This window comes from Ceratotherium simum, chromosome 15, assembly GCF_057802395.1.
Source record: "Ceratotherium simum simum isolate JZ-2026a chromosome 15, ASM5780239v1, whole genome shotgun sequence".
In the NCBI taxonomy this organism is placed as follows: domain Eukaryota; kingdom Metazoa; phylum Chordata; class Mammalia; order Perissodactyla; family Rhinocerotidae; genus Ceratotherium; species Ceratotherium simum.
The window spans coordinates 8,753,636-8,825,724 of NC_141914.1; the positions used below are offsets into that span (position 1 = coordinate 8,753,636).

Consider the following 72,089-nt stretch of genomic DNA (forward strand, 5'->3'; position numbering starts at 1 on the left):
GAAAGAAAACTGTGGAGGAGGTCGCTCCTGAAGGCCACCCAGGCTGGAGTGTTGAAAGTATTTCCCTTACCTACCAAACAAGCCCAGCAGGAAAGAAACAGGATCCAGAACTCAGTGTGTAGCCCGAGACCTTTCTGACAAGTAGAAAGCAATTTAAATACCAGTAGAGTGTGTTTCCACAAACTGGCTACATACAAATATTTCCGCTCAAGAACAAAGCTACACCCCTCCTGAAGTCTGCTTGTGCCAGCTACTTTGTTCAACTGCAATGTGTTCTTGAGAAAATATTATCCCTGTAATTCTATCTAGTCAATGGATCCTTAAACGTTCTGTCTTCTAGGTGCTGGTAGTTAAAGTTAAACCATCTGCCTTTCTAGAATATTTTTTGTAATCATTTTGTGGGTCAGAAAAAAATAACTTTATCTTATTTGTACCATTTTCTGTCGTTCACTGCCTCTCAGAAGTAGATACGTTGCCCATTGGCTCCGTTAGGCATCAATTTAATCTTCACCCTCGGTTATTGCTTCTTACTTGTAGAGTGTAAACATCTATTTCACACATAAGTTACAATAATACCCATAGGGGAGCAACATAGTTTCAATTATTAATAATAATGACCTGAGTGAGAAGGAATTTATTTTTTGAAGTTAGATTATTTATGTTCTCAGTTGCTACCCACACATTTTGGGGGGTTCGGTTTGGGGGCATGTTTTATTTATTTTTTTCTCGAGGAAAAAAAAAAAAAACTTTTTTGTTGAGCTTAAATTGTCCAGAATGTAGAGCTCAGCAGTTTCAGAAGTCATATTTAATACTCATAATTCAAAGATGAAAAACATTTATCTCCCACAAAACAAAGCAGTCTTCTTACTGAAGCACATTTCATCAGATATAAATGTTTATAATACAGTAATCCTTATCAAAACCACACTGGCTTCATCATCAGTTATTATTCTGTTCAGCTCCCCCTTCCCATCTTTTATGATTAGTGCTTTTTTTAAAAGTGCGTAACTTATACCTGATGCTCTTTCTTTGCTATGTGCTTTTAACAACAAAGCAAATGAAGTTTCTGGAACAGCTCCTCTTGCCACTATTCACCTCAGGCCAAGCCCAGGGAATGTTCTCCTCAGCCAGGAGGCAGTCGCTCCTTCCCCTGGGAACGACCAAGCTGAGGATATGAATAAACTGAGGGAACTTCAGTCCAGTGAGACAACAAATACCAGTGAATCATATAGTTGGTGACTGGTTCTCTTTTGCCTCTCACCCTGTCTTTCCCATAAAATAAGAAAGTCACTGTGGTTTCACAGATGCACATCTACAGAAACAAAGCCAGGCATTATGACCAAGTATAACCAGTCCAGACTCTTCTCTACCTGAGAAGAGTGAAATGAGTGGTCAGGTCATGCAAGAATGTGGCGGTCCCATGAGTGAGATCCATGGATTAATACAGCTTTTGGACTCTAGACACAAAGTACTTCCTTTACCAAGATGTTGGTACCAGAAAGAGGGACACATGTGACCTCTGTCCAACAAGAAAGGGTGTTTCTTTGTGTAAAAAGAATGTTCTTTCCATATAAAATTTAATTTGGACATAGCTTGAACAGAGACAAAGAAAGGTAAGAGATTCTGTAAGATGAGAGACAGTGAGACAAAACAACATAAAACATAGAAAATGAATGTACAAACAAAAATAATAAAGAGAACAGTGAAAACACATCATTTCCAATAAGAACATATTCCACTATGTCAAATGAACTAATTACAGTATATCACAGAATTCCAATTAATTTGTGAAGCAGTCCATATTTTAAAAACAAATATCATTTACTTTTTCACTATAGCATGTAAAATGAAGTAAAAATATATCCCTTGGTAAAATATAAAGGCCCTTTGTTATCTCCCTCATTCTATTTTTTCTAATCTCACCACACTATGTTATAGTCATATCAAATGATTATTTAATCTCCAAATAAATCATTCATTTCAAAATATTGTTCCTTCTGCCCCCCCACACCTCCTCTATATTTCCCTGCCTAACATATTTCTACATAATAAGAGCACTATTTAAATGTTCCTTCCAGTGTGAGCTCCTTCTTGTATCCTCTTGTAACATATCCTACATGACTTTATTACAGTCTTTGCTACATTGTCAGTTGCTGTTAGTGATCAAAGTAAATATACTTCCTTAAGCAACATTGCTGCATATATAACATAACAGTTTTTAAATTAGGTACTATGAAGACACTGGAGTGCTTTGGAAGTCATTAATAAACCACTCATGAAATGATAATACTTTAGAAATATTGATATTTCAATTGATTCAACAGTGCATATTAATCTCACCTAACAGTCAGATATAACAGTTTTCTTTTCATTAGATGAAAATACACAGATTTGAAAACTTATATCCACACAAAAACCTGCACACAAATGCTTATAACAACTTTATTCATAAATTTCCAAAAACTGGAAGCAATGAAGATGTCCTTCAATAAGTGAGTGGATAAACAAACTGTGATAAATTTATACAATGGGATAATATTCAATGATAAAAAGCAATAGGCCATCAAGTCACACCTTGATGGATAAATTTTAAAAGCATATTGTTAACATAAAGAAGCCAATCTGAAAAGGCTACACACTATATGATTCCATTTTGTAGAGTATTCTGGAAAAGGCAGAACTATAGAGACAGTAAACAAAGCAGGGGTTTTCAGGGAACTGACTGCGGGATGGGGAGGAACATTGAGCAGGGGATTTTTTAGTGTCATGTAACTATTCCAAAGGTTATTACAGTGGTAGATATATGACACTATGCTTTTGTCAAAACCCATAGGACTTCAAAGCACAAAGAGCAAATCTTAATGTATGCCAATTTTTTTAAAACCATTTGGGAGGTTGGGAGACTCTGCAAGATGGCATGCAGAATGTGACAAAAGCAAACTGTACTATACATGCATGAAGCAACTTCACTGAAGGGGATGGAGCAAAGGTGTTGACCTAAGTAACTTTGGAAATGAGTGGAATCTGTAAGACTAGAGGCAAAAGGAACTGCATATAAGCACTGTACTCTAGTAGAGAAAGTTGTTGCCCATGGGACTACAAATTAACAATTTTGAAGCAAGTGTACGTGTATACTGAAACGGAGTAATTAAGTAAATGAATAGCCAATAACGGGAGCTAGTTTCTCACTGTTGGAGTAGGAGGTTACAGATGAGCAGGGGGAGAAGGCCGGCAATGGTCCATGTGGCAATGGAAGAGAGTTGAAACATCAGTAAAAACTCATATTTAGCTTAAGAAAGATACAGGTGGTTACCTCCAGAAATAGTTATAGATATGTGTATAAATATGTGGGTCAGTATATACACATATATGCCCTTGCTCTGTCAGCTGAAAAGGCCTAGAATTAACGACAGCCCAGCAACAATGAATACACCTAGTGCCCATATCTTGGTTTCTAATACCATTCTCCAATAAAAGAAACCAGCGCTCCCTAGAGAAATGACTGGAAATTAGGATTGGGGCAGGAAATACACAAGATGAGCCTGGAACATCTTGTAGTGCCAGAAAACAATGAACTGCTCAAAAAAAGAGAAAAAGGAAAAGAAAAGAAAAACTACAACGTCTGTCAAAGGGAGCCAAATAAAAGAGCTCCCAGGGCCGGCCCCGTGGCTTAGCGGTTAAGTGCGCACGCTCCGCTGCTGGCGGCCCGGATTCGGATCCCGGGCGAGCACCGACACACCGCTTCTCCGGCCATGCTGAGGCCGCGTCCCACATACAGCAACTAGAATGGATGTGCAACTACGACATACAACTATCTACCGGGGCTTTGGGGGAAAAATAAATAAATAAAATCTTTAAAAAAAAAAAAAAAAAGAGCTCCCAAAGACTAAAGCTAGAGAAATTTAAGCAACAAAATGAGGTAGTATTCAATTATAACCTAAACTATAAAATAAATTTCCATGAGTCCATGCTGATATACATAAATGATTAAATAAATAAATAAAAGGGGGGAAATAGGCAAATTTCCCGAGCAGAAAAATTCCAAAAAATTTATAAACACACTTCACCCCTAAGGAGGTAGAGCAGAACTTCTCATCCCTGAATATGCATTGCACATAGTGACTTCCTTCCAAAGAGTAGAGTATGGAAAAAGAGGAGACAATAACTCTATCAGGGGGCCAAAGAGAAAATCAGTAGAGACAAGTCATATCGACAGTATGTACCGTTGATATGATGCGATGAGAATGACATTTTACCTCTGTATTTTTTCTCCCCAAACACATAACCCCAGTATAATCATGAGGAATAAAAATAAGACAAATCCCAATTGAGGGACATTTTGCAAAATAACTGAGCAGTACTCCTCAAAAACAAGATCACCAAAAACAAGGGAAGTCTGAGAAAATGTCACAGCCAAAAGAATCCTAAGGAGACAAGATGACTAAATGTAAAATGGTATCCGGGATGGGATCCTGGAACAGAAAAAGGACCACAGGTAAAAACAAGAAAAATCCAAATGAAGTGGGGTCTTTAGTTTATAATACTGTATCAATATTGCGAAAAAAATTAATCAGGAGAATCTTTTCTTGTTAACCTGTGCTTTCTCATTCTCTCTCACACATACACAAACACACAGAGCATACACACACTAGTGACTCACAAAATACACAGAAACTGACCCCCTGTGGCATTGTTACTGTTACTTATTTCACTTCAAAGAGGACATAATCAAGAAGAATTTTGTGTCTTTATCTAACATCTATTCTATTATAAACATCATCTCTAAACCACTGTACTTACAAACGTTTGAATCCTAAATAAATGACTCAAAGAATTAAAATTGTTTTTATTTTTTCCATACATTTTCTTTTTGATGAGTCTTTTCAAGTGATTGGGATTTTGTATGATTTTAACAAAATATGTATAGCAATCAGAAGTAAATTTTCCAGTATTCCCATCCTTCACAGAAATACATTTAAATATTAGCTATACTATTCTTTCTAAATCTGTCCCCTTAGTAAACGACTATTTACACATAACTATATTGTCTTAATGTGTGGAAGAAAGGTTTCTAGAAAAAACATTGTCATAAAATTATTTCTGGTGTTTTCAATCAAAAAATTTAGCCCAACAAGTCAACTAGTGGATACTGAGCACAGCCTAGGCCTCCAGTTTCTGGAAAAGCTTAATTTTTTGAGACTTGGCTGCTGTTATTGAATGCGTTCATTTCAGGGGAACTCTGCAGTGCACAGAGGCAGCAGGTAGAGGCCAGGTGTTATATTGAAGCTCAGAGAACGTGAAAGTTTCAAAACTACTGACTGCGGCTTTGAAAGCCTAATAAAATCAGTACGTCACCGCTAGTGAGGAAACACAGTTGTGGTTGTATAAAATTAAGCTTTGGCTCAATTTTCCTAAAACCTGGACTAAAATATTATCGAATTAGAGCACCATTTAATTTGATGCTGAGCCTCTCTTATAGCAGAGCAGATGAAACTCATGATAGTTTAATGTATCAAACCTGTACTCAAGTGACCTAGAAGAAATAGATAATCTAAATAATTGTGCAATAATATTTGAGCCATTCTTCAAATCTGTAATTAGCTAAACATTTTTAAGACCAAATACTTACACACATATATGTGTGTGCATGTGGGAGAGAGACAAAGAGACAGAAAGACAGAGACAGACAGGCAGAGAGAGAGAGAATGAGAAAGAGAGAAACAGAGAAAGCTGGAATGTTAAGACACTATCTCAAGAGACCTCTCTACTTCTCAAATATAAACCAGCAGAATTCAGAAATTATTTTTCAAATAACATCTCTCTTGCATTTATTACCCCATTTATTTTTACTATTAACCAAATGAATTCGGAAGTCTTTGGTATAATTGGCAAATGCAAAGACGTGCCAAAGCAGTAGATTATCTTTGCTATTTGGATCCTTTTAAGCTGACAAGCTCTGAAAGTATTTTTGTAATCAGATATATGCAAGGATAATGTCATTGTCTTAAAAATTATGTGACGTAGTGTTTAGTCTCACATTTCTGTCATGAAAAACACTCTTGGAAGGTATTTAAAAATTTTGCTTCATTTTCTTGATATGCTGAGAGCCAATATGACAGCTCTGGTTTTGATAGCCGGTTAGACGAAGGGATTACAGTTCATCATTTTTCCTCATTTAATCTATCAAAATTTCAAAAGTAAAGTTGCTGATTTATTTATTTGTATACTAACACAGATAAATAAAGTAGAAGAAGACTACTTTGAAAGAGCCATGATGCAAATGAAATTTTAAATGACTTATCAAATCATTGGCAACGCAATTATAAGTGTATACTGTTAAAAATGAAATTGAGTCATCTATATTATGGTAAAATTGTTATAAATCTCTATGAATGCCAACTTTCTCTGTACTTTATTGATTTTATTTCGGAAAAGTCCAAAATTTTTAAAGGTTTTATTAATTAAACATTTATGTAGCGATTCTGATGAGTTAGATATGGCTCCCGGCTCTCAGCACTCTATATACATCCCTGTGAAGTAGGGATTATTACACGTTTTTTACAGATAGCAAACTGGGTTTCAGAGATCAGGTAACTCTTCCCAGTGCGCACAGAAAGAAGTGATGGGGCAGGATTGACAGCCAAGTGGTCTGGTCCAGATTCATGTTCGTAACTATTTTTTCCAGCTTTCTTTATTTGTCAATTATATTTCAATAAAACATGTTCTTAATTATTATGTCACACTGCTTCAATTCACCTAGAGCCTTCCTGATGATGTAAATAAAATACAATCATTGTATCAAAGCAGAAGATTATTTCTCCATGTTAAAATAATTAACAACTATAAAGAAAGTACTAATACTTAAAAAATATTACTAAGCATAAATACTTAATTTTGAAAATATAAAATGCAGAGGTTAAAAAGAAAATCATAACAAAGACCATTCTTATTACAGAACATGTTGTGTTTGTACTGAAAACATATCAAATTGCTTATTATATTGTCATTCTTTTTCTTGTGATTTCAAGTTTAAAAAATGTCATTTAACAATAACTTTTTATTATTAATATTAAGTAACCGCATATGGCTAAATGAATCCTTGCTGTCATTTGTGGAATTATGGTGTCATTCTAAATTTTGCTTTGGGATCCACCGTCATTAGTTATATCATAGGCTAGTGGACAATTGCTATTATAAGAAAACCAGTGACCAACTAATTATGTCTAAATATCTGGAATAATTATTTGAGAAAGTAAATAAATATGTAAAGCAAAAATGACAAAGCCTCACTCCTATATCCTATTTAGTATAGAGAGATGAAGATAATATTTCTTTCATAAATTATTTTGGTTTTGTCCCAACAAAGTCAATGGAATGGGGAAATTTTCCAATATTTTATTTTCCCATTTCCTCTCATTTTGACCTATTCAAAAATTCATTATGGTGAATTTATTAATCAGCACTATTACATAAATATTCTGAACAGATATGCTGCATTTGCACACACCAAACTAATAAAATCATAACATCATTGAAACGTGATATTAAAAAGTATGCATTTCAACTTCGCATAAATTACCATTTTAAAAATGTATTTTCATGATCAAAATTTCTGAAAATGTGACATCTGTTCCCCTGAGTGCAGTAATATCATTATAGAATTCCAAAAATTATTTAATATTGTAGATCAGCACTGCCTTTTTCTAATAACCTAATAGACTCTTCACAAAACATTCGGTCATAACACCAGATGAAAAAGTTAACTGACAGTCTATTCCTATCTTCTTTGTAGAATGTGGTTGTAAAGAGAGGTTATTTTGGAAGGTTGAGAGAAGAAGGAAATAGGTTTAGGCATATGACACTTGACGTTCAGATGAAAAAATCCAGAAGAACTGGGAAATAGGTACTTAGAAGTCACAAGCATAGTGGAAACCGAATGAACAAAAAGTCTTTCTATTTCAGAGCGTGTAGAAAGACTACAATCTGGGTCAAATTATATTGGGGTTATTTTATACTTTTGGGGATCCACACTGCTGTTCGTCATATACAGTCAGTGTTCCAACAGAGATTCTTTTTTTTTAATCTCTTCCAACAGAAATAAAACTCTCAAAAAAGAACCAGTTGGAGTTGCAGGTGGGGAAGAGATGAATAGGTGGAGCACAGATGATTTTTAGGGCCGTGGAAATACTATGCATAATACCACTGCGATGGCTACAAATCATCATACATTTGCCCAAACCCATGGAATGTACAACACCCAGAGTGACCTGTAATGTAAACTCTGGGCTTTGAGTGATTATGACGTGTTCATGTAGGTTTATCAATTGTAACAAACGTACTACTCTGGCTGGGGATGTTGACAAGGCTATGCATGTGTGGGGGCAGGAGGTATATGGGAAATCTCTGTACCTTCCCCTCCATTTTGCTGTGAACCTTAAACTGCTTTAAAAAAAATAGTCTCAATATTATTAAAGGTAAAAAAAAAAGAACCAATCTACTCAGAAATCTTTCAAATGGAAATAAGTCAATGTAAGACAGTTTCCCTCGTCCAACTTGTGAGCAGTCTGTCTGGGTCCACTCCAAACTATACTGCAATGTGTAAGATTCAATTAATCCTGGAAAGATCATCAGAAGTAAGTAGATTCTATTGAAGATACATCAATAAATTAAGCATTTCTACCTGACTTTACCTTTTTCCTATCATGACAACTTTGAAACCCACAATCGTTACTCTTGTGCCAGCTGAAGGAGAATAACTTCTTACAAACGTTTTCATATATTCCAGTTTTAGTCCATACTATTCCATATTCCATACTTCACAGCATTGCTTTCCTCATGTACCTAATTTCCTATAATTCTTGAAATTGAAGAATATTTTTGGGGGGCCAGTACAAATCGGGGAGGTCCATGCTAAACATTCCAAACAAATACAGAGTGAAAGTGTTTTACTCCTTGATATAATGTACTGACGATATAGGAAAGTGAACATAGGATCTTTCTTTCAAAAGTTCCTTTCTTTACTTCAATTTTTCAAACTCCTCCACAAATTCTTTATTTCCTCATTGTAAAGACCGAAAATAGCAGCCAAGTTGTTCATAAACAAATGCTCAGTTTAAGGACTTTGTACAATTATTTTCTTTTAAACTTCTGACCTGGTAAAGGAAGTAGGGCCTCTTTCCAATAGGAGAGTTTATTTTTTTGTCATTCTTAGATGGGGGAGCATTGGGAACAGGAATAAAAGCAGGCTTTGCCTCATTTGTCTCTTTCCGTGGGCACAAGGCCAGAGAGTCAGCATGCCTCCAAGTTAAAAAGAGCTGAGAGTGTTATAAAACATGTTTCCACCTTTCTGCCCTTTTTTGGGTTGAAAACAGGGTGGATTGTGTGCCTTGGCAGCTCCCAAAGTTAGTCAGAAAAGATACAGGAAGGCTCAGACCAGCCTTACTATCTAGAACGACATTCTTAGCTACAGGATTGATAGCCACACCATAGAAAGAAGAAAGATTTAACAGCATAAAACCCCAAAACTTCATGGAAATATTCCTTGGGAGAGAAGGGGATAAAACAGGTCTTCACAGATTTTCTGCCCACTCGGAGCGTACCATAAGGGCGCCTCCACAATGCTAGTTTCTAAAATGAACTTGTGTTCTAATGGCAGATTCAATGGGCTGTATCACTCAATTAAACAGAATTCCGTTTGCTTGGTTTTGTTTCACCAAGAGGCAAATTGACCTTTGCACATGTAAATAAACTACAAGGACATCCAGTTTATGGGAATTCATCCAAGCCTACAGGAGATTCAGGTTGCTTATAGAGCAATTTAATACAAAATAAGACCCATTTTTAGCTATACTCTGTGCCTTACCAATTTCATAGTCATTTCAGTCTCTGTGGAATTAATTTCTTTACACTGCAATACAATAAAAAAGAGACATTAAATTATGACTGTTCAAATTAGAAAAGCGCGAAATAGAGTTAACATTTCAAATCAGAATGACTTTCTTAGTGGCCATACTGGTGTATGCCAAAATGTAGAGGGATCCTAAGACAGAGACATGAGTATGATAAAAATGAATTTTAAGGTATCTAGAAATGAAGAATAAAATCTCTTCAAATAAGTCAGTGATTCAAAATGTAATGCATTAACACTAAATTTTCTCATCTCATTTCATATAAAAATGTTATATATTAAAAGTTCTAATGCCACAATCATTCCCTGTCGTATATTCTCGTCCTTGTTTTTTGTCCATAAATCACATAATATTCTTCCAATAACATTCTATCATGCTTTCTCAGATGTCTTGTTCTTCTCTCTTATTTCATGGTTATATATCTTTCAGATTTCAGTCACTTCTTAACCTTGCTTCAGGCTTGCCTCTGGCTAAAATTAGCTCAGCCTTGTCTCTCCTCAGATCAGGTAAATTAAACCTGGTGGGTAAGGTTCACCAATACCACTGAGCATGAGCAGAAACTTCATTTGGGCAAAATAGCAGAAAATATTCAAGTTTAACTTAACAAATAACATAATTTAAGGTCAAAATATTTCTTGGTTTTAGCACAATTCTAGATTCTGAAATTATAATTTTCTTTATGATTGTTAATTTCAAAACATAAAACAGTGATGTAAGAAAGAGTTTTTAAAACTTTGCTCCTGAAGTACCTCTGATGAACCTTCCCACTTTGTCGGGGATTGGAGGACTTTTCAAGAAGTTCCAGGCAAGCCAGGAGAGAGTTGGTCTTTCTAGTTTGTGTGTGCATGTGTGTGTGTATTTGTGTCTGTATGTTCTGTGGGGGAGGATGGCTGGGATATTTTGAGTGGGTTTTGGAGGAATATAGCTTGAAGTGACACATGGAAAATAAGAAATTTCTGAAAAGTGAAAAATATTTAAGACCAAAGGTAGCTTTAAAAGCTATGCAACCTCGCATTCTATATTGTGTTGTGATCGTTTTGATATAAAACCATGGTTTATCTTCAGTGATGAAAATCCTCCCTTTGCATCTACAGACTTCATGTAAAAGTGGTATTTCACATTTATCATGTGGCTTCAAATAGCCTCTTGGCACACTGCCATATACCTTGACAGATTTAAAGAATTACCATTTATATTTCCCAGTTCTAATAAAATATAGACTTCTAAACTGTTGAAATATATATAACATAACAGATTAGTTTATTTTATTGTGAAATATAACACATGAAAAGTGCGCAAAATATAAATACAGCTCAAAGGATTATCTTAATTGTGCCACTGTCACTCTGGCCAAGAAACAGAATCATCACTACCTCATAAACCTACCTTGGGCCTCCTCCCAAACACAACCCACTTCTTCCAAAGTAAACCACTATTCTGATTTTAATGATAATCACTTGTGTGTTTTATTCTTGTCTTTAACCACTAAATGTACATCCTATAAATCTCTAAACACTACTGTTCCATTTTACCTGTCTTTTGAGTTTTTGTAAATGGCATCCAACATCATGTATTTTTTGTGTACCTGACATCTTTTGCTTAATTTTATATTTGTGACATTTATCATGATGCTATGTGTACTGGTTCATTCGCTACCACATAGAATTCCATTACGTAAATATAACAAAATTTATGTAGCCATTTCAATGATAATGAACATTTAGATTGTTTCCAGTCTGCAGCTAACAGAAAAAAATTCTGCAATGGAAATGCTTGTATGTACATGTCTCTTGCTGCCCAAGGGCACGTATTTCTGTTGCACTATGCTGAGTAATAAAATTGCTTGATTATAGTATGAATAATCTTCACCTTTGGTAGACGTTTTCCAAACTGGTTCTAAAAACTTACACTCCCACCAGCGACGTATAAGAATCGTCATAGTTTTACATTGTTACCCACTTTGACTTGTCAGTCTTAACATTGGCTGTTGTAGAGGGCGCCTGGCAGTACTTTATTGTAATTTTAATTCCAATTTTCCTGATTAGTTATTGTGTGGAATACTTTTTCATATATTCCATTTCGAAATTACCTTGTATGAAGTGCCTGTTCAAGCCTCTTGCACATTTCTTTATTAAGTTGTCTGTATATTTTTTCTTATAAATTGTAGGAGTTTTTTATTTATTCTTTACATGAACTTTTTGTTAGTTATACATGTTTCAAATATGATCTCCCACCCTGCAGCATTTTACAAAAAGAAGTATGAATAGAATTAACTTAGTCAATCATTTCTTTATGGTTAGGTTTTTTTTTTTTTGTCACCTATTGAGGAAGTATTACCTTACCCTGAGCTCGTGAACATGTTCTCCAGTACTACCTTATAGAAGTTACTTACATCTCCAATTGACCTGAAATTGATTTTTTGTGTGGGAGATGTTGTCGAGTTTACATTTCACTTTTTTAAAACATGAGTTTTATAATTTTTCCACAGATCATTTGTTGAAAAGACTACTCTTTCCCTTCTTTATCATATATCAAGTGTCTAAATATTTATGGGTCTGTATACAAAATCAGTGTGTTCCTCCATTAGTCTAGTCTGGAACCAGTGCCACCCTGTCTACATTATTGTAGCTTTAAAACAAATCTGGTAGAGTAAGTTCTCCCTCCTGCTTATTTTCCTTTAAGAATGCCTAGTTTATTTTTGGAATTTTTATATGAATTTTAGCATGAGCTTATACATTTCTACAGACATGCACACAAACTCATATGAACATTTGCACACACAAAGCAAGTAGGATTGCTCTGAAACTACAGATCAACTTTGGAATAATTGATTTCTTTATAGGATTAATTACTCAAATCTATAAATATGGTATATCTCTCCATTTGCTTAGGTTTTTATTTAATTATTCTCCATAAAGTCACAGTAACACTAAAATAAATGATTTTTCTATATAAAGATCTTGAATATCTTTGGTTAGGATAATTTATAAGTACGTCATATTTTACGCTAAGTGAAAACTTTGCATTTCATTTTCTATTTGCTGCTGCTCATAGAAATATGGTTGATTTTTGTATGTTGACTTAGTATCCAGCAGCCTTGTAAACTGTTATTAATTATAATAATTTATCCATATATTCCTTTGGATTTTCTATATACACAATTATATTGTCTAAATATTCATAGAATTTTTACCCTTCTAATATTTATAATTTTAATCTCACTGATATACCCTGATATATAATTACTGATATAGTTGGGTTTAAATCTACCATGTGATAACTTCCTTTCAATTTATCCTACCTCTTATGTATTTCTCCTTCCTCTCTTGCGTTCATGGGTGCTTTTTGTTTCCTGTTAAAGAAATCTTTGCCTAACTCAATACTATAAATATTCTTCCTGTGTTTTCTTCTAAAAGTTTATTGTAACTCTTACCTTTAGTACTATGGTCTATTTTGAGAGGCCACTCTCTAACTAGAGTGGTTAAGTTTGGCACGCTCCACTTCGGTGGCCTGGGTTTCGTTCCCAGGCATGGACCTACATCATTTGTCTGTCAGTGGCCATGCTGTGGTGGTGGCTCGCATACAACAAGAGGAAGATTGGCAATGGATGTTAGCTCAGGGCAAATCTTCCTCAACAAAAAAAAACACCAAAAAAAACTTTTTAAGATTTTGATTGGGGTTGCATGAATATATAAATCAATCTAGGGAAGATTGCCATTTTAACAATATTGAGTCTTTCAATCCATGATCATGCACATCTCTCTACTTATTAAGGTCTACTTAATTTCTACTTAAATTTCCATTTCCAGTGTTTCATAGCACAGGTCTTGATTCCTAAGTTATATTTTGATGCTATCATGAGTGAAAATTTTTATTTTATTTTCTCAGTTCTCATTGCTAGAACATAGAAATACAATTGATTTTTATATATTGACCTTGTACCTTGGAAGCTTGCTCAAGTCACTGAAATAGTTCTGTTAGCTTTATTCTGATTTCCTTTGGAGTCATCCACATATTAGATTATGTCTTATGTGAATTTTGTCTAATCTATATGACGTCTATTTCTTCTCCTTGCCCAATAACACTAAATATGACCTTCAGAACAATGCTACCCTTACCACTGTAAGGGCAGACATTTTTGGCTTGTACCTGACCTTAGTTAGAAAGCATTGATTCTTTCACAACTGAATATGATGTTAACTGTAGATTTTTCATAGATGCTTCTAATTAGGTGAAGAATTCTGCTTTTACTCCTTGTGTGCTCAGAGTTTGTATTACAAAAAGTTTCTAATTTTGTCAAATTTTTTCATCTATCAAAATAAACATATGGTTTTCTCTTTTATTCTTTTAATGTGGTGAATTATGTTACTTGTTTTTACATGTTAAGCTAAACTTGGTATTTTTAGAATAAATTCCACTTAGTGATGATGAATTTTTCTTTTAAAATATTGTTGCATTCAATTTGTACATATTTTCAAGGGTATTTACATTTATGCTTCAAGGAATTGGTTTGTAGTTCTCTTTTATTGTGTTATCTCTGTTTAATTTTGGAATTAGAGTAATACTGACCTCATAAAATGAGTTTGGAAGTGTTCTTTCCTACTTTATTTTATTAAAGATTTTGACTGAAATTGTATTATTTCTCCTTTACATTTTTGATAGAATTCACCAGTGAATCCATCTTGGTCTGAAGTTGTCTTTGGGGAAAGATTTTTAGTTACAAATTCAATTTATTTCATTTACTTAAGACTGTTCAAGTTTACTATTTATTCTTGGGCCGGTTTTCTTAATTTGTATCTTTCCAGAAACTAATATTCCATACAGATTTTCAAAGTAATTGGCATAAAGTTCTTCATAATATTCCCTTACCATTTTAAAGTCTGAAGAGTCTGTAGAGGTCTCTGTTTCTTTCCTGATATTAGTAATTTGTGTCTTTCTCCTCTCTTTTATTTAAATCAATTTGGCTAGAAGTTTATTAATTATATTGTTTTTTTTAAAGAACCAGAATTTGGTTTCATTGATTTTCCTCCATTGTTTTCTCTGCTCTATTTCACCGATTTCTGCTTTTTTCTTCATTATTTACTTTCATCTGTTCCCTTTGGGTTTCATTTGCCATTTTGTTTCCAGTTTCTCAAGGTAGAAGATTAAATTACTGACTTGAGATTGTTCTTTCTAACAACAGCATTTAAAAACATTAACTTCTTTCAAAGCCCTGCTTCCTCTGTATCCCACAAAGTTTGACATGTTGTATTTTTATTATTATTCATTTCACAATATTCTAATTTATTCTTTCTACTTCTGATCTTCCTAAATCTAAATTATGATTTCTCTGTTGACCCTGTAATTCGAAGTATATGGTTAGTTTCCAAATATTTCAGGTTTTTCTTGTTATCTTATTACCGTTTCTAGTTAAACGCCGCTGTGGTTGTGAAATATAATGTGCACTTAAGGCGAATGTGTATTCTGTTGTAGAGTGCATTTTTTATATAAATATCAATTAGACCAAGGTGGTTGATAGCACTGTTCAGAACTTCTTAGTCTTTCCTGATTTTCTGACTAGTTCTTTTAATTGCTGAGAAAGCAACTATGATTGTGGAATTATTTCTTTCTCCCTTTAATTCTGTTGAAATTTGCTCCATATATTTTGAAGCTTGTTATTGAAAATATACACACTTATGATTGTAATATCTTCTTGTTGTATTGGACTTTTACCACGATAAAATGTCCCTCCTATGTCTGCTAATAAATTTTAAAGTTTATTTTTTTCTGATATTGATATAGTCTCTCCAGCCTTCATGAGATTGCTGTTTGCATGATATATTTTTCTCATCCATTTACTTTTATCTTGTATCTCTATATTGAAAATATGTCTCATGGAGACAGCATATAGTTGCATCTTGTTTTTGGTTTTTCCCATTCAGATAGTCTCTGCCTTTTAATTGGAGTGCTTAATCAATTAAAATTTAATAGATTTTTTAACAGCTTTAAAAAAATTTAATAGCTTTTTTCTGTCCCTTCTTCACTTTGAAAAATTTGTAGTGATTCTATATTTTGATAGGTCTACCATTTTCTTTTTGTTTTCCACTTGTTTCATCTTTTTTTCATCCTCTGTTTCTCCTTTCCTAACTTGTTACAAGATAACTTAAATATTTTCAGAATTCTCTTTTAATTTTAATTTTCCTGCTGCCTTTTGTGCATTATTTTCACAGTGGTTGCCATGGATATATACAATCTTGAACACAATCTAACACTACACGTAACATTGTAAAACATACAAATGTTTAAATTCATATATCTGGATCTACTCCTCCTTTACATTATAGTTCTTATATAGTACAACTGTATATGTTATAAATCCCATAAGACAATGTTATAATTTTATTTTTTAACAGTTATATGTTTGATAACAAAGTTAGGAATTAAAAAGGAAAAAAATTGTCATTCATTTGTCATTTCTTCATTCTCTCTAAAGATCCAAGTTTTCATCTGTTATCATTTCCCCTGACCTTGAGAGAACTTCCCTTAGCAGTTCTTTCAATAAAAGTCTGCCAGCAACAGAATTTTACTGAAAAAATTATTTAATTTGCCTTCATTCTTGAAAGAAATTTTAGCCATATATGGAATTCTAGGCTAACAGATCTTTTTCACTTGGCATTTAAATATATCATTCCATTATTTTGGGGGGGGTTTCATGGTATCTGATATTACGTTAGCCATAAAGTGGATCATTGCTTCCCTACACAGAATATGTTCCTTTTCTTTTTTCCCCTGCTGCTTTCAATATTTGCTCTTTATCTTTTGGCTTTTACGAGTTTAAGTATGAGGTACCTCAGCGTGGGATCTTTTTTGGTTCATTTGTTTTGTGTTCATTTAGTTTAGAACTTTATATCTGCAAGTATCTGACTTTTATCAAATTAGGAAAATTTTCAACCATTATGTCTTTAAATATTTTTTTACCCCATTCTTCCTCTTCTTTCTGGTATTTCAATTACACATTCATCTAATCATTTGGTATCACCTAACAGATTCATGAAGATATGTTTATTTTTTAAAGGTTTTTTTCTGTCCATTCTTCACCTTGAAAAATTTGTAGTGATTCTATATTTTAAGTCCATTTATTTTTTTTTTATGTCATGTCCATTTGGCTGTTATGTTTATCTACTGAATTTTCTATTTTGGATATTGTAGTTTTTTGGTTCTAAGATTTCTATTTTGTTCATTTTTATTGTTTCTATTTCTCTACTGATATATTCATGCATTGGAAACATGTTTTGTTTTACCACATTAACGATAGTTATAATAACCTTTTTAAATTTTGTGTGTCTTAGTTCAAATATTTGGTTCATCTCAAGGCCAGAATAAATTGATTTACTTTGCTTTGAAATTGCATTTCATTTTCTTGGTTTTTCCCATATCAGATCATTTTGAACTCTATCCTGGATGTTATCAGTGTTAAATTATGGAGATTCGGGAGTTTGTTATTTTGCTCCATTGAGTATTTTTATTTGTTTTATTTTGTGAGATAATTTTCCTGGCTGAGCTTGAATTGAAATGCCGTGAGTAGGGTGTGACAGTCTGGATTTTGTTCTGATAGTTTTTCTTTCATTGGACTTTGTGTCTGTTCTGCACGTGCATCATGCATGTTTTGGGGGTCAGAGATGTGGATAGACACATTTAGGGGATTCTTCTCTCCAGCCTTTTCTCTTTTGGAATTCCTATACTCTTTTCAATATTTATGGTTTCCTGGCTTCACTTTTCTGATTCCTCAACCAGAAATATCTCCAGGTTTTTCAGAGAGAGCCCCCTACCCTCACCTGCACCACCACTCTTGTGCCTTTTGCAAAGACTACAGTTATTCCCAGTTTAAAACATATAGGGAAGAGAACTTACTTGATAGCCCTGGTTTCAACCCCTCCAAGTGAATGCGCGCTCCCCAGGAGGTCCAGCTGGCCTTTGTCCACGTGCCCATGTATGCAGGGCAACAGCTCTGGTCTCATTTCAGAGTTTTCTCTTCTCTTTGTCTTCCTCACTTTGTTGTGCGTGTCATAAACTGCAGAAGACAATGCTATAATTTTAGTTTTTCACTAGTTATCTGTTTTGTATAGAAATTAAGAGGAAAAAAAGCCAATGTAAATAGACTTTTGCAGTTACCCAGATCAGGGCCAGCTGCATAATTTGTAAGACCAAGGAAAAATGAAAATGTGGTACCTTGTTGTTCAAAAAGCAGGAAAAATCTTTTCCTTTCTACCATAATCTTTTCCTCCTAAACTGTCATGGTGATTTTTATTTGTTGTTTAATGTTATGCTTCCTCCAGCTTGGGGATATTCACGGGTTGAATGCAGATCCTCACAGATGCCCAGCCCCCCACCCAACTCAGTGTGCAGGGCACACACACTTGACCCTGACCTTTCTTGTACCTGCAGCCAGGCCTTACCTCAGAGCAGAGGATAGTGGTCTCTGGGTGTGGATGGGGGAACATGCAGCTAAGAATGCATCCTGGGGTGGTGCTGGAGGTGGGATCATGTGGGAGCTGAGGCTCCAAGTACCGAGGCCATGCTTCATTGTCCCATTGGACTTCACATACAAAAGAGAAATTCAAAGATAAAATTATTAAGAATTTCAAGATAGTGACCGCAGAGTATTAAATCCCATGCATAGCTTCTTCTTCTGAGCGGAGGGTCCTATGCAACTGCATTGGTCTCATGCCCATAAATCTAGCCCTGACCCAGATATTTTCCATTTCTGATGTTCTTCATTCTCTTTTAAGGAATTAATTTTTCATCCAGTATAATTTCCCTTCATCCTAAAGAACTTCCTTTTAGAATTTCTTATTGTTCAGGACTGCTGGCAGCAGATTTCCTTTCTTACTCGCAAAGCTCCCTGTCTGTATTCTTCCAAACCAGTGTAAACACCCCACCAGAGTCCAACTACTTTTATTTACTTCCTGGTACTTGCAGGTAGTTGTTTTTTGTACTATATTTAGGTTGTTAGTTGTTTTCTGCAGAGGAGGGTCTTATGGAATGGTTTTATTCTGTCATTCCTGGAAGCAGGACTTAATCATTTTTCAGTATTTGGTCCAATTTTCTAGGTGACCTCAGTGAAAATGTCAATATAAATTACATAGGTTTTCACTTTCAGAATCTGAAGATTTTTAACAATAACAAAAACATTGCAATGAGTGCTTCCCTTCCACAGAATAATGGTTATCTCCTTTCTTTCTTTCTTTTTTTCTACTATAGGGCATTTCTTTTGAAGAACTACTCTTTCATATTCTCAGTCCTCTTTAGGTCAATACAGAACATATTTTCTAGAAATTATGGAGACTATGTGGCTCAAGCCAGGTTAATCATATTTCTTCAATCCCCTGGCTATATCCATTGATTAAAAGATTGGGAAATAACCCAAACTGAGGCATCTTGGGAAAATTTTTTCTTTTTCCGCCAAAATCAATAGCTGAAAAAATATGTCCCTACTGCTAACACTTTGTGAGGGTCTGCCTAAGAATGATGTCAGCAAAGAGGTAAATAAAGCCTCATATAGGTTTTAAAAAAACTTTCATTCTTTTAATGATAAATTGCTGTTATTATTTGAACACCTGCTACAACTACGCCAAAACCATCACAGCTCAAACTTCCCAAATATTTGAACCAACAATATTCGCTTTATTTATTTAAGACAGAAAATTTAGGTTTTGTCACTTGCCACAAAATGAACTCTGATGAATGAATTTTTGTCACTAATCAGTACCTGTGGGAAGTTGTATCTCAAGTTGAGAGATGGAAATCAAGACAATTAAGTTTTCAAGGAATATCTTTTTAAGAGTTACTTCTTGCATACATATTTAATAGTATGATACTGTATTTGCTAATTTGTATCCTATCTATTTACCTAATGTATTGTAGATGTTTTATAGTAGATATTTTTCTAATGACAAATCTGATAAAGTTTTTGGTTACCTCCATCCTGCCTGATAATCATGGATTATTGTATATGATATGAAAAGCAGTAGTAATAGTTTTGTTGAAATACTTTAACACTGTAGATTCATGAAGCATAAAGATGCAATGTTATATATTTAGACAATATTTACTAAAGTATTAAATACTTATATGGATATAATATACCCATAAAGTATAAGCATGCCTTAATTGATTCTCTAAAGTTATTCTTTGTAGAAAACTAGATGTACAGTGTCCTTTGGGAAGCAGCAGATTGCCTTGTCTTAATAGATAATGCAAAATTATTTCTTATTGGTATCCAGAGCATGAGACAAATAGAATCTCTCTCTCTCTCTCTCTTTTAGCTAGTATTTTAAAATTTGTTTGTGATGTCAACTAAGTGTCTAGTTTGAATATTGATCTTACCTCTTATACTTTTCTGTTGTCTAATAAGCAAAGTGTGATGATGTTCCTTTTAGAATTAAAGGCTAAATCAAACCATTCCCACCTCATACAAATATTCTGGATAACCATTAGGTAATTAGTTCTTAAGGACTGAGATGAATTTTTTAAAAAAGCATAGTACTTAGGGGCTGGCCCGGTGGCGTGGAGGTTAAGCGCACGCATTCCACTTCAGCAGCCCGGGGTTTGCAGGTTTGGATCCTCAGCGATCACTGATGCACCGCTTGTCAAGCCAGGCTGTGGCAGCGTCCCATATAAAGTAGAGGAAGATGGGCACGGGTGTTAGCCCAGGGCCAACCTTCCTCAGCAAAGAGAAGAGGATTGGCATCGGATGTTAGTTCAGGGCTAATCTTCCTCAGAAAAAAGAAGAAAAAAGGGTAGTACTTAGCATGTTGTGACACTGTGAGTTAAGTGCACAAGTTTGCAGAGTAACTGAGAATGTTCCATAGGAATGCTGACTCATCCACACAGCAAAGTACTTTATATTAAAATTACATTGTTTTAAAAAGTGAATCAAAAGTTTAACTTTCTTTTAGAGTTCAGCAAACTGTGTCTTTCACAAAACTTTTCTGATGTCTTCAATCAAAACAAATAAAACAAAAGAACAGGAAAAAAGAACTCAACTAAGTAGGAATAGGAGGGAACTTCCCCTGCTGATAAGGGTTATCTATGGAAAACTCACAGCTAACATCATGTTTAATGGTGAATGACTGAATACTTTCTCCTAACATTGTGATCAAGACAAGGATGCCTTTCACCACTTCTATTCAACTTTGCATTGGTGGTTCTAGCCAAGGAAATTATGCAACTAAAAGAAATAAAAGGCATTCAGATTGGAAAAGTAGAAGTAAAACAATCTCGTCTTGCAAATGGCATAATCTTGTATATAGAAAATCCTAAGGAACACACACACACACACATACACACACAATTAGAACTAATAATGAGGCCAGCCAAGTTGAAGAATACAGGATTAATACACAAATATCAACTTCTATATTCTAGCAAGAAACAATCTGAAAATAAAATTAATGGAACAATTTCATTTACAATGGCATTAAAAATAATAAAATTCTTAGAATAAATTTAACAAAACTATTCTGAAAACTATAATACACTGTTGAAAGAAATTAAAGAGGACCAAAGTCAATGGAAAGACATACCATGTTCATGGATAGGAAGACAATATTGTTAAGATGGCAATACTTCTCAAATTAATCTATAGACTCAACACAATTTCTATCAAAATATCAGCTAACATTTTGCAGAAAGTGACAAGCTGATCCTAAAATGAAAGCACAAGGGACCACAAATGCCCAAAACAATCTTGGAAAAGAAGAACAAATTTGGAGGAGTCAGACTTCTTAATTTCAAAACTTATGACAAAGCTACAGTAATCAAGACTGTGTGGTACTGGCATAAGGGTAGATATATTGACCAATGGAAAAGAATTAAGAGTCTAGAAATATCCTTAAATTTGTGCTCAATTGATTTTCAACAAGGGTGCTTAGCCATTCAATGGGAAAAGAATAATCTTTTCAACAAATGGTGCTGAGACAACTGGATATCCACATGCAAAAGAATGAAGTTGACTTTACCTCAGACCATATACAAAAATTAACTCAAAATAGATCCAATACTTAAATGTAAGAGCCAAAAATGTATAACTCTTAGAAGGCATACGATTAAATCTTCCTGACTTGGATTAGGCAGTGGTTTCTTAGATGTGACCCAAAAGTCATAAGTGACAAAAAGAAAAGTGAGATAAATTGGACTTCACCAAAATTAAAAACTTTTGTGTTTCAAAAGACCCCATCAAGAAAATAAAAAGACAATCCACAGAACAGATGAAGATATTTACAAATCATATATCTGATAAGAGACCTGTATCCAAAATATATAAAGAACACTTAAAACTCAACAATAAAAAAAAGATAACCCAATTAAAAAATGTGTGAAGGATTTAGACATTTCTTCAAAGAAGATATAAAAGTGATTAATAAGCATTTGAAAAGATGTTCAACATCATTAGTCATTAGAGAAATGCAAATAAACCCCACAATGAGATACCACTTTACACTCCCTGGGATGACTATCATCATAAAGATGGACAATAACAAGTGTTGGTGAGGATATGGAGAAACTGGAACCCTCCTACATTGGTGATGGGATTGCAAAATGTTGTAACAGTTTAGAGTTCCCTGAAAAAGTTAAACATGGAGTTACCACATGACCTACTGATTCCACACTTAGTTATGTAACCAAGAGAACTGGAAACATATATCCACTCAAAAACTTGTACAAAAATGTTCATAGCAGCATTATTCACAATAGTCAAAAAGAGGAAAGAACTGTCCATAAACTGATGAAGTCACACACAAAATGTAGTATATCCATACAATAGAATATTATTCAGCCATCAAAAGAAATGAAGTACTGATACATGCTGCAACATGGATCAAACTTGAAAACATGCTAAGTGAAAGAAGTCCTACACAAAAGGCCCCATATAGTATGGTTCCATTTATATGAAAAGTCCCGAATAAGCAATTCCATAGAGACAGAAAGTTAGTGGTTTCCAGCAACTGGGAGCAGGGGAGAAGGGGGTGTGACTGCTAATGGGTACAGGTCCTTTTTTCGGGATTATGAAATTGCTCTGGAATTAGATAATGTTGGACGTACAACATTCTAAATATATGAAAAACTAGTGAATTGCGTACTTTAAAAGAGTGAAATTTATGGCGTGTGAATTATACCTTAATAAAGTTATTATTTTTAAAAAAAGGAACTGAAAGGAAGAAATGATAGGAGGAAAGAATCCTATCCTGATCCGGACATTATATAAGTATTGGACAGAGTAATTTTTAAATGAGGATTCTTCAGATATCCGAGAGTAATGTACACTTCCTTTATAGTTGTGGTAGAGACTGCTGGCTGTTCAGCAAACTCATTTCTTTTCATTTTTGGACAAAGAACTAACTTGTTATTTGTGACCATGTGAGTGAGTCCTGATCAGTTATGGAAAGGAAAGTATTAACACGCACATCTCCCCAGCCTGGGCCAGGTAAACCCCTCTTGCAAGATCCTCATAGTCTTTCCCATTCATCAGCTTAATATAGACAAGCAAGAAGAAAGCCAAGGCCTGAAGATGGCACAGATACGAGGAAGAGACTGGCTTAATAAGACGCTTACTAGAGGAGAACCTCTCAGACAATCATTAACTTCTATTTTGGTATTTAAATAAGTAAGAAACAAACTTTTATCATCTTCTGTCTCTAAGATGTTGGGGTTGATCTCTTACTCCAGAGAGGTGTTTTTTTTTTTTTAACTATAAAACTATTCTTGCTAGGTAGATTCCAAAATTAGTAAACCAATTACGAGAAAATCAAAAACATCAGAAGCATCACATGGGGTTAATTATTTTGCTTCAGGTAACAGTTTGTATTCCAGAAAAAAAATGAAACTGACTCTGAATAGTCATAAAAGTGTCACCTAGTATTCACTACACAAACAAAAACAAATAGTTGAACATTTAGATGTGTTTAGAATTTAAACTTCTTGGAAAAAACTTTTCAAACAAAATTTCTTACATGCAATAATTAGTAGTAAAATGAACTTTTCTGTCACTCTAATTTCCTGAATAGGAGAAATTGTACAAACCCTAACGTGAAAATAGTTTAAGCCAGTTTTACAATTTGTTTCTTCCTCAATTATTTGTTCCCTCAAAATTTACAGACTTTATGTTTAGTTCCATAAGTTCGATCTATAAAAAGCAAAGACAAATTGCTATAACTATTTCCTTCATACAGACCATTTTCAAAATTACCATTCAATATTTTAATTACTTAAAATTACTCTGAAATTATTCTTCAAAAATAAAATGCATTATTGTAATAGAAAATCATACTTCAGATTTGAAAAGGGAAATTTCACTCAGAGATTACTGTGGTTTATATTTGATTTATTTGAGTACGAAGCTGTTAGTTCAAATTCTCCATCATATATTATAAAAGTTGAGGTCCATTTGCCTAATTCTGCTCACCTGTTTTGGATGGCTATCATGAAGGTATAGGGTAATATTTTGCAATCCCAAATAAGAATACATCGTTTTAAGGATGAATAAAGAAACTTGACGTGGCCATTTCAATGCAGCTTTATTGATTTAATTGATACTTTAAAAAATAGCCACATGAAAAACAAAAAGGGTTTTTTTGTTTTTAATAATTAAAATGCGTATTCGTCAAAATTCCCTGATCTGCATCTTATCAGTGGCTCCTCCCTTAAACCCTAGGTGTCAAGATTGAGACTTGAGTATTGATTTAGAGTTGTGTTCAGCGGTGGACTGAGGGTCAGGAATGGGATAAAGAGGATATTTACTCCTACTACTTGGTAATAAAAATGGCAAAAGTATAATGGCCCAAACACACCCATTAGGAAGCTCTATTTTTCAAACATATCCCAAAACAGACTACTTTCACCGCCTCCACCAAACTATTCTCGATCTAATTTCCATAATTTCTTGCCTGAACTACTGTAAAAGCATCTTAATTGTCTTACTTCAATCTTAGCACCTACAGGAAGTCAACATGAAGGATCCTTTGAAAACATAAATTAATTCCAGTTTCTCTAATACGCAAAGTTTCCACTGGCCTTCCATAAACCTTTTATAAGTCCAAACCCTGACTCCGGGGCTTTAATGATTCCATGATAGGGCCACTGGCTATAACTCGGACTGCATCCCCTATGGCTCTTTTCCTTCTTTGATCTATGAAAGTCCCACTGGCCTCCTCACTGTTTCGTTTCTTTTCCTTTTTGACTTGCTTTATTGAAGCACACGTTACACACCACAAAATCTACCTATTTTAAGCGTATATTTTGATGAGTTGTAGTAAATTTATACCATTGTGCGACTATCAATGTAACCTAGTCTTAGAACAATTTCTTCATTGCAAAAAAGTTATCTTGTGCCCATTTGCAGTCAATTCCTACTCTCATCCACAGTTCCATAAGACCACTGATTTACTTTCTGTGTCTATAGCTCTGCCATTTCTGGCAATTGAATAGAAATAGAATCATGCAATATATCGCCTTTCGTATCTAGCTTCTTTCAATTAGCACAATGTTTTTGAGGCCTATCTATGTTGCAGCTCGTAATGGTAGATCTTTCCTTTTTATTGCTGACAGTAGTCCTTTCCTTTTTATTACCCATTTTATAGGTATACTACATTTTGTGTTTCCATTCACCACTTTGTGAATTTTCTTTGAGTTTTGACTCTTACAAATAATGCTGCTATGATCATTAATGTCCAAATCTTGTGTGGACATAGGTTTGCACTTTTCTTTATTAGATAACTAGGAATGAAATTATTGGGTCTTATGATAAGTGTGCGTTTAACTTTTTGAGAAACTGTCTTCCACAGTAACTGTACCATTTTACATTCCCACCAGCAGTGTAGGAGGGTCCAGTTTCTCCACAGTCTAGCAACACTTGGTATCGTTGGTCGTTTTTATTACAACTATCCTGGTGAGACGGTATGTTACCTCATTATAATTTGCATTTCTCTAATGACTAATTATACTTAAAACCTTTTTTTTTTTTTTTTTTGTGAGGAGGACTAGCCCTGAGCTAACATCTGATGCCAATCCTCCCCTTTTTTCTTGAGGAAGACTGGCCCTGGGCTAACATCCATGCCCATCTTCCTCTACTTTATATGGGACGCCGCCACAGCATGGCTTAACAAGTGATGCGTCGGTGCGTGCCCGGGATCCGAACCTGCGAACCCCGGGCCGCAGCAGCGGAGCGCCCGCACTTAACCACTTGCACCACCAGGCCGGCCCCTACTTAAAACCTTTTTATGTGTTCAGTTACTATTCCTATATCTTCTTTAGGGAAGTGTCTCAAATCTTTTGCCCATTTTTAAAAAATTGAGTTGTCTTATTAACTTATAACTAACTGTTCTTTGTATATTTTGGATATATGTCCTTTACAAGATAAAGGATTTGCAATTATTTTCTTTTCTCTAAAAGCTTTTCTCTAAAAAGCTTCTCTTTTTATTTTTTTACATTTTATTAATTGTATTTTTTATTTTGATGAAGTCTTAACTCCTTTTTGAACAAAGCAAATACACTTTAAATTCTTTACTCCTTTTTTTGCTAAGAATGTTCCGTTCCTAGCTCTCACTCCCTCATTTCCATCAGGTCTCAGGTCAAATGTTACCATCTCAGAAAGTTCTTTGGCTTACATCCCTTCTTGGTGGTCATTAGTACTGTTCAAAAAGTATAGTTAGGTCTGCCCACTTCCCGGCTACCCTGTGGTTGGGTGGGCCGTGAGATTAGTTCTAGGCAATGAATTATAAGTGGAAGAGAGATGTGTCACACTTCCTTCTGGATTAAGCTCCTCTAGGATTCTCTTTTCACTTTAGCACAATGACCAGCAACATGCAAGGTGGTGCCTGATTCTTCAGCCTGCGTCACTGAATGATTTCAATAAAGCAGAGGCTGTTGCCACCCCACGATGTACACATAACATGAGTGGGAAACCTATGCTTTTAAAGCCACTAAATTCTGGAGGTTTATTTGTTACCGCAATATATGCTGATTGGTACACCTTGCCAAAGAACTTTCCCATGGAAATTCTCTATCCACTTACCTAGCTTTTTCTTTATGGCATTTGGTACCTGATATGTGTCTGCCTTGCCCACTAGCACATGTGGTGGGGATGTAGTTTGTTTCACTGTTATATCCCCAGCTCCTAGAACTGAGCCTTGGACAAAATAGGTACTTACAGAATATTTGTTAAATGAATGAATGTGGCTCCACATCAAGAGAGTTGTGCTAAACTGGGCATATCAAAATATAGAATATTCTTTAAAACAGCATCTGACAATGTTGTCAGGTTTTGTTTTGTTCTAGCTATTTATTAAAAGCAGCAAATTTCTAACGTACTTATAATTGGATTTCCATTGCGAAAAGTTCCTATCTTTGATAAAACTCATAAATAAAACACTAAATTAATTGAGAATTATTTAATTTCTCTAAGACTACTACTCTATACACTGTATATACTGCTCATTAAGCAGAGAACTTGGGCCTATGCTTTCAAATGTAGATACATGCTAGTCCTGCATTATCTTTTAATCACCTCTCACTAAGGAATTATGTCCTTAGCTAGATATGGCAAGACACGTTATCTTACCTTGCCTTCTCAGCATCTTTTCTTTCTTTATCTTGGTTCCTCACGGTCTGCTGATTCCCATCTGTGTCCCACGTTAGTGTGTGGGAAATTGATCATGTCAACTATTCTTTTTCCTTTCGTTATGAATGGGTGTCTTGACTGGGCTAGAGAAGGAACTTGAAAGTTGCTGTTCTACAGGGTTAGGACCCCAGTCCTATGTCTCCTCCTTCACTAGGCACCCAGGACACTCCCTTCTCAGGGACTGTGCACTTTTTGCACACTCCGCACGGAATATTCTCCTCCCAGATGTCTTGGCCCACATCTTCATTTTCTTCATATCTCAGCTCAAATGTGCCCTTCATATGCAAGCTATTCCTGATCATTCTATGTATAACTAAAAATCGTCCTCACTCCTAGAATGACCTATTATCCCACTTCCTTGTCTTATTTATCTGTTTAGCACTGTTGTCTGACATGTTGTTTTTTACTTTTTGTTTATTTTATCATCACTGTGAAGACAAAGCTATATGAGTTCACAAATTTTTGTTTCTTTTTGTTTAACTCTTGTATTCTCTGTGCCCACATCACTGCCTGGCACATAGTGAACAATGAATAAATAGGTCGAATGGATGAATTGATTTATCCAAATAAGGGCTGAGTCATTTTCTGAAGGAGTAAGCAGAGGAGATTGGGACTGAAGGCTTTCCACAACGATGTCTAGACATAAATGACATATAGACACATAGACAAATACGTTCACTAGACTGGGATACCTGGACAGAGGACCAATTGTAGGGTGTACTGAGAGCAAATTCATTATAAGGAGGGATACAGAGACAAGGCCCAAGGCCTGAGAACATGGTTCAGTGCCAAAGACAGATTAGCCACGAATGGTGCTCCTGCCCCGGTGTGAAATCCACCCGCTCTTGGGCAAAGAGGTAGAGCTGCTGTGTTGATAGAGTTGTTGAGAGACCTGCACCCCACTTACATCGGTAACACTTGGAGCACTGATGAAACTTTGCCTTGGGAATTGAAGCCTTCCGCTCACTTCATTAGAGCAATTATGAGCAAGTCAGGCCACGTGTCTTCCTGTCACAACTAGTGACAGTGACAGGTGGCTGAATTTAAGCTCTACCGGTACCAGCTCTCAAAGGATGCAGCAGATTTATACCCCACTACCACTTGGGTTTGAGCTCATAAAGGCAAGAGTATTATGGCTTGGAGCTGCACTCCTGTGAAAATGAGATTACAGAGTACACACCCTGTGAAAGTGCCTGAAAAAAATTCATCATTGACCACAGGCATGTGGAGGCCTGAGTAATCTTCTGTGCAAGCCCTCAAGGAAGAGTAACAGAGAAGGCAGGTTTCTTACCCACTTCTCAGCAGCACCAATACAAATATATGTGACTGAAGCATACCACTCGGCTTCTGGTTCCACTGGCACCGGGCATGGTTTATTTCAAGTTATACCCATATGTATAAGGTAAGGATGTAAGTGGTAATATTGGTAAACTTGATGGCAGCAACATCCTAGCTGTGGAAATGCTAGGGACTACTGGCACAATTATCCACGCTTGACAGCATTGAACAACAATCAGAACAGAACTCTGGGCACTTGGAATTCCTGAAATTACTCGGGGTAGGGGAGGAACTCTAGAAAAATGTCAGTATTCCTTCAATCACGGAGAATATGGCAAAGCACTTTTTATATTTGGGAACCAAAAATGTAGCCACCAACTTGTGAAGACAGACACTTGAAACACAGTAGAAATCACAGTAAGTTCTCAGGAAACTGTGCTTTAAATGTTTATAGTTTATATTTTAAACTTAGAGTTTTATCAACTGAATTCCTATAACCTGGCTGCTACCAACACTAACTTTCCACTGCCCACATACAGGCCATGTAGAATCTTGGGGAAGTGTGCTCTTCAATTTAGTACTGGAAAATATATGTTGCATATGTCTGTTTTCTTAAGAATGACTGCAAAGTGTTGCCTGCTGTGGTAGGGGGCTTTAAAAGTACCCTGGAGTTTTTGGTTGGAAAACTAAAGCTTCGAGGCAAGTAACATTACTTAGTCTTCCTCATTGAACAGAAATTATTAGTGTCATAGTTTCTATGTCACACACTATTAAACAATCCCACTACATGTAACAGTCCTCAATTTGTTTTCTGGTTAATCATTTAATTCTCACTATGTTTGTTATGCTAGCATGGAAGAATGGAAAGTAATATTATTACGACCTCATCCCTGAATATGGATTTATCTGCGTGCTGAACATGACATCACCATTACTAGCAATTATGCCAATAGAAAGCTACGTATATTCAACTTATGGTTGCCTTTTTATGGGTACTCCACCTTGAACATAATCTGGAGTGAATTTTAACCATTTGATCAGCCTTTATTGTTTCTAGGGATACAGAGTTTATTTTCTTATTTCTTGCTACTCTATTCCTATCTGTATAAACTCCAGCCTCTTGAAAGTTAGGCCAGGAGTAAACTTGAAGTTATTTGGCACTGGAATGGGACTCAAGTGTAGACAACAGAAGACCTCAAGTTCAAATGGTTAGGTAAATCCAAAGGTTATTCCAAGAAATCTAGAGTCTAAAATGCCAGAGGGAGATACCTGTAGTCACCAAATCAGAGAAAATGGAATCCAGGATTCATATTCATAGAACTGAACCTCTGTAATCAGTGAGATATGTTATGTAAGAGGTTGGGAGAAAATGGTGAAGACTAGAGGTCATTCAACAAAACGCTAGGACCTCATCTAACCTGCAGCTTTCACTTAAAGGTAAGTTTGGATATGGTGATAAATGGATTAGCCTGATTTAAAAGCCAGATGCAAAGTAACATTGACATTCATAAAGTTAGATATCTTTAGATAAGTATTTGATGCAGTAGCATCAAAATGTGAACAGATTTGTTTTAATCATTGAAAATGTAAGCAAACAATCATTCTTGATCACCTTGGCATCATCTCTAAAAGTGAAAAGAATAATAGGCCAGGTATGGGAAGATATTAGGAAATATATTGAGAATTGTTTTCATCTCAAAAATGGAGAGGGAATGTCTGTTCACTCACTTTTTCATTTATTCAACAAATATTTTTGAATGTCTATCATTGTCAAACAGAGGCATCTGTTACATACTTTGTTTGACACTGTTTTTATTAAACTGAAAGCTTATGGTTTGATTTTAAACCCAACTTAACCCAGACTTTTAAAAAGGAAGAAAACAAATGTGAGAAAATAAACTATATCAAAATACCAGGTATCCACTTCCTTCTATTTCTTCGAAAAATGCCCGCTAATTTATTTTTTGAAATAGAGAAAATGATTAAGATAGTATTCAGAGCCTCATTCCGTTTAACATGTGCTAAGGAAAATTTTACCATCGCCTGAATGGCAACGACCAACCCTTCCTCAATACCTGCACGTCTGTGTTCGTGCGCATGCGCCTTATCATGAAGCATGATCTGAGGTAGAATAGACACGGATTTGGATTTAGGAAATTGCATGAGAAAAAGCTGAGACTGATTGCAAGATGGAAAGGGAAGTAGGGCAAAAGAGAAGAGAGGAGAGAAACAACTAAAGCTGGGTGAGCTGAGGTCATAAACGGCTTTTTGGGGAGTGGATTAGAGAGCCTGACACATACAGGGAGAGGGACAAAAATTTTGCAAAGTTTTTCCAGAAACGCAAATAAAGAGTAAACATACTTTTACTGCTTCGAGTTGCCTCTTCGATGTGATTTCATTAAGAGATTGGGCTACTGGTGTGTACAGCAATTACCTGTACAGGTAAGGTTGAAGACAACCTTAGAAAGAAAGGAATGCGACTCGGGCATTTTAAAAAGATCACGGAATGTATTTCGATGTTTTGCATTCTACATTCTTTTTTCCGTACTGAAGTGAATAATCAAGAATTAATGTTTTGTACCTGTCCTACACTACTACACTTTTACAAAAGAAATGTTTCTAAGTGATTAGACAATGTAAGCATCTGCAGACTGTAATACATTTTGATAGAGAGATGTCAATTTAACTAGAAAAGCATAAAAACTCTTGTCTAGTTTTTTAATTCATTTTGCTTTTAATCCTTCCATGAAAAAGAATTTTAAATGGAGAGAGTTTAATGTATTTAAAGTATTTGAGTGTCTTTAGGTTTAAAAATACATATACATAATTTTTTTCCAAAGTAACTAAATTATTCTGCTCTAAAGGAAGAGTCAGTCAAGAGGCTAAAATAATGATCCTGTTGACTTCACATAATTAAAAATAACCGTATTCTAGATCCTGACATATACTTAGTTCCATTCGAAGTATCACCTAAAACCTTATCCCCAGCTGTTGTCATTCTACCGAATTAGACTCTGTTTACTCCCACAGAATGTTCACCATGTTGATAATGAGAAGTGCAGGGGACATGGCAAAAGTGAAGAATGAGTGCCACAGTTCACACCACACTTTAAAAATATAAATACTGAGGTGCAGCCAGCATGAGAAGTCACCAAATGCTAGCACTCGGGAGTACTTAAATTGGCACTTGAATGTGACATTAGCCCTCCTCTGTGATTTCAGTTCCACAGGACGATTACAGGAGGAGGGAACTGCTCGGCAAGCTGCATGGTTGCTTTCATCCCGGGCATTTCATAATAACCCATTATAGTGAATCCACAGTGAAGAGTCACAAGACATGCACAGCGGCTGCTTCTTCAACCTTAGAAGCTCCACTTTTTAAAATTTTTCCTCATTAGAGATGATGGAATTATGTCTTTATCGAACATCACAAAACTGATTGTGTGGTTTGGATTGATAAAATAACAACCAATTTCTTGCCAAATGTTTCCACTCTCAAGGTTTCAAGTGAAGCATATTTTCAAAAGAGAGAAAGGCCCCATCTGTGGTTCTGATTCATTTAGTGTTAACTCATCTAAATGTTAAATTATGGGACACATTTGTTGTTCAGGAAATCTGCTGTCTCTTTATTTCTTACAATCATGACTATTTACTTTTGCCTATATAAAGCTAATTTTAATTCCATACTGATAGCTACAGAAGATATTCAATGTTACATTTAGTGCTTAAAAAAAGATCTGAATCTGATAGTTCATACTTGGGTCAATTACGACAAAGGAATTTGTTAACTCTCAAGTTTTTGAAACACTATCATGGAATTATAAGAGTTGTTATTTTTTGCTGGGTATTTTTCCCTCAAGAGTATGTAGATTATTGAATAGAATCAATGAGGTAAAAGATGAGTCTGTAATCTTCAGTCAGTGATCTTGATTACCAGGTCTTCTTTGAAAGGGTTCAAAAATAATATGTTGCCAATGGATATATTGTGTCACCTAATTCATAAATGTGACAGTATTGTTTAGTCACATACTTTCCCAGTAAATTGCAGCATGGGTATAAAGAAAAAAAAATCTAGGTAGATACACACCAAAATGTTAATAGGGATTGTTTCCAGATTTCTTATCTTTGCTTTCTCTATTGTTTCTCTTTTGTTTGTTTATTTGTTTCTAAACTGAAGATGTATAACATAAATAATAAATTAAAGTTAAAACTCTTCTAGTCATCTACACAATAAAATAGCCTAAGAGAAACTAGTTGAAAGATATTGATATACACTTTTGAAAACAGGAAACAAGTAAATACATAGTAAAATTCCTCACATTTTCCATCTGCTGACAACATTTTAACAGCCTGGTAAATGAAGAAATGTAAAATGCTTCAAGTTTACTTGAAAATCACAAAATAAGAATCGGAAAATAATTATGTGAGGCATATATCATATTTGTAGGTATTGGATATTGTAAGTTTGGTTTTTATACAATCCAAACTTTCCTATGTTACGACTCGCACCCCTCTGCCTTCTGCACACAGAATTCAGAATTTTATGCCAGCAGACAAAAGAACATTTCAGGATTTAGCATTTTTGCATTTTGCTGTATTATTTTTAAGAGAACATAAAACAATAACAGAAAAAAATGTGCTGTGCTAGTGCTAAAAGGTATGTCTTTTAAACTTAATATAATTGAGATAATGATTGCAATCATCAGATATGCCAAATGTGAAAATCATTAGGTATGAAAAAACTTCAGACAGTCATAAGACTTAAGCTTGTCAAATGTGGATTTAAGTGTGAATTAAAAGAACAAAATTAAAGCATAGGTATGAAAGCCTGGATATATCATCAAAGATCCTAAGAGGTGAGGTATAATTAAGGAAATTATATTTTTAGTCATCTCAGTAAGGAATCTTCTTTGTATAACATGTAAATATATTTTCTGATTTATATTCAAATCTCCCTTACATTTGCAAATAGGCTCATGGAAATTTTGCTGTATTGAATGTGATGAGCATTAAATTATCCCACCACTGTCTTGCAAGTTAGATATTATTTTCTCAGTTTCACAAATGAAGAAACTTTGGAGACTTGCTCAAGGTACACAGCAATAGGCAGAATGATGAGTCAAATCCTTGTCTTTCTAATTCCAAGTAGGCTTTTTCCATTGCACCATTCTTTCTTTCAAACAAAAAGCATGATTTAAGATCCAAATTTCAAGATTCTAACCAATCTCAAGAAGAATCAATGACATTAGGAGTGAACACACAGAATGTTAAATAGGAAGAAATCATGGAAGTTATCTAACCCATATATCACGTTTTGTGACTAAAGAATTAAAAGATCAAAAGGTATGAAGGATAGGCTAACACCTTTTGACTGTCAATCTGATCCTTAAATAGCTTCTGCTAGGATTTTCACCAGCACGAAGGTGCTAGTGGAACGAGATGTACTTTCAAGTCTTCATTTCTTTCTCTTTTACTTGCTTCCATCCTTTGCGTCCAGAGAACCCAGCATCTGTCGCCAATTAGGCTCATCAGCACTCTGCCGTGGGATCCCTGCTGATCCACTCACTTTTGTTAGCCGATCAGCAGGGGCCTATGGCTGCTTGGAATGGCATTTTAACCTCTGCCCTGCCAGGGTCCACTCGGGACCCATTCATCCCGCTGCAGTGATCTGAGACTAAGCATGTGTGCACATCAAGGTTCTGATGCCATGGTAACCGGTGGGTGACAAAATCGTTAAGAACACAGAATAGTAGTTGGAACTTCTGCACATTTTCATGACCGCCAGCTGAGAGATGCAAATATTGTTTTCCAAACACTACTTACAACTATTAGGAGTCATCAGGATGTAGCATTTCAGATGGAGATGGAAAAGACCTTTTAGTCTGTAGTTTTATGAATCCTTGAGTAATAATCCTTCGTATGTGTTTTGATTTTTGTTAACAAGTGCCCTGCACAACATTTAGACATTCTCATGTAATGATATTTAGGTTTGTATGTTATGGGATAAATATATTCCAATTTGTTCTCCGTGTGTTCATATAGCACATGATAAACTGTATATATATTTGGAAATATTTTTTAAAAAGTTCACATAACTTTCTTCAAGTCAATTCTAGGTCATTTAACTAGCCTATGGACATTGAATCTATTGCTTTTGAAATAGACATGAAAGGAAGTAAAACATTGACTAAATGTTATCCAATCAAATAGAGGCAAAATTATAATTAATATTGGCATTTTCAATGTAATAATTTTTTAAATTATCTTTTTCCTCATAATTCTATCTTAAACATTCATTGTGAGGCACAACCTTGATCTGGGTTATAATGTGGTATGTACTCAATATGGCCATGTAAACAAATACTCAGTATCTAAATATTTACATAAATATATATGAATATTCATCTAAATTGTTATTTAGATTGAATACATTCATACATATAAAATAATTTTTTATAATATTGTTTTTTCCAGCTTTATTGAGGTATAATTGACAAAATTATGTATATTTAACATGTGCAAGGTGATGGTTTGATATATGTAGAAATTATGAAATGATTATCACAGTCAAGCTAATTAACACATCCATCACCTCACATAGTTATCATTTTTTTTCTTTTTGGTGTGGTGAGAACACTTAAGATCTACTCTCAGCAAATTTCAAATATACAATATAGTATTATTTATTATAGTCACTATGCTATATATTAGGTCCCCTGAACTTATTCATCTTATAGGTAAAAGTTTGTACTCTTTGACCAAACTTTTCTCATTTTCCCTAATGTTTAGCCCTTAGTAACCACTCTTCTATTCTCCGGTTCTATGTTTGACATTTTTAGATTCCAAATATAAGCGACATTATACAGTATTTGTCTTTCTCTGTCTGGCTTATTTCCTTAGCAAAATGTCCTCCAGGTTCATCCATGTTATCACAAATGGCAAGATTTCTTTTTATGGCTGAATAATATTCCATTATATATATATATATATATCACTCTTTTCAATCCATTCATTCATTGATGGACACTTAGGTTGATTCCATATCTTGGCTATTATGAATAACGCTTCAATGAACACAGGGGTGCAGATATGTCTTTAAGGTAGTGATTTCATTTCCTTTGGATATATACCCAGAAGTGGAAGTTCTGGATCACATGGTAGTTCTATTTTTAATTTTTTGAGGAAACTCCGTACTGTTTTCCATAGTGGCTGCACCGATTTACACTTCCACCCACAGCGCACAAGTGTTCCATTTTCTCCGTATCCTTGCTAGTATTTGTTGTCTCTTGTCTTTTTGATAATAGCCATTCTAACAGGTGTAAGGTGATATCTCACTGTGGTTTTCATTTGCATTTCCCTGATGATTAGTGATGTTGGGCACCTTTTCATGTACTTATTGGCCATTTGTATGTCTTCTTTGAGAAAATGTCTATTCGGGTCCTTTGCCCATTTTTTAATCGGGTTTTTTTTTTTTTTTTTTTTGCTGCTGAGTTGTATGAGTTCCTTATATATTTTGCATATTAACCCTTTATCAGATATATGGTTTGCAAATATTTTCTCCCATTCCATACATTGCCTTTTCATTTTGTTGATTATTTATTTCGCTGTGTAGAAGCCTTTTACTTTGATTTAGTCCCATCTGTTTATTTTTGCTTTTGTGCCATGTTCAAAAACTTATTGCCAAGACCAATGTCAAGGAGCTTTTTCCCTGTTTTCTTTATAATATTTTAATAAACAAAATAAAAGTTTTCGAAGATGAAGCCAAATGTAGAGCAAGATACATTTTTTAAATCCTGCTAGCTTTCAGAAGTATTCTGTTCACGGCATTCTCATCTGAGAAGGAGAAGTGGCACATTAGAGATTCTCTTAACACCTTTTAAAACAATATCCAAAGAGCTCCCTGTAAGCTCTCTCAAATCTTTTTGGAATGAAGCAGATAATGAATAAGTATATGAATATAATATTTGACATGATTGTCAGATTAATTTGATATATAGCCATTTCTAAGAGGAAAATCAAAGGATAAAATTCCATTTATGCTGAAGAAAATATTTATTATCAAAAACTAAATGTAGCCTCAAAATAATCACTGACAGGAAAAATAAAGCTTGCTAAAGCCATGCTAAAACTATATTAACTTTGTTAAATATTTGCCATTGTCTAAATGGATAACGTAACCACCAAAAATATACTGGTGGACCCATCAATATTTTGTTCTGTGAAAAGTAAATATCCTAGAGGCCCATAATCGTGAGTTTTTAATGGTTTAAGGCACTTTGGTAAGCCCTGAATTTAAATTCTCACATCTGCACTGACTAATTGTTTAAAAGTTTGGGATAAAATATACACTTCTGAGAAAATTTTGGTCTTGTTTTTGGGAACATCTATTGCCCACACCTATGCATATTTTAGATGGTCTTCTCATCATAACATAAACCAATGTTGTCATTTTAATATCAAGTTCTTACAATAAATGATCACTCTTTAACCAATTTCTCTTTAGGCCAGTGCCAAAGAATTCGACAGTGCAATGACTGACGTTCACCACATGCTCTCTCTGATATTTGAGAGGGTTCATCTAAAAGATATGTTAAATTTCCATTTCTCTAGGCCAGAGCTATATGCCTATATTATTACATCTGGTCTGTATTATCTTGTTCCTTAACCCCCAGTTATGCCTTCACAGTTAAGATGTAAAGCTATGTCTTCAGCTTTATTCATTCTATTTCACTAGAAATATCCATTTAAAGTGTTTATATCTTTTGCAATCCAGCTGTCAAAGATATTTGGATATTAAATTTTGTTATAGTTATTGTAGAACCAGCCATATGATTGATTTCTCTTGAAACTTAGTATTAGGAAAAATTCCATCTTTGCAAATGAAATTGTACCTCTTTATTATACAAGAACTATATGTAGCTTGTGTGTGTGTGTAGTGTGTGTGTGTTTTATTTTGGCTACCAGAATTTTGAAATTACTCAAAGAATCTCCAAAATACTCCAGACTACTCAATGAATATAACTAATGATTCTGGGTTACTGGTACAATGATCTTTCTTCCCTTTCTAGGTCCCTAACATTTCTAGGCCTACTAATCCTTTGAGAATATGATCAAAGTTATGAAAACTCTCCCTAGATTGATGAGCACATACGCATAAAATTGAATGTAAACTTTCAGGGATTTCAAGGATCCTAACTAGGAATACTAGGGTAAGAGCTCCTCTTTTAAAGGATTTCTGATCTGCACTCTTCATAGTACTGGTTTTTTATCTTGTAAAGTTATTTAGCACTACTTAGTGGAAAACAAGGCATAAATTATAAATTAAAATACTTTCAACATTAATAAAATAAACAGGAATATTAATATATCAATAAAATCAATAATAAAATAAATAATATGAATAACTTATTAAGGTCTCATTAATCTCAAACAACATTAATAAATTAGCCTCATTTATACTATTTTCCCCTTCTTTTTGTTACGAGTGGCAATGATAGGGCAAAGAAATAAACAGATGCCCAAGGTTTTGTATAACACATCCTAAATATCCACATTATGTCTCTTCACACTCCTTATTCAACGCAAACCTGATTTCAAGCTGCAGAACCCTGGTAATGCCACACAATTGGCCCTGGATTTCTTGATTGTTCACCGTGTGCCTTGATGTGGACAGACCCTAAGAATCATTTCCCAGGGCCCACACTTAGAAAACCAATGCTTGTTTATAAACTGAAAATTAGATGTGGACAAAAACCTCCTTGAAATCATCATCCTGGTTCATAGTGTGCTTTGTTATTCCGTCCAATGCATTGAAATGCTCTAAAGTCACAGGTATTTATTACACCCTCTGCTTCACAACTGGAAGTGTTGTGGCAAGTGGTAATTTTTTTTTTTTTAAGTAGCTCCTTGATTTAAATATTCCATATAGAGTCCAATTCACATTTTTAGGGAACACCTGAAAAAAATACAATTTGCCATTTTGGATTTAAGAAAAGAAGAAAAATAAAAATTCAATGAGAAAAAAAACAAAAAACAAAAAAGACCACCCATGCCATCCATAACATTTGCAATACAGTAAGCACAAAATAGCTTCTTGAAACATCATTCACATATTAAATTTCTCCCTTATTCATCTCTGCATATCCAACACAAAGAAAATAAAGCAAACCTTTTTATAACTCTCTCTCTTATTCACATTTTTCTATCACCATATTTTGGATAGTTAATATTCATATTCTTGACTATTACCTTAAACATTGTGAAGTCATTCCACAGTAGAGCCTGATCCCCCAATGGAGGTGCTCCTGTCTCTCGCTCACCGTTAGTTTCCTAAGGCTGCTGTAACAAATCTTCATAAACTTAGAGATTCAAAACAGCGGAAATTCATTCTCTCACAGTTCTGGAGGCCAGGATTACATTTACAAAGACCTTTATTCCAAATAAAGTCACATTCCTTATTCCACAATAAGTTTCTGGGTGGACATGAATTTTGGGGAGATAATACTTAACCCACTATGCCCACCTTAGAAATTGCCTCTAAAATATGATTTAGCATCACCCGTTCTTTTTCCTTCTGGTGCTGTTGCTGCCTCTATCAGACACTGCTGTAATAGTTAACTTTTAAAATAGTCTTTTGGGGTCCGGCCCGGTGGCACAAGCAGTTAAGTGCACGCGCTCCGCTATGGTGGCCCGGGGTTCGCCGGTTCGGATTCCGGGCGCGCACCGTCGCACAGCTTGGCAAGCTATGCTGTGGCGGCGTCCCATGAAGATGGGCATGGATGTTAGCCCAGGGCCAGTCTTCCTCAGCAAAACAAAAGAGGAGGATTGGCAGATGTTAGCACAGGGCTGATCTCCTCACAACTAAAATAAATAAAAAATAAAATAGCCTTTGGTTTTTACTTCAAAATCCTTTACAATGCTATTTTTAAAAAGGCATTCATTCTTTTTTTTACCAAAGCAATAAATGTTCATTGTAGGAAATTTGAAAAATATGGAAAACCACAAAGGAGAAAATAAAAACAACTCGTAGTCTCAGAGCTAAAGATTCTTAGTATATTGAAGAAAATGCTTTTGATAGTTTGTGCAAACACCCATATGCATTTCTCACAAGTTAGAAATCATACTGGGCATATTTTCACATGATAATTTACATTATACTAAATAGCATTCTATTTTACAAAGAGAATATGTAGTTTTCTTATGTCATAATTAGAGACTATAAATCCTAACAGGCTGTAAGCAATCTGGCAGTAACCTTCCTTAAGGGAGCTGACTGCTAAGGCAAGGATACTCCGGGAGAAAAGTTTCTTTGAGGCATACCATCTGAGTGCAGGAGATGAGAAGCATCACAGAAAGTTAGTCAAGGAGTCTATCGCCCGTGTAAAGGATGCACTATGGGAGTCTCTAATAAGGGGGCTCTCAGAAGAGTCAACAAATATATCTCGCAAGATATATGGGCACCTGCCACACAAAAGTGTCCACTGCAGGATTCCAACACCACCAATATTGCCTTTTCCCACTAACACTCCTATTCCTTCTCCGTCCTGGAGGAGTCAGAAGCAGTCCAGCAAGAGTGGATAAAGTGAACCGATAATACCCCTTTCACCATTCTGAGTGGGAGGGTGGGAAAGGCTAAGTGGAATTGGTGAGAGTAGTAAAAGGTTTGACTTATATAGGACTAGATTTTTATCACAGATAAATGAGATGGTTTTAGCTCTGCAATTGATCATGAAGTACTGAGACTGCAAGGGATTTTGCTAAAGGATAGAAAAGGAGGCTACAACAGAAGCTATCAAGAGCGTTAGGAAAGGAGATATTCTTAATTGTATCCTTCCAATTTCACCTTGTTTAAAGAACAGTTAAAAGAATAGTTGCATTTTCATTTATGCCTCTTCATACTTTCAATTGAATCATGGAATCGATATGCCAAACTCCAGAGAGTCCTGTTCAGATTTTTAACTTTTTTTTTACTTTTAGAGATTTTGTTTCTAAAATTTCTTGATAAAGAATTAAATCTACAACATAGTAATAATAATTACCATTAAATAGTTATGCTTCTTACTTCTTCTTCTCTTACATCATGCTCCTACTTAGTTTGGGTTCGAACTTTTAAAACATTCTCCATTCTTTAGAACAAGGTTCATTGCTGTAAATGTTCCATCACCAAACTTATGTGTTATACTTTTTCTGATTGCTGGTTTATATAAGCTTACTATTAAAAAAAAAGTGAACACAAAATATGGAAACATTTTCCAGACTAGATTTAACTCATTTTTCAACTAATTTTGTGCTAACTCTGATCATTGTACAGATTTTCATGGATTGAGAGGTGAATCAACTCCTACCCTCAGAAGTTTATAATCTAATAAGAGAAGATAATATATAAACTACACGTAATAGAGAGATGGAACTGAGCAATGGACAGGAAAACAAAGTTGCATGAGAGAGAACAGGGAAAGCAATTAATTTTGATGAGGGCCATCTGGGACCTTCAAGAAGATGAGGTAGTTGTGTTCAGAGACTATTAAAGTTGATTTTTGAGGCTATCTAGATAAATGACCTATGACTTGATAGATAATGATTCTTACATTCTAACACTGTGATTCAGAGACATCCTGGAAATTATAATTTTTTTAATTTTGAATTTACATGTAATCCCTCATATATAGCACATTTCCTTCAGAGGTGTCCCATGTACATCATCTGCTCATTCTTTGTTTGGTTAAACTTTTATGTTTCGTGAGACATCATCAGTTTTGATATTTAGCTTGAGCCCAACTTAGTAGACAGAATAAACTTTTCCTGCAATGTAACTTGGCAAAATAAATAATTTTTACATAGTTTCATTTGGAGAAATGACACAGAGTGTACATTATGCCCAAAGCAATGAAGATAAACCCTCTGTGTGTCTCTGTGTTCTCAGGGGGTATTAAGGATGCCAACGCTATTTTTAAGGACATGTATAACTAACTGCCTTTGAATATAGTTCAGAAACTCTAAAGATTTTAGTCTACTAAGAAATACTGTTCTCACTCACAAAAACTGGTAAACTTCCTGACAGAGGAGAATTTTTATTGGTGGGGAATGTTGAAATGTTAAAAATGTGATCTCAATATGGTGCCATTTTTCACCTTTGAAATTTCATTCCAAAGAGTGACAGTTTTTAGAAGGTACCTCTACCCCACTGTCAAAGGTCAAGTTTTCTTAAAATAAGTAACATATTCCATTAGATAAATCTGAGTTTATAAAGCACATAAATTAGGAGGTGATTATTCACACTACAAATGATTCACTGCAGGGTTCCTTTAAGACTCTACCAGCAATTTTAAGTTAATTGTTTACAGTTCATTAACTACTTCATAGACAGACTAGAGGGAATAGAGAGGCTTAATGCTAAAAAAAATTCTGAAGATCAACCAGAAATAATAAAGCACAAAATATTTTTTGAACTGGAAGGGACCTAAAGGATCAGGAAAAAACTTTTTGTTTTTGGAGATGAGGAGCTAAGAGAAGGTGAGTTGCCCTACGTCATGGAGCTAGTTACCTAAATAGGCAAAGCAAAAACTCAGCCTTTCCAATCGACAGTCTAAAAGTCCATCCATTGCACCAAAACCAGCTAGATATGGCTCAGTTTGCAAAAATGTGATAACAAAGAGATTTTTTGTAAGATATCTATTCCAGAGCGAAGATTCATTTCACTTACTTCCAACTATAAATAGAGAATTATCAATTTTATCACATACTTTGTCAGATCAAAATCTAGTGGAGCACAAGGGATGCACAAATGTCATTTGACTGTTTAGCACTGAAATACTTCTTTCAAAATAATAAACATTAAAATTAGTTGGGAAATAAAGAGACAGTCTAAGGGATACAATACACCATTCTCTGACTGACCCCTTGTGTTGCAGGTTCCATCCTCCAGGAAACAAACCTGAGACTGACTTTAGTGTTTAGAATATTTTAGGGAGTACCCTGGAAATCAGCTCCTGTGGAAGAGTGGAGGAGGAATCAAGATCAGGCTGAGAAGGAAGTCAGTCTACAATACAGGCAGGCCAAGAACCTCAACCGAGCACAAAAGAGCTCTGGGATTAAAATTGCCCATCAGAGTTAGGCCAAAATAGTGGAATTATCTTTGCCCCCTCCCGTCAGTGGATGTGGGCCACCCTGGAAAGGGCATGACCTTGGGCAGAGAAGCTTTTTCATCTTTAAACCAAGGCCAATCATGCTTACCTCAAAGAATTACCTAGCCCATAAATGCTTAGTCCATAAAAGATGGTCAATTAATAGTATCTTTCAGGGGTTTACTGATTATTTTCTTAATGGATGAGATCGAGTTTTTCTTACTTTATATGTGACAAAAGTTTCTTCCTAATATTCAGTTCTTGGGTGAAATGTTACAGACTCATGTGGCCTAGAGTGGCTTGGATTGCAATTATCAAAATGATCCTAAAATCTTCAAATTAACATCTTCAGAACTAAGATCCTAAGATCTTCAGAAATGCAAGGTCTTAATAATATCAATAGGTATTTTAGGTATTGATTACTACTGATAAGTATTTCAATATATAAAACATTATAGGCGGGCGGAGTCAAGATGGCGGCGTAGGCAGACTCTGAACTCACCTCCTCCCGCGGACACAGCCAATTTACAACTACTCGTGGAAAAATTACCCCTGAGACAGAACTGAAAACTGGATGAGAGGAACTCCTGCAACAACGGACAATCCTAACTGGGGTAGAAGAGGCAGAGACCCCCTTCCGGAGAGGAAAACGCCGCCTTCACAAGCCGCCAGCTTCACGGCCGCCGGGAGCAGCTCACAGGTGCACAGCCTCCCTGGAGGCGCGGGGCCCTGAGCCGGGGAGCGCCCCCGCTGTGGGCATTTTGTGGACCCAGCACAATCGAGACCAGCAGCATAATATCTGACTTTGCCTGCTACTAAAACACTGGGTAGCACCCCCAGAAAACCCGGTTCACAAAGAAACTAAAACTGGCTCTTAAAGGGCCCGCGCACAAACTCACCCGTTCCAGAAAGCATCCTAAAATCACCAGAAAGAAAGGTGCACAGTGCTTCGGTGACAAGAGACTCACCTAATAGGCCCTGAGTGCATCTCGGTGAGGGGTGAGACCTCTCCAGGGACTGGGACATTGGCGGCGGCCATTGTTGTGGCCTGGTGTGAGCGTGCTGACACAGACGCCATTGGAGTTCTCCCTGAGACCTGCTAGCCCAGGGTCTGCTCCACCCGCTAGAGCACCGATTTAATCCAGCTCAGCCAGGGCAGGCAGCCCACCCTAGAGACTAGCCCCACCCAACAACAAGCCCTCTGGCAACGTGTGGGCCTGCATAGATTGGTGACTGGATTCTCTGCAGCCTGGCAACTGAGCTGACTTGAGCTGGGCAGGGTGTGCACAAGGAGCGGGTGGAGAGTGTGGGGCGGTGGCAGAGTGTGTGGGGCTCCCGCCGTGGAGAGACTGGGTCCACTTGGGGAGGTCGGGCGCCACACGGGCAGGACTGTGTTGACTGTGTGTGTGGACCTGTGGGCGGCAGGGCTTCTCAGCCACAGAAGACTTGTACTTCTCAAAGACCCACATAGGAGGTTTGCTCCACCTTCCAAAACCTGAAACAATTGGGTGCTCCTGTGCCTGAGGCCAGCCCCACCCAGCTGCAATCCTCAGAGAGCTGACAAGAGACCTAATAGGCTAGAGGCTTACAGCAATTGTAAGGCCCTGAGCCTAACAACCTGCCAGGGTGGGGGCCTACTCACTTAAAAGAAATACTGCAACACAAATGTGGTATTAGAACTTGCAGCCAACTGTGCTGGGGCTCCCCACAGCTGATAAAGAGACTGAAGGGCCCACAACAACTACAAGCAGCTGAGCATTACAACAGCTGGCCAGGAGCATAACTCAGCCTCCCTGGGCGCCTACAGGGAGAGCAAACAGGCCACAGCAGAAGGATACACGTAGCCCACATAGGGGTCACCCCTGGAACATTGAGAACTGAGGGAAGCACACTGGAAGCCTCCTAAGCCATCACTTACATAAGGTCACCTATCCAAGAGCAGGAGACATAGCTGACCTACCTAATACGTAGACACAAGCACAGGGAAAGAGGCAAAATGAAGAGGCAAAAGAATACATTCCAAGTAAGGGAACAGGACAAAACCCCAGAAAAGGAACTTAGTGAAACAGAAATGCGCAACCTACCCGACAGAGAGTCCAAACTAAGAGTGTTAAGGATGCTCACTGATCTGGGGAGACGAATAGATGGACTCAGTGAGAATGTCAACAAAGAAATGGAAGATATAAAAAAGAACCAATCAGAAATGAAGAATACAATACTGGAAATGAAAAACTCATTAGAGGGACTCAAAAGCAGAGTAGAGGATACAGAAGAACGGATCTGTGAGCTGGAAGAAAGACTAGAAGAAATTACCCAAGGTGAACAGGTAAAAGAGAAAAGAATTAAAAAGAGTGAGGACAGTCTAAGGGACCTCTGGGACAACATCAAGCGCACTAACATCTGTGTTATAGGTGTCCCGGAAGGAGAAGAGCGAGACAAGGGGGCAGAGAATCTATTTCAAGAAATAATAGATGAAAACTTCCCTAACCTAAGGAAGGAAACAGACATCCAGGTACAGGAGGCACAGAGAACCCCAAACAAGATAAACCCAAAGAGGCCCACACCAAGACACATCATAATCAAAATGTCCAGAATTAAAGATAAAGAGAGAATCCTAAAAGCCGCAAGAGAATGTCAAGTTACATACAAAGGAAACCCCATAAGGCTATCAGCTGACTTCTCAGCAGAAACCTTACAGGCTAGAAGAGAATGGCATGATATATTTAAAGTGCTAAAAGGAAAAAACTTACAGCCAAGAATACTCTACCCAGCAAGGTTATCGTTCAAAATGGAAGGAGAGATCAAAATTTTCCCAGATAAGCAAAAATTAAAGGAGTTTGTCACCAAGAAACCAGTGTTACAAGAAATGTTAAAGGGACTGATTTAAGGGGAAAAGAGAAGACCACAAATAGGAAAAATTATCTATTTCCACGATTAGAACGTAATGGATACAAATGCACAAAAAAGAGGTTGGATATGATATCAAAAACATAAAAGGAGGGAGGAGGGTAGTTAAGGAGTACAGCTTTCAGACAGAGGTCAAACTAAAGTGACCATCAATTCTGTATAGAAGAAGTAAGGAACAGAGAAGGACTACTAAAACACTGAGGAAAAAAAAAAAAAAAGTTAAAAATGGCAGTAAGTACATACTTATCAATAGCTACTTTAAATGTCAATGGACTAAATGCTCCAATTAAAAGGCATAGGGTGGCTGACTGGATAAAAAAACAAGACCCATATATATGCTGCATACAAGAGACACACTTCAGACCTAAAGACACTCACAAACTGAAAGTGAAGGGATGGAAAAAGATACTCCACGCAAATGGCAATGAAAAGAAAGCTGGGGTAGCAGTGCTCATATCAGACAAAAGAGACTTTAAAACAAAAACTGTAAAACGAGACAAAGAAGGGCATTACATAATGATCAAGGGAACAATCCAACAAGAGGATATAACACTTGTAAATATCTACGCACCCAATGTAGGTGCACCTAAATATATAAAGCAATTATTAACAGACATAAAAACAGAAATAGACAGTAACACAATAATAGTAGGGGACTTTAACACTCCACTTACACCAACGGATAGATCATCCAAACAGAAGATCAATAAGGAAACATTGACCTTAAACGACACACTAGAACAGATGGACCTAGTAGATATATACAGAGCATTCCATCCAAAAACCGAAGCATACACGTTCTTTTCAAATGCACATGGAACGTTCTCCAGGATTGATCACATATTAGGCCACAAAACAAGTCTCCATAAATTTAAGAAGATTGAAATAATACCAAGCATCTTTTCTGACCACAACGGTATGAAACTAGAAATCAACTATAGGAAGAAAATCAGAAAAGCCACAAATACATGGAGATTAAACAAAATGCTACTGAACAACGACTGGGTTAATGAAGAAATCAAAGAAGAAATCAAAAAATACCTGGAGACAAATGAAAATGAAAATACGACATGCCAGAATTTATGGGATACAGCAAAAGCGGTTCTAAGAGGGAAGTTTATAGCAATACAGGCCTATCTCAACAAACAAGAAAAATCTCAAATAAACAATCTAACAATGCACCTAAAGGAACTGGAAAAAGAAGAACAAACAAAGCCCAACATCAGTAGAAGAAGGGAAATAATAAAAATCAGAACAAAAATAAAAGAAAAAGAAACCAAAAAACAATAGAAAAAATTAATAAAACCAAGAGCTGGTTCTTTGAAAAGATCAACAAAATAGACAAACCTTTAGATAGACTCACCAAGAAAAAAGAGAGAAGGCACAAATAAGTAAAATCAGAAATGAAAGAGGAGTGGTTACAACAGACACCTCAGAAATACAAAAGATTATAAGAGAATACTATGAAAAACTATATGCCAACCAATTCGACAATCTGGAAGAAATGGATAAATTCTTAGAATCATACAACCTTCCAAAACTGGATCAAGAAGAAGTAGAGAATTTGAATAGACCAATCACCAGTAAGGAGATCGAAACAGTAATCACAAACCTCCCCAAAAATAAAAGTCCAGGACCAGACGGCTTCCCTGGTGAATTCTACCAAACATTCAAAGAAGACTTAATACCTATCCTTCTCAAACTCTTCCAAAAAATTGAGGAGGGGGGGAAGCTCCCTAACTCATTCTATGAAGCTGACATTACCCTGATACCAAAACCAGACAAGGACAACACAAAAAAAGAAAATTACAGGCCAATATCACTGATGAACATCGATGCGAAAATCCTCAACAAAATACTAGCAAATCGCATACAACAATACGTTAAAAAGATTATACACCATGATCAAGTGGGATTTATTCCAGGTATGCAGGGATGGTTTAACATTCGCAAATCAATCAACGTAATACACCACATTAATAAAATGAAGAACAAAAATCACATGATCATCTCAATAGATGCAGAGAAAGCATTTGACAAGATCCAGCATCCATTTATGATAAAAACTCTGAATAAAATGGGTATAGAAGGAAAGTACCTCAACATAATAAAGACAATATATGAGAAACCCACAGCTAATATCATCCTCAATGGTGAAAAACTGAAAGCTATCCCTCTAAGAACAGGAACCAGACAAGGATGCCCACTGTCACCACTCCTATTTAACATAGTATTGGAAGTCCTAGCCAGAGCAATCAGGCAAGAGAAAGAAATAAAAGGGATCCAAATTGGAAAGGAAGAAGTGAAACTGTCACTATTTGCAGATGACATGATTTTATATATAGAAAACCCTAAAGAATCCACCAGAAAACTTTTAGAAGTAATAAACGAATATGGGAAAGTTGCAGGATACAAAATCAACATACAAAAATCAGTTGCATTTCTGTACACTAACAACGAAGTAGCAGAAAGAGAAATTAAGAATACCATCCCATTTACAATTGCAACAAAAAGAATAAAATACCTAGGAATAAACTTAACCAAAGAGGTGAAAGATCTGTACACGGAAAACTATAAAACATTTCTGAAAGAAATTGAAGAAGACACAAAGAAATGGAAAGATATTCCGTGCTCTGGGATTGGAAGAATTAACATAGTTAAGATGTCCATACTTCCTAAAGCCATCTATAGATTCAATGCAATCCCTATCAAAGTTCCAACAACATTTTTCACAGAAATAGAACAAAGAATCCTAAAATTTATATGGAACAACAAAAGACCCCAAATAGCTAAAGGAATCCTGAGAAAAAAGAACAAAGCTGGAGGTATCACACTCCCTGATTTCAAAATATACTACAAAGCTATAGTCACCAAAACAGCATGGTACTGGCACAAAAACAGACCCACAGATCAATGGAATAGAATCGAAAGCCCAGAAATAAACCCACACATCTATGGACAGCTAATCTTTGACAAAGGAGCCAAGAACATACAATGGGGAAAAGAAAGTCTCTTCAACAAATGGTGTTGGGAAAACTGGATAGCCATATGCAAAAAAATGAAAGTAGACTCTTACCTTACACCATACACAAAAATTAACTCCAAATGGATTAAAGACTTGAATGTAAGACCTGAAACTGTGAAACTTCTAGAAGAAAACATAGGCAGTACGCTCTTCGACATCAGTCTTAGCAACATCTTTTCAAACACCACATCTGACCGGGCAAGAGAAACAATAGAAAAAATAAACAAATGGGACTACATCAAACTAAAAAGCTTCTGCACAGCAAAGGAAACTATCAACAAAACGAAAAGACAACCTAACAATTGGGAGAAGATATTTGCAAACCATACATCTGATAAGGGCTTAATCTCCAAAATATATAAAGAACTCATGCATCTCAACAACAAAAACTACCAACCCAATTAAAAATGGGCAAAAGACCTGAACAGACATTTCTCCAAAGAAGATATACAGATGGCCAACAGACACATGAAAAGATGTTCAAAATCACTAACTATCAGGAAATGCAAATCAAAACTACAATGAGATATCACCTCACGCCTGTCAGAATGGCTATAATTAACAAGACAGGAAACAACATGTGTTGGAGAGGTTGTGGAGAGAAGGGAACTCTCATACACTGCTGGTGGGAGTGCAAACTGGTGCAGCCACTATGGAAAACAGTATGGAGATTCCTCAAAAAATCAACGATAGAACTACCATATGATCCAGCTATTCCACTGTTGGGTATTTATCCAAAGAACTTGAAAACACCAATTTGCAAAGGTACATGCACCCCTGTGTTCATTGCAGCCTTATTCACGATAGCCAAGACTTGGAAGCAACCTAAGTGCCCATCAAGGGACGAATGGATAAAGAAGCTGTGGTATATATATACAATGGAATACTACTCAGCCATAAGAAACGATGAAATCCAGCCATTTGTGACAACATGGATGGACATTGAGGGCATGATGCAAAGTGAAATATGTCAGAGGGAGAAGGTCAGATACCGTATGATTTCCTTCATTAAGTAGTAGATAATAACAACAATAAACAAACACATAGGGACAGAGATTGGATTGGTGGTTACCAGAGGGGAAGGGGGGAGGGAGGAGGGTGAAAGGGATAATTGGGTACATGTGTGTGGTGATGGGTTGTAATTAGTATTTTGGTGGTGAACATGATGTAATCTATGCAGAAATAGAAGTACAATGATGTACACCTGAAATTTTTACAATGTTATAAACCAATGTAACTGCAATAAACAAAAAATTAAAAAAAAAAAACATTATATATATTTATATATATATACACATACACACACACATACAGTTACTATGCCTGACAAATTACATTATTTCATTAAATATCCCAATGACTTTAAATGGTAGACACCCTTATTACCTTCATTTCACAGATGAGGGAATTCAATTTTAGTCAGGTTAAGTGATTTGCCCAAGATCAGTTTGAATCCCAATCTGATACACTATACTCCCTGGTTAAGGCTGGAGGATTTAGAGAATCTCTGAACAGATATTTTTTTAATTATCATATTAAACATTGAAAAGCCAATTGCTTCATTGAAGAAAATACTGTTTGTTTTCTATCAATCAAGTTGGTTCTTATCTAAATTTAAGATCAAATTAAGTTGAAAATCACACATAGTCAAAATAGTTATAGTAGATAATTAAAATCTCAAATGTTAAATGCATTTGTTCTAGGAACTCATTTTATTGTATTTTTGTTGAACATTTATATATGTTGTTTTTTTTCCCTTAATCTTCATGAATGCATTTTTTTGAGGTAACACTGGTTTATAACATTATATAAGTTTCAGGTGTAGGGGCCGCCCTGGTGGTGCAACGGTTAAGTGCACGCGCTCCGCTTCGGCGGCCACCCGGATTTGCAGGTTCGGATCCTGGGCGAGCACCGGATGCATCGCTTGTCAAGCCATGCTGTGGCTGCATCCCATATAAAGTAGAGGATGGGCACAGATGTTAGCCCAGGGCCAATCTTCCTTGGCAAAAAAAAGAGGAGGATTGGTAACAGATGTTAGCTCAGGGCTGATCTTCCTCACAAAAAAAATGAAAATAAAAAAAATAAATGAATAAGTTTCAGGTGTACAACATTATAACTCAACTTCTGTATATTTGCATTTCTTAACTACATATTTGTGTTGATGTTCACCCAATTCACTTCTGGGAAAGTTCTATCACAGCCTTTTGTTTTTCCCCAGAAACGTTACTCATCTTCTGATATAGAAATACGCATAGAGGTAGATACGGAAGGAAATCATAGTGGAATTTTTAAAATAGAACGTTTTTCTTAAATAAAATAAAAATATCAAGGCCTGTAACCCTATTCTAAAATAGCACTATATACAGATACTCCTATTTGGTAATTTATTACGTAAAATAAACCAAATAACTGAGCAAAATACTAAAATATGTAGACCAAATAATAAGCAAATAAGAATCAGTAAATTCTGTATTTTTAAAAGTGATAAATGATGAGATAATTTTATTATATACTGTGTTTCAACAAAGTAGAGGTTGGCAAACTTAAACTCAAGTGAAGAATTCTGTAAAATATATAATTTCAGGAAGTAGTTTAATAAAAGAAGAGAGATATATTGGTGCTCTGGGAAGAAATAGTGTTTACTAGAGAAGAAGTGAAGCTCCAAGAGCCTTCGAAGTAGGAATGAGATGAATAAATGAAAGCAATGCAGGGCGAATATTCTGGAAAGGGATATACAGATTTATATATGAGAAATAAAAGAGAAAAAAATAAGTGAGGAGTATGAAGATCATGGTCTTGTTTTGCACCAAAATCTTGACACTGCAGCAACACCTAAAGGCTATTCTTGTAAGGGATTTGCAACTGTATTTTGGTATAACATAGAGTGGCATTTGGGAAAAATTTGTACAGAATAAGAGTGGAAAACAATAATAGATACCACTTACTGAGCTTTATCTTATGTGATCTTCCCCATAGCCTATGTCCACCATTTTACAGATAAGGAACATGAGGGGCAGAGTGATTAACAAAATCCTCCGAGTATGAGAACGGAAGAGTCAGAATTTTATACCACGTCACACCAAGACCAGTCATCATTGATGACTTTGTATTTCAGGCCAGGGAGTTTTAACTTAACTCTTAAGAAGCAAGGAGCAATTGCAGATTTTTGAGCAGGTTCCAGGATTCTCCCATCAGCAGTTGTGTCCCCTTATGATCTCGGGTAACTTAATCATGGTAGCATCAAAATGTCATGTCAGAATCTCCTCTTTAAATAAGATGTGAACATTGTAACCTCCCAAATGGATATACTTGGAAGATTTAGAACAAAGAGAGAGACCCTTCCGTAGTCTTTCCCCTGAAACCACAACTATTGTATTAAAAATGTTTGTCCTGGGAAGCTCCCTTCTTTTTTCTTCTAATGATCTATCACTGTCATCCACATTCATTGACAAGCCCAATGACACCTGTGGTATTGACTAGCTTCTCCCTTCGTGTCCCATATCAACAGTTCAAAATAATTATATAGAGTCAACATATCACTATGAAAAGGTATAAACAAAACATTTCATAATAAGATATATTAGTTATAGGTTATCATTGAGCTACTCTCTTCAACAAACAAAGGAGAACAGAACTCCAGATAAACATCTGGGAAGAAATATTTGTTAAATCAACTTTGAATCTTGACCCCCAACAGTTAAGTGGGGAACACAGTCCCACAATTACAACTGAAGCCATCTTCAACAGTCTGTAATCCCTCTACAGGTTCCTGAGCTGCACAACAAAAACCAGCCCTGTTTATGCAAAAATTTTGTTTTTTGTGAGTATATCGCAGAGACTACATAGGTACAAAGGGCATCAGGACATAGCCTAGTCCCATAAAAGTCCCTTGATTTGTATCCGTGTACTTGACTAAAACTAGGTTACCGACTTCCACTTCTAGTCAAGATGGAGTAACAGGGACCAGATTTACTCTCCCACCTGAAACATCTTTAAAAAAATCGGGCAAAATATATAAAAATAAAGGGCACTCAAGACACTGGGCATCAAGCAACAAAGGACAGCAGTCCCTTGGGGACAAAAGAAATAAATGACGTGGGTCCTCTCCTTGCCTTCAGCTTGCTGCCCGTTGAGAGTTTCCATGCAGGATGGGAAACCCAGACGGAATCAGGAGGTCCCCCTGAGTTGAGGAGGCAGATAAGAGTCTGGGGAAGCCACGAAACCATCCGTTTACAGAGGCATAATCCCACAGAACCCTCCCACTAGGGCTGGGTATTTCACTTTGCTGCCTCATAATCTCCACTATGGCTACAAATACTAATCTTTAACCCAATATGTGTGTTTGTGTCAATCCCAGGAGACAATGTTGTAACTTCTAGAAGTGGGCAAAGCAATTATTTTCCCTTTCTTTCCCCTCTGGGCCAGACTTTTTGGCCTCTATACTCTTTCTTATTTTGAAATCTCCCGTACAAAAGAAGAATATATGATACTGGGCAGCCAAAATAGCAAATGTCCCCTACAAGCATAAAATAAATATACCGAGCACTTTAAGTGCTTCCTGTGTGGAAGCCCCAGGGGTTTTGCACAGATAATGTTAAACCCTTACAACAATACCATGAGATAGGTATTATTATTATTATGCTTAGTTTTGCAGAGGCGATACAAATGATTTAGGTAACAGTACCTATGCAGTGAGTGGTGAATTCAGGATTTGATCAGGTATAACTCCTTAAATTGGACTATTATCCATTGTATATACCACCTCTTAAACAACTGTAGCATCATTTACATAGTTGACAAAGGGAAGGAATGTGGGCTCCATCACTCCAAATATATTTCCATCCCTGGAAAAACAATTCAAAAATAAATTTAAAAGAGCTTTCCTACTAATATTTTTAATTCTTGCTGCACTTGACCCAATATCTTACACATAGTATATACTCATAAATTGTTTCACAAATATTTATTACATTCAGAGTATATGATAATCTAAGAAAGACAGAATTAAGAAAAATAATTTCTATTCTTCAAAAAATCCTTCCCTTCAACTAATGTTTAACGAGGCGTGCTGGCCCTCCAAACAGCCCTGATAAAATCTCAGGAACAAGTTTAGGAGCATGAAGTCACATAGATTCTCCTTCTCGGGTCAAATGGAATTTCAGTCTGAGGAAAAGACACAATTCTGAATAGCTTTGGAATGTGACTTTGGCACTTAAACCATCTCCTAAGTATCACTAGCATCACAGAGAAAGAAAAACATGCAGCTGGTGGAGGTACAATACAGGGACCACGTGACAGAGAGGCTGCGTGGCAGATGAAGAGCAAGGGCCACCTAGTCCTAGTGTGACAATCAGAAGGAATATTGTGGTACAGACGAAGCCCTTGCAGGTTAATGAAAGGGACAGAAAACCTGGAGGGGAAAAGGTAACAGAACTGACAAAAAGATTGAATGATAAAAGGTAGAGAGATACTGAGAGGGCACCGTCTCTCTCTAGGAGGCTCCAAAAAAGATGACTAGTAGACACCTGATCACAGTCTATAACTTCAAGTTAAAAATATAAATGAAGTGAGGGAGTTATTCACAATCTCCAAATATTGTAGGGAAAAGATCAGTGCCCTAGAGCTAAAGAAAAGGTACTTTGAACTTACATTTGAGTGAAAAAAGATTTTTTAATACTTTGAACAATTGGACAATAGGCTTAACACCCAAGGGAAGTCCACGAATTGATCTTCTTACAGACACTCCAGAAAAGGTCAGAGAAGACATCAGCCAGACCCAATACTAAGTTGCTATCACAGTGGTAGGAGTGGTTGAGATCATCTTTCATCAAAAAACAAAGATTTTGTGACTTTTTAAAAAGAATTTCAAATATTTGCTTTGCTTGATCAAACATAGTAACTCTTTCCGTGCCTTTTGAAGATCGCCAGGTCACGACGCAAGTTCAACTTGAAATGAGTGTGAATAATATGTGACCATGCATTGGGTATTAAATAAATATCTAGAGGATTCTACAAAGTAGACTGTGCTTAGTGAAGACGGACTCTCCATAGATTCAGTCAGCATGTATTTGGCTTATCATAGCTCCTCTGAATACATACTAATCAGAGATATCAATGTAATATTATGGACTGGACTCCACTATATGCTCCCACCTACTCACTATCTACTCTCTTTTGAAATGTTTAGTTCATTCTGTACTTTCCCCAGGCAAGAAAAAAAAAAAAAAACAAAAACAAAGCTCTGCTGAATACTACTATCAATACAGTTACTGGCAATTTCATTCAAATTCTATATGGCTGGCGGATTACAGAATATTTTAACTAGAAGTGGGTGAATTGTAAGTCTCTTTCTCTTGTTTCGTCAGCTTCAAACGAAGTGTATGCCAAACCAAACCCATATGAGGTTTGGTTACATGAAAAAAATCTCCATATCCATTCTTATTTCCTTTAAGCAGGGGACTTGCCCTTTGGGGAACTTTTATAATTCCAATGAATGCTGTTTATCAGAGAGCCCTAATCTTTCATTTGTTTGGAGGCCAGCCCAGTGGTGTAGTGGTTAAGCACGCGCTGCTTTGGTGTCCGGCATTCGCTGGTTAGGATCCCGGGTGCTGACCCACACACTGCTCATTAAGCCACGCTGTGGCAGCGTCCCATACATAAAATAGAGGAAGATTGGCACAGATGCTAGCTTAGGGCCAATATTCCTCACAAAAAAAAAAAAAAAAAAATGTTCTTTTTTAAATTAAATAAAACCAAAGCCATCTCCTTCCTTGCTCGTAAGCTGCAGCTTTGAAAGTTCTCCCTTGGTTTGTCTAACTAGTAAGCACCTGCTTAACTTTGTGTACCTAGTATAGCCTGTACACAGAAATAGCTAATAATAATAAGCACTTTTCTATGTGAAAGACATACATCTAAGTTAATCTTCCAAGTAGTCATATGAGTGAATTAGTATTACTTTTCCAATTTTACAACTGAAGAAATTGATGTTAAGAGGAATTTATAACTTGCCCAAGATCTTATAGTTGTTTGAATAACAGGGTCAAAACTTGAATTCAGGTCTGTCTGATGCCAGTCTTCATGCTTTTCAGTACCCTGTTATATTGTCTCAAATGTATGTGGTAGATACTTATAGGCCCTCTAACAGGAAATGTATTTGACTACATTTCCATCTCCTTCCACTAAGGTAATAAACTCCTTTTGAAATTAGAGACAATTTCTCTTAAATCTCCGTATCCCAGTAGAATATTTGACACATAGTATGTCATCAACAATTGATGAATAAATGGTCACTAAAGACCTGGAATAGAAAATTCTTTTTCCTTCCATTATCTTATGGGTCAAACTCTACTTCCTTGTGATTATGATGTGCCCTGTACTTTTAGAAAGTCTCTTGGCTCTGTTTTTAACTGCCCCCCTCTCTAACCTTGACCTGATCCTTGACGTCAGGCCAGAAGATTGTATAATAGCTTAGTGGCTTTGGAGGGCTGAAGTTATGATTTCAGATCCTGATTCCTTAGGACCTTTATGAAACTGGGCAGATTTATAAACTGTGTTGAGTAAAAACTTCATAATATAAAAGACATGGTTATAGATGCTACCATTTTGCAGGTGTTATTGTGATGATTGAATGAGATGGTCTACCAACAGTGCAAAGAGTAGGCCATCAATAAATACTAATTCTCCACTTGCCATCTATCCCGACATGTCCTCTTACCACAAAACCCCTAACTGGATCCATAGGAAATGTCCAATGTAACAAACCTCAGGGAATATGTATTAGTATATGGTACTGCCATGTACCGAATCTAGTCTGGATCCACACCACAGTTAGATGTTGGTCTACTAATAATAAAAGGTACCAGGTCTCTGCTGGTAGACAGATAATGTAAGCTGATAATTACGAGACAATGTGTTCTGTGCTCCAATAATGGTGGGAACGGTGTCATGGGAACACAGAGAAAGGAATAATTAACTGTCCAAGGACAGAGTAACCTCAGATGGGCTAATTTGGAGGAACAATTAATACAACACCCATAATTTTCCAAGGTACAGGTAATATCTCTTCTGAGCTCATTAGACAAAGAAAATACAAAAGTCCAGAATCCCCCATAAGCTAAAATATAACTAGCTTTCACTGTAGCACAAGCCTCAGAAGCACAAGAGCACTTTTCGTTGGTATTAGTGTAGTACTAATTTTATAATGTAATTTATAGGCAAAGAGTCCTCAGGTACACAGGCCAAAACTCATGAAAAAGGTTATTGAACCTGCAGGATGAAAGGCCAACATTGGGAACTTAAAAGCATCAAGCCCCTCACTGGAGAACAACGACTGACTACACTCTCTGAGAGTGGGTCCTATGAGTCTTACTTTCATGAAATGTCTCAAATTTTGGCTTGGTGCCACCATTGATTTTTATCAGAATTCTTGTATAAAAAAAGAAAATGTAAATATCATCAAAGAGAGAAAAGGAGGAGTTTTTTCCATGAACAAGAGGCCAAATTTCAAACATCTTAATAGCACAAGGACGTGGTATGAGAATGTCACTAGAATTCATAGTGTATTTACATAGATTTATCTCAACTCTTCCTGGGTTTCTCTTTTTGTGGATTTAAAGAGCATTGCATGAAATTAAACAAATGTCTAAACGGTATTGAGAAAAATTATATTTTTCTTCCAAATTTTAAATTATAGAAAGATAATTTGAAGAAAAAATGTCTTCATTTCCCATCTCTCTGTTTTCTCATCTGTGAAATAAGGTGGTTTGACCACCATTCTGATTCTACAATTTATTTCTATTTATAGAAAATTAAGGCTTTTAACATCACCAGCCACATCGTCTGCTTTTGAAAAACCATAATAGCACCTTCTACACTACAGATTAAGTGAACCATGATGGTGGAATAATTTTTTAAAAACATTCTTGCAATAGTTTGAGCTTTTTCCACAAATTGGGTAATCAAGTTATTTTTTTTTAATTTCTATTGAGTTGAGGTAGCTACTTTGTTTAAAAATACAAGGATGCGTCTGTATGTTACATATGCTAGATGAGTTACTAAGGTTGTTGTATTTTTAATGGCTACTAATATTGAATGCTGACTATGAGCTAGGCATCGTTAATCCTTTTATATATATTATTTCATTTCATTCCCCACAGCAACCTTATGAGGTAAGTATTACGACTGTCTCTATTATAGGATGATGAAACGAAGACTTAGAGAATGGGACTGACTTACCCAAGACACAGAACTAATACGTGTCCAAGGCAGGATTTGTACTTAAATCTTTTTGATTCTACACCTCAAATCCCTGCTCTTACTCATGACTCTCCATTATAGCCCTAATAGCTTGCTTTCATTCTCTATAGTTCTGTATTGTTTGGATGTTGTCCTAATAGCTTGTTACATTTGTGAACAGGAAAAATAATAAATAGTTCCAATTTTAAGCTGTTTAAATTTGTGATAATACATGTCTAATAACTGCATGAAGGCAGACATGCAACCTGGTTTTACTGTCACAGTGTGCATCACAAGTAACAAGTGCCTGGCACATAGCAAACCCATAATGGGCACATAATATGCACATTTGCCAAATCATTGGATTTGAATGCACTAACAATGACAAAAAAGAAAAGTATAAGAAAATTTACTCACTCTTTAGTCATGGTATTCATGTAAATGGAAAAATAGGCATGGGTTTATAAGCACAAACCAAATTCACTTAATAACACAACAATAAAATCCTACCAAACTATGGAAGATGAGTGTGCCAATGACTAGTGACTAGTACTGGTCTTCCAATCAAGTACATTAATTTCACATTCCATATCTAATGGTGACTCAGAAATCTGTGTTTCCCTAAGTGAGTGGTTTTATTAAAAAAAAAAAAAAAAGGGCAATGGAACTTAAAAAAAAAAATAATTCTCTGGGCCCGGCCCCATGGCCGAGTGGTTCAAGTTCTGTGTGCTCCACTTCAGTGGCCCAGGTTCGTGAGTTCAGATCCTGGGTGCAGACGTACCCACTCACCAGCCATGTGGGTGGTGTCCCACATACAAAATAGAGGAAGACTGGCACAGATGTTAGCTCAGAGCTAATCTTCCTCAATCAAAAAAAAGAGGAGGATTGGCAATGGATGTTAGCTCAGGGTGAGTCTTCCTCAGCAAAAAAATAAATAAATAAAAACAAATAAAAAATAATTCTCATGTAGAATAAATGAATAAAAATCTCAGCAATAAACTCACAGTACCTGGTTCTTTTTGTTTTTCTTTTAATTCAGAGACTTAAGATTTTATTTTTTGTGGTGGTAATAGGGGCCATCTTATTTCATGAGAATTACCCCTGAGTCTTCCTTTTATCCCAAGTGTACTAATTGAGTGTTCTGGAGTCCATGGGTTGGAAATCATGGACTTCCTTTTTTGAAGATGAATGCACAATATTGATTTTGTGTACATTTGTGTTTCCTTTTTTTTATTGCTCTATAGTCAGATTTTATTTTATTTTATTTATTTTTTTAAAGGTATGAATATTTTTTTCCAGTAACTTTATTGAGATCATAATGGTTTATAACATTGTGTAATTTGGGGTGTGCATAACTGTTTATCAATTTATGGTTAGACTTCATTGTGGTCACCCCAAGTCCAAAGAACTTGGTTCTTATTGTCAATCCTCACCCTCCCTCAACCCTCATACTCTATCATGGCTATGTACAACCTGTTAGGAATCTGATTTTCTCTTTAAAAACCACACTTCTTTAAACAATTGAAATAGAGAAAAGACCTCTTTCCACAAAATGCTCACACATACAACTCTGAATAGGTTTTTATAATCAGTACAAAATTCTTATCAAAGAAGCTGGCTTTGTTCTCAGATTTCCACAAATCGGTTTCTTCCCTCCGCCAAAGTCTGTACATCCAAGTTGTCTATTTCACACGTTAGAGCTAGACAAGATTCCCTATGAGCTTTCATCTACTAGGAGTCCTGGCTCTCCAGTGCTGTGAGACACTCCTTTGTCCCCAGGATGTTAAGGGACCTAACAGTGTCTGCATGATGTTCGGAGACTTGCCCACCCAGGGTTGAAATGGCTTATTACAAATTCCTTACTGACGTGTATTAATACAAATTAGTAGGTAGAGAATGTAATCCACCACAAAGTACAAATTTTTATTCAAATAATTCTATTAGCTTAATCATCTTTTTTGAGGAAATTAAATGTACGTTATTATATTTGATGTGCTACAAATTATAGAAGCAAAATTTTCACTTGCAAGTTTCTGCAGATCTCAAGTAATTAGCCATATTGCACCCTGGAAATGAAAATTAAATACATAAATTAAACCAGGAGGGGAGATATAACTTTGTAAAGGGGGTCTGGATATAGTACAGTGGGTCCTACCTGGCGCTCAGCCTAAGAACGGCCACTCCAGGCTTGGTCATGCAAGAACCAAACCAGGTTTCCCGAAGACCTGAGTCTGTGAGGGAAGCAATCACTTGGCACTCCACTAAAGAGAAATTCTACCTCTGATGAGATAGTACTAGTGCAAATAGGTCTCTTTTGCCTACTTTCTGAACATTGTTCAGTCCCTTAATCTCTGTGATATTCAGGGTGTTAATTTAACAGCAGGTGTTACATATATTCAAAGTTATAGTTAATATCCTTTCTGATTTATACAACTTGCAGCTCTTGGTTCTCTGCAGGCGCACACATGGAGACGTAGCAAGGACACTCACTATTCCTCTTTCTGCAAGTAGCTTAGTGTTGAACATATAATATTTATATTAGCTACATTTAGTAATAATTTCTCCCCAGTTCACAAGCGTAGGAACGGCTCTTTCTGCTACCTAATGCTACTGTGTTGAATGGAAAGATAAGTCTGACACTAAGCTTAAAAGCAAAAAGCATAAAAAGAAACTTGAAATGCCCTAACATTTTATTCCCTTCTACATATAGTCATTATTTCTGATAATACGGAAGGTAGGTAACAAAATAACAATATACGTTAGGTTCTTCCTGTTTGAATCCCAGACACAGAATGACTCATCTTAAATACAAACTCTTCTGACTCCAAAAGACAAAATAGAAGCTGAGGCGGTGGGGTTATCTCATGAGTAATATTAGGACCACGGCCTTATGGCTGTGCCATATATCCACTATGCCCCATATATACCTGAACACCCAATCCATAGATGTTCATCTCAACCACATGCGCTTTTAATACAAAATCTGCATTACTGGGCCTCGCCCCGTGGCCGAGTAGTTAAAATTCCACACTCTGCTTCAGCGGTGGCCCGCGTTCGTGGGTTCGGATCCTGGGCATAGACCTACTCCACTCACCAGCCATGCTGTGGTGGTGTCCCATGGACAAAGTGGAGGAAGATTGGCACCGATGTTAGCTCAGGGCGAATCTTCCTCAAGCAAAAAAAAAAGAGGAGGATTGGCAGCAGATGTCAGCTCAAGGTGAATCTTCCTCAGCAAAACAAGCAAACAAACAAAATCTGCATTACTAGAGTAGAAGAGATTTTAGGATATAAGCTACTTACCATCAAATAAGTGATCCTTTTATCATAGTTTAATGTAAAACCCATGGGAATGGGCACGAAGTATGAAGATCTCTATATGCCATTTTAATGCCCACCAGAAAGCATCCTTCACTGAGGAGTCAAAAACAACTAAATAGTTGTACCTAGCCAGTTAACATCAGTTAGCTTTTGTCTTTGGCTGGTTAGCACAATGAGTACATGGTGGCAAGTAGGGAAACCACATATGGGCCCAAATCACCTGATCTAAGTCCTGTTGCTGCCTAATGTCCAATCTGCCAGCCACAGAGACCATTGCTGAGTCATTGATACACCACTATCCTTCAAGGTGACCAGCCAGCCAATTGACGGTAAGTTGATTTTCTTAGGCAGCTTCAGTCTTGGAAGGTTCAGAGATTTATTTTGGCTAGAATCAATATATATTCTGCATATGGATTTGCCTATCTTGCCCACAGAAGCACTATACAAGACGTTTCAGAGTATTTGATCCAATAACATGTGATCCCACATAACATAACACTGAATCAATAATACATTTTACAGAAAAGGAGGTTTGGAAGTTGGCATATGACATGGTATCCATTCATCCTATCACATACTGTTCCACCCACAGCTATTGGCCTATTAAGCTAGAGAATGGACATGGAAGGCACAGCTGAGGTACTGGCTTGAAGATGATATATTGCAAGGATGAGTACCCTCCTCCAAGATGTAGTACATAGTCTAAATCAATGATCCTTTTATTGTTTGGTGTCCCCAATATGTAGGGGTGGAGAACAAAGTGTGGACTCAGAAATATCTGTATTTAACATCACTTTCAGTGACTCAATTGGGAAATTTGCACTTCCCACCCTACAACTCTAGGTTTTGTGAGTTTAGAGGTCTTGATATCCAGAAGAAGGAAAACTCAGCGATAGTCTCATCAAATTTCAAGCTATGTCTATCACCTGAGCACTTTAGGCTCTGTGCTGAGATACTAACATGCAAGAAAAGAAGTCACTACATGGCAAGTGTAACCGACCCTGTCCCTCAGGAGCAGGGAGGGCTGTGCTTACACAGTAGGCGATGGGAAGATTATATTTGATAGCTAGGTGATCCAGCTGGGTGTTGTTCTTCATTCCTTTGCCTCACTTAAATGGCATATGGACAAATATAATAGCCATAACCTGAGAAGGAAACAGTGACCAGGGGGTTAGATCCCTCATGGATTATGGTCTGAATGAGCTAACCATGAACGAGGGAAATCTAGGTGGAGAGTAGAGAAATCATGAATCATGAATGCCAATTTTAGTGTCATACTAGCTGAAGCTGCAGAAACTGTTAATTTTCTCACAGGAAAAGAGGCCCACCAGAATCATGCAGGAGCTGCTCCCAGAAATAATGCAAACAGGTGGATCAAATAGTGCAAGCGGTGGACTGTAGTGGATGCTGTGGTACTGCTTAGATTCTCCAACCCCCCTGGATTAAAGCATTCACTCCCCCAAATTGGTGGAAGTGAGTAAGTGATGCAGAACTGTAAAAGCTCAGCCTCTTTCCCCTAATTTGGGGTAACTCTAAAGGTCGCCCTCCTCCAGAACTACTTGTGGGATCAGGTGAGGTCTTTGTTGTGATTGCATCAAGGTCCAACTTCTTCCTCTGATCATTTCCACCTCGTTTAGTCTCCCGCAAGTGTTGATTCAAAAAAAAAAATTTCTGCACATAAATATCCATCTCAGAGTCTGTTTTCCAGGGAACCTTACCTACAAATGATATTACAGGAAACTAATACCAAAATCTGCATTAGTTTCCTAGAGTGTTGTAACAATTTACCACCGAGTGACTTAAAACAACAGACATTTAATCCCTTAAAGTCCTGGAGGTTATAAGTCCAAAATCAAGATGTCAGCAGGATTGGTTGCTCCTGGAGTTTCTAAGGAAGAATCTGTCCCACACTTTTCTCCTAGTTTCTGGTGATTGTTGACAATTCTCGACATTCCTTGGCTTATACATACATTATTTCACTATCTCGATCCATCTTCACATGGCATTCTCCTTTCTGTGTTTCTGTGTCTAAATTTCTTTCTTATAAGCACACTAGTCTTTGGATTAAGGCCCACCGTAGTCCAGTACAACCTCATCTTAACTTGATTGCATCTACAAAGACCCTATTTCCAAAGAAGGCTACATCCTGAAGGTCCAAGTAGGCATGAATTTGGAGGGGGGACACTAATAAAGCCAATACACTACAACAGAATAGAGGAGAAAATTTATGTTATAATCTCAATCAATGCAGAAAAACTATTTGACAAATTCAACATCCATTCATGATTTAAAGAAAATAAAATTCTCAGTTAACTAAGAATAGAAGAGAACTACTTTGACCTGATAAATGACATCTATTTAAAACTTAAATCTGACATCATATTTAATATGACATGCTGAATACTTTTTCCCAAAATAGGGAACAATGCAAAAATGTTAACTTCACTTATTTTCAGCATTGTTTAATAGGAAAAAGTAAAACTCCCTTTATTAATAGGCAACCTCATTACTTCCATAGAAAATCGTAAGAAATCTACAAAATGTAGTAGAACTAATGAGTGAATATAGCAAGGAGGACAGATGTAAAATCAGTATAGAAAACTCATTTGTATTTTTTATATAATCCCAGCAAAATATTGAAAAGCAAAATTAAGTTTAAAACACATCATTTATAATAAAAACATAAAATACTTAGGAATAAATTTAACAATAATGCATAACAATTTTACACCAAACTGAAAACTAATAAAGCTAATACATAAGAAAGAAGACCTAAATAAGTGTAGAAATTTATCATGCTATGAATTAAAAGACTCAGTATTGTTAAACTGTGAATTCTCCTCTAAATGATATTTGCAATCCCATATAATATGGCTTCTGGTGTTTTTTTCCCCAGAAAAAGTGATAAGGTCATTGTAATAAAATTGGATAACTCATACTACTTTATTTAAGGTCTTACTATGAATCTATGGGCAATCAAGACAGTACACAACTGGTATGTAAGACAGAGAGATAGATAATTGGGACAAAATAGAGATTACAGAAATAGATTCACATAGACACTAAATTATTCTGTGGGAAAACAAAAGTATTTTTTTTCAGCAAAACATTCTTCAATAACTTTATAAACTTCTGGAATAAAATTAACTTGAACTTCTACCTCACACCATACACAAAAGTTAATTCTACAGAGATCATAGACCTAAACCTCAAGCAAAAACTATCAAGCTATGAAAGAAGATAATATATTAGGTGTCTGATGCCAGCAAGAGATGTGGTAGGTAAAGGTTTCTTTGACTGAGCACAAAAAAAATAATGACAAATTGGATTTCATCACAATTAAAAGCATCCTTCTTCAAAAGTCATCACTAAGAAAATAATAAGTAATCGAGGAACCGGGAAAAATATATGTCCAATACATATATGGAGAAAGGACTTGTACCAGAATATATAAAGAACTCTAACAAATCAATAATAAAAGAAGCAGAAAAGATTTCTAAAATATTTAAACAGAAACTTCAGAAAAGAAGATATAGAAGGTGATTTTTAAAACTTACAAAAAGGTGCCCAACATCATACATCATCAGGGGAACAAAAATTGTTAGGGATCAGGGAAATGAAAATTAAAACACAGAGAGATTCACCCACTAGAATGGAAAAGAACTAAGACTGACAACAGCACATATTGATGAAGACGAACAGTGAAAAATGGTACAATCACTTTGAAATATTGTTTTGTATTTTTTTATAAAGTTAAACATACATGGACCTTATGACACAGGAATTCCACTTATTTACCAAAGGGAAATTAAAAACATATTCACAAAAAGACTTATACAAGAATGCTTATAGCAGCTCTATTCATAATCTACAGTAATGAAGACTGTGGAATTAGTGTAAGGATAGACAAATAATTGAATGAATAGTCAATTGATTATCTAAAAGACAAGTCTTTTCAACAAATAGTGCTGGAACAACTTGATAAATATATTCATAATAGCTTGTACCTGAAAACAACTCAAATTCCCACCAAAAGATGATACATAAAAAAAATTGTCATGTATAATGGAATTCTACTCACCAATTAAAAAATAATGAATTTTTGTTACATGTAAAAACATGGATGACTCTCAAAAACATTATTTTGAGTAAAAGAAAACATAGACAAAAGAGAAAATATTGTATGACATCATTTATATAAAATACAAAAATAGGCAAAACTAATCTATTGTATTAGAAATGAGAGGGGCCAGCCCCGTGGCTTAGAGGTTAAGTGTGCGCACTCTGCTACTGGCGGCCCCGGTTTGGATCCCGGGCGCGCACCGACGCACTGCTTGTCAGGCCATGCTGAGGTGGCATCCCACATACAGCAACTAGAAGGATGTGCAACTATGACATACAACTATCTACTGGGGCTTTGGGGAGTAAAAGGGGAAAAAAAGGAGGAGGATTGGCAATAGATGTTAGCTCAGGGCCAGTCTTTCTCAGCAAAAAGAGGGGGATTGGCATGGATGTGAGCTCAGGGCTGATCTTCCTCACACACACACACACAAAAAAAACGCCAACTGCTTCAAACACTTAATAAAATGGGACAGAAGTGCATAGTAAAAATAGTGAATTATTAAAAAAAAAAGAAATGAGAATAATAATTGCCTATGAGGGCGTAGGGGTGGAGATTGACTAGAAAGGCACAAAAGGGAAATTCCTGGGCTCATGGAAATGATCTGTATCTTGATTAAGATGTTGGTTACAGGATGAATGTTTGTCAAAACTCTGAATTGTCCATTTAAGATCTTTGCATTTTGCTATATGTAAATATTCTTTCTCAATGAAATGAAATAAAATAAATAAAAATTATTCTAACTCTGGGAAGTGAACTAGAACAATAGAAAATTTTTCAATTATATTAAAGCAGTCATTAAGTGGAAGAGAGCCATTTCAAATAGAAATAAATAGACGAGGATTTTTACAAATAATCTAAGTAATGAAAAAATGAATCATTAGAAAATGACTTGAATTTCTTGCTGACTTGACATAAAAACTTCTATCAATGAAGGTAACTTAATATGCCCCAACAAGGGCATCGATGACACTGATGGCAGAGTGGTTTATGAATGTCATGTATTCAAGGAGTATTTAACATTAGTCCTTGCACAAGAGAAACTTGCAAGTCCCTGTTCACACTTGATAGATAATTCAAAGAGACTTTCTCCAATTTGACAACAATCCTGATATATTGCATGACATTAACAGTAGTGAATTATGAAGCAGAAAGAAACTTTTCTAAACTATCACTAATAACGAACAATTTCAGATCAACCTTGCTGGAGGAAAGACTTAATTATCTTTCTATTCTCCATAGAAGATGATATTACAAAATGTTTATCATACGAAAAAGCAATCAAAGAGTTTGCTGCCAAAAATGTAGGAAAAATGATTCTAGATGTCTGTCAGGATTTTCATTAATGGATATATTAGGTTATTATTCTGGATTTTGTGATGATTGTGGTATATTTTAGCATTTTATGATTTATAACTTTTTATGATTTCTCATTTTAAATAAATACTTTCCTGCCCAAATTTATAATCATAATTTTGTGATCATTGTTCGTGAATAGGACATGTAAAATATGAGATTCAGTCTCTGTGAAACCTGGGTCTGTCCCCACCACAGCTCCTTCCAGTGGTCAGTCTTACAGGCAGTAACAACGTCCCATTCCCACATTCCTAGGATACTGCACCATCCTTATTATATTGTTCCCACACTCAGCATCACCAGCTACTCTTTTCCGTTACCTCCCAATTGCATTAATAGGTTAATTCTATCCGAAACACTTGAACTTAAAGTTCAAGCAAGACCTCATGGTTTCCTCATCAGCTCGTTTTCCTCCAAACATATAATCCACACCATACCTTGTTACAATTTGCCAACCAACTCCTATGTTGTTTATATTATTGTCCCTAAATCTCTGGAAATAGGACTTCTATTTGTAGTGAAAAGAATAAAATTACAACACAGAATAGATACCACCAGCTAGTCCATAGTTGATTTAATACTCTTATGGCTGAATAAATACTATTGCAATACAAATAATGACAGTCAGATTTAATAATACAAGACTCACTCCAAAAAGAGAAGGGGGACAAACGCAGAGACCTATTCTAAATTCTTTTCCTCCTCTTTCTTCCAGACCTTGCAAAATTCACAATGGGCAGCAAATAGTTATGATTTGCAAGGTGGTATTTCGGCCAGTGAATGAATAAAGGATTTAATTACCATTGCCTTGGCTTGGTTGGCAGAAAAGTTTAAAAGTGAAGGATTAGATTATTATGCAGTTATTTAAAATGATGTTTACATTAAAAATTATAATGACATAAAAATATTCAAAATATATTAAATTTAAAAGTTGGTTACAAATGATTTGTACACTATGATACTGATGGTTATTTTTACAACATATGTATGTAAAAGTCTAAAAGGAAATAGGAGAAAATGTTAACAGTGAAAGACATCTTTGGATGGTGTGACTGCTAGTTTCCTTCTTATGCTTGTGCAGAGTTACCATGCTTCTACAATTAACATGTTTCATTTTACAGCAAAGAAGTTTTAAAAATAATGTTCCTGAGGCCGGTCCCATCGTGTAGGGGTTAAGTTCACGCACTCTGCTTCAGTGGTCCGGGTTTCGTAGATTCAGATCCTGGGCACAGACATATGCATTGCTCATCAAGCCATGCTGTGGCAGGCCTCCCACATATAAGGAAGAGGAAGATGGGCACAGATGTTAGCTCCAGGCCAATCTTCCTCAGCAAAAAGAGGAGGATTGGCAGCAGATGTTAGCTCAGGGCTAATCTTCACACAAAAAATAAATAAAAAATAATAATGTTCCTAAAGAAGGGTGAATGGCATGGGAATTATTCACAATATAATAAACAAGAAATAACATAAGTATCATATATACACTATGATCCCAGGTATACAAGTATACATGTATGTATGTGGAAGTACATGTATATGCAAATGCATTTTATTTAAATATTTTAAAATGTATACAAACTAACACTCACACTGACTGGCAAAAGATTAGAAGGCAGCATAGCAGAAAATTAATAGGAATTCTTTCTAGGAATTGAGCATATGGGTGATTTCTATTTTCTCTTTTATGTTTTCTACTTTCAATTTTTTTCTATAATTAATAATACTACTTTTTATTTTTATTTATTTATTTATTTGTCTTGTGAGGAAGATCAGCCCTGAGCTAACATCCATGCCAATCCTCCTCTTTTTGCTGAGGAAGACTGGCCCTGGGCTAACATCTGTACCCATCTTCCTCCACTTTAAATGGGATGCCGCCACAGCATGGCCTAGACAAGCAGTGCATCGGTGTGCGCCAGGGATCCAAACCCGGGCCGCCAGCAGCAGAGGGGGCGCACCTAACCGCTGTGCCACGGGGCCGGCCGCTATATGCTACTTTTTAAATGAAGGAACAATAAAAAGAGAGATGGCAAGAAAAAGTACCAGAAAACAGTTTCTCTTTTGTTCTGTAATAATAATTCTTCCTAGTAATACTGCATAAAGCCACACCTGTCCTACCTCAGAATGGGTTTTCCCCAAATTTTGGATAAATTTCCCCTCTGCATTCAGAGAGTAGGAAAAAACAAACCTTAGACATAACAAGTTTTCAGCTCAAATATGGATATGAACAACTGGAGAAAAATTAGGGCAATATGGGGAAGTGAAAAATGCAGCATGAGAGCAAAGCAAACGACCAGAGAATCAGAGAGATTTGTAAAGATTTACAATGAAGTAAATCTCTTGGGTGATTATGGTTTGGCTTTGAGATGTTCTAGAAGGCGCCTAAGGGACTCCAATACACACACAACCTGAACAAAGACATTGCAAGAAGCCGTTAGCAGCTCAAGCAATAGGATCAACAAAGACTGAAACACATACACACACAAACAGACACACACATGCACACACGCATGTGTGCACACACACACGTGCACATGCACAAAAGGCCATGTATGATGAATCCAGACCCTGAAGCATGGATGGGCTGGAACACAGATCTCACAAATGATTACTATTTAAAGGGGCAAAGAAGCGGGAGGCTGGGGTGGTGTCAGGTACTCCTGGCAGAATTAAACTCACACAGAGAGTTTATTAATAACGGTGCCCACTCTTTTTTTGTGTGTGTGAGGAAGATCAGCCCTGAGCTAACATCTATGCCAATCCTCCTCTTTTTGCCGAGGAAGACTGGCCCTGGGCTAACATTCATGCCTGTCTTCCTCCACTTTATATGGGACGCTGCCAAAACATGGCCTGACAAGCGGTGCATCGGTGCGCGCCCGGGATCCGAACCCGGGCCCCCAGCAGCAGATCGCGCACTTAACCGCTACACCACGGGGCTGCCCCAGTGCCCACTCTTAAACAATATTTGATCTGTAATTTCTAATTCAATAAGCCCCCATATTGTGTTTATTGAGTTATTCCCGTGTATCTTTGCTTATATTTGATAAATACAGATAAGGTTTATCAAAGAAATTCTTGACCTTGTATTTTTGAACCATCATCAACACACCAGTGTCCAAGTAAGGATCAATTCTCCTTGATTAAATTAGACTGCAAGTCAACCTACCTTGTGTGGAGAGAAATTGGGGTAAAGGTGGTTATATATATATATATATATATTTAACCACTATCAGCTGAAAGCTACAGCACCCCAAAAACAAAACAAAAAAACGGAGGTGAGCCTGCGTGTCAATAGTATTTCTTAACATTTACTAATCTCTGTGTATGTTGCACGTTATTGGTACAGAAGGATTTATGTCATCTAACTGGACTGAATTAAGAAGATTACGTGTCGTGAAATTACTAAAAGGATACAAGAAAAGTTTTCAGCTGCACTTCATCCCTGAGTAAGGATGGCCCTCTAGTACTAGATCCCAGGGACCATTCATGTGTCACCTCTCAGCAGAGGCTCCCATCAGCAGAGCTAAATTAAGTGTAATTGTTGAGGCTGGGCACCAGTCCATGGGGAAACCAAGAACTGGACCAAAATCACCACTGAATTTACAGAGGGTAATAACTTCTCTTGATTTCTAACTTATCCTATGTTTCAACCAGTGATTTGCCTCTGAAAAGCCATTTTAAAAAATCACATTAACCATTTAACCCTTCACAAAACAGGAGCCTAATCTCTTTTTAAATCCGCTGTTTACACTAATACATATGATTATTTCAAGTAAGTATGAAAGACCTAATTCCAGGGGGAAAAAATCATGCACATATGGGTTGAATGCAATAGCTTTTTGTTTTTTTCAAAACAGATTACCTCATGTAGCATAATCCCCATCTGCAAATTGAGGAGATGGCAGAAATGGGATGGGATTAGAAAAAGCCATGTAATGAGCATGGCAGATCATGTTTACTACAAAGATGTAGTCAAGAGGGCAGGCAGGTGTTACAGTGAGCCATTGTCTGGAGTAGGTAGTTATTTGAACACCTTTGTGATTTTCAGATGGAGCAATACCATCTTAATCCTATCTTCAAAGGTGAGATGTCGACTATCTTTGAAACTAAAAATTCTAGGTTCAAGTCCTTGGAACTTAAACTTGGAAGTCTGATACGGAAAAATCAAATTACTCTCCTAGAAGAGGATATTTGGTAGTGCAAATGCTTGGTAATTAATAATTTGTTGGAACTATTCTAAAAATCATTGCTTTATTCTATATATCGTTCTAAAGATCATTGCTTCATCTTAAGCGTGGATTAAGTCTCAGAAAAGGATGAAAGAAAGTCTCAATGTTTAATGTTGTTTTTAAACTTTTGCAAATTGCCGTCCAAGGAATACAAGCAAATAATGATACTATTTATCATTAATTGAGTAGCTAATATTTTGCTAATTTTGCTAACTTCATACCTAGGTTTCAAGTCAGGGATTATTTTCTTAATTTTATAAACCATACCAATAAACCTTCAGTAACAAAGTCAGGATTTCATCATGAGGTTTCTTTTTTTCCTCTTCTTTTTTTTTCTCATCAAAACCCAGCAAACTGTCTCATTCAGGGTACAAATAATACAACAAACATCTTTCCTGGGTTTTCAAATTTCTCTTTATCCGATTCAAATAAGAGAGGTCAAACATGACAGATCTCTCCTAGCTTCTTGTATACCTTCACGCTGTTCTTCCAGATAATAATGAACTATTGCATTAATACTCCATTCATTCATTCATTCATCCATTCAATTCCATCCATCTATCCATTCATTCAATTCAATAGGCAAACAGCCATGGTTATAGTTCTCATCCTCACGGAGTTTATAGCTTAACGGAGGAGACAGACGAGTGGAAAGTTGGTGCAGCCCAATAAGCCCTGTGATAAGGGAATTGAGACTTGAGCAATGTGAGTGGCTCCCCAGAGGAAACAGACCTGAAGATGAGTGGCCTTAGTCATGTATACTTGGCGGACAAAAAGAAAGAGTCCTGTCCCCTGTGCCCCACTGTCAGGCATGACCTTGCTCAGTCAACTTCTAAAGTATCCCAGGCTCCAAAAATCTGCCCTCTACCTAGTCTTTGGGTGCTCCTCATCAACAGACAATTTGGTAATCTTACTAATGTAGTTGAATGGTCTCTAGA

General features: G+C 36.1%; 1 long non-coding RNA gene across 1 annotated transcript; it reads right to left on the reverse strand.

The window, feature by feature from the left end:
* Nucleotides 1-7,583: 7,583 nt before the first annotated feature.
* Nucleotides 7,584-44,046, reverse strand: LOC147915112 (uncharacterized). The gene is made up of 4 exons (XR_015554378.1): nt 43,934-44,046; nt 18,344-18,483; nt 17,799-17,958; nt 7,584-9,907 (listed from the first exon to the last, which is right to left on the reverse strand). It is a non-coding gene; the product is annotated as an uncharacterized LOC147915112 (long non-coding RNA).
* Nucleotides 44,047-72,089: the final 28,043 nt, after the last annotated feature.